The sequence below is a fragment of the Zingiber officinale genome, chromosome 7A (genome assembly GCF_018446385.1).
Source record: "Zingiber officinale cultivar Zhangliang chromosome 7A, Zo_v1.1, whole genome shotgun sequence".
Classification (NCBI taxonomy): Eukaryota; Viridiplantae; Streptophyta; class Magnoliopsida; order Zingiberales; family Zingiberaceae; genus Zingiber; species Zingiber officinale.
Genome location: NC_055998.1, coordinates 106,547,440 through 106,619,528, shown reverse-complemented (window position 1 = coordinate 106,619,528; position 72,089 = coordinate 106,547,440). Strand labels below are relative to the sequence as shown.

At 38.6% G+C, this 72,089-nt stretch overlaps 2 protein-coding genes across 2 annotated transcripts; both read right to left on the bottom strand.

Annotated features, from left to right (window-relative positions):
• Positions 1-15,708: 15,708 nt before the first annotated feature.
• On the bottom strand, positions 15,709-17,675 carry LOC122001957 (glucan endo-1,3-beta-glucosidase 12-like). Its single transcript, XM_042556952.1, has 3 exons — positions 17,572-17,675; positions 16,179-17,495; positions 15,709-15,981 (listed from the first exon to the last, which is right to left on the bottom strand). The coding sequence occupies exons 1-3, from the start codon at positions 17,630-17,632 to the stop codon at positions 15,947-15,949; spliced, it is 1,413 nt and encodes a 470-aa protein (XP_042412886.1). The 5' UTR covers positions 17,633-17,675; the 3' UTR covers positions 15,709-15,946.
• A 35,153-nt stretch (positions 17,676-52,828) lies between these two features.
• On the bottom strand, positions 52,829-71,328 carry LOC121999593 (lipoamide acyltransferase component of branched-chain alpha-keto acid dehydrogenase complex, mitochondrial-like). Its single transcript, XM_042554252.1, has 8 exons — positions 71,107-71,328; positions 70,872-71,021; positions 69,472-69,583; positions 66,499-66,916; positions 65,289-65,536; positions 64,341-64,429; positions 63,752-63,979; positions 52,829-53,263 (listed from the first exon to the last, which is right to left on the bottom strand). Exons 1-8 carry the CDS (start codon positions 71,326-71,328, stop codon positions 53,150-53,152), a joined length of 1,581 nt encoding a protein of 526 aa, XP_042410186.1. The 3' UTR covers positions 52,829-53,149.
• Between the last annotated feature and the right edge of the window lie 761 nt (positions 71,329-72,089).

Sequence of the window (72,089 nt, the reverse complement as noted above, 5' to 3'; positions counted from 1 at the left end):
GGCTTCTAATCGCCTGACCGATCTATGGACCATCTAAGGCAACAGACATCCGTGTAGTCGCTACCGGCCGAGCTCCATATCGTATCGATCGAGGCCGAGGAAGATCGTTTTATTCGGCACGCTAGCCATGTGCCCTTCCCGTCCACATTCAAAACAACTCGCACTTGCGCAAACTCCGGATGATGTTTCCCACAAGTAGCACACTTGGGATGTCTGGAATGTTTTCCGCTGGCCCTCCTTTTGGGTCACCGCTTTTATGCTTCCTTCCAGTTGGAGCTATGACCCTATTGTTTCGCTGAGTACCGAGCCACTTGTCCTTGGGCTCGTGGAAACCCGTCACTGGTGATGTCACGATAGTGCTCGTGATCGAGCACTACTCACTAGCTCCTCCGTGGTTTATGGCCTATGAACACCACCACCACATTCATTGCGATCTATGGTCCGAGCATCTTCAAGATCAACCGTACTCGCTCCTTCTCTCAGTCGACTAGTTCGGACACGACGGGAACCAACTGTTGAATTTCTTCACGGCTTCCATAATCGATAGGTTGCTGACGAAATTCAGTAAACTCGCCATAGTGTCGGTTCGTGACTTGCATGTGAAAGAATTCCTCGAAGAATTCTTTCTCGAAGTTGGCCCATGTCATCCGGTTTATGGCCACTTCGATTTAATCCGCTCCCACCACATGCGTCGTCTCCTGTTAAACAGAAAGAGGCACACTTCACCTTTTCGTGCTCGGCCAATCGAGAAGCTCCATCGTGCTTTCCAGTGTTTTAAACCATGCCCGAGCATCCCATGGTTCATTGGTGCCCGAGAAGTTCTGGCTTAATTCTCGCCACTAGATAAGGTAAGCTTCTCTAGCCCCTCGCCATCGGGCTACTGACCGGTATCGCAGTCGAGCCGGTACAACCTCCGTGATTACCGGAGTCGTGAGGTTCGCATCGAGCGACGGGGAGTAGTCTGTTAGTCTTTAAGGAGGCTATCTCGCTGCTCACTAATCAGTGAGCCACTAGTGTCGAAGGTCCGGGAGGCACCGAATCGCCGCCTCATGCCGGGCTCACCACGATGCTTTCTTAGCTGGACGTCCTCGTACCATTTTCTAAATAGCAGAGAACACATATAAATAACTAGGCTATCATGTTATAGTTAACTACTGGTAACATGTTAAATACTATCACTGTAAACATGAATTAATTAACTACCAACATGAGAGCAAACATGAAAGCACATATAACTGATATGAAAGCTGAAAACAAAACTGAGTGAGAGATGTTCTTACTTGGAAGCTGTAGGCACAATGCTGATGTGTGTGTAGGAAGTAAGGAACATGCTCTGATATCACTCTGTAACGACCCAACTCCTGGGTACTAAGCTGTGAGCTGGACGCGCTACATTAACTACTAAAGCTACTGTGTTGTACTGTGCGGAAACTGGGTAAAATAAAATTTCACTAACTGACTCTATTAAACTGACAACTGGTACACTCATGCTGTTATAAGGAAGGTTCAAGACCTTTCCGGTTGGGGTATATGTGCTAAGGAGGATACTTGACCTCCCATCTGAGCTAGAACTCAAAGCTAACTTCCCAGCTAGCTGCTGTTCGATCCACGGATCGATCAAACTTGCCGCGATTCTGTGCCCTGCTGGATCGGTCTGCGAACCGATCCAGCAGAGGTTGGATCGGCCAAGACCGATCCAGTGTGTCGATCGGTCTGCACCGATCTAGGCACCGGAGACGGGATGCCTTCGTTTCGATGTCGGTCGGTGACCGATCCAGAAAAGGATGGCACCGATCGGTCCGATGACCGATCCAGTTCTGAAATCAGAATTTCTGATTTCCAGCACTGATTCGTGCCAAAAATCACATACACAAGCTCTAGATACATGAAAAATACTCTAGCATGTAAATACTAACCTTCTAAACATGATAAACTAAACAAAGCATAGTTTACTAAGCTATAACACCTAGTAACAAGACTAAGTCATAAAACTAGACATGTTAAGTACTAAAACTGAAATAAAAGCGTGTAGATCCCAAGGATCTTTATTCCAGACCCCTTGCACACACACATCATCGTAGCATCGCCCTCCAGCCTCCGCTAGTCCACTTTTCTTTTACCGGTATCTGCAGTATAAGAAAAGTAGCATCTGTAAGCTAAGAAGCTTAGTAAGAAACCATCTACCTCACAAAAACATGCAACGATGCGATTATGTTTTTAAAACATGCTGTTTGAAAACTGAACTGAGCATGGCAACATGGCATGGCATACAAACATGTACTGAACTAATCATGGCATACAAACAAGCTGAGCATAGCATACTGTATCTAAAACTAAGCATGAATACTGAACTGGTCATGCATATACATCTAACTGGTCATGAACTCAAATCATGAAACTTAACTGAGATAATTAACTGAAACTAAGTTAGTGTTTCCATCCCTGATTACATATTTGGAAAACTATATATAATAATAGATGAAAATACTAAACATGCTGCTGGGCCTCTGTGCGCGCATCCCTACGAGACCCGGGATTACAAGTTCCGAATCCAGCAGGGTTACTAGGTTATCTGAACCTAGGGACGACTGTGGGAGTCCAGCCCATGGATATCTGATCCAAGTACAGTGCCATCTGAATAAAAGTAAAATACTGAATACTGTTTTATTTTACTTTGCTGTTCTAGGTTATTTGAACCTAGAGCTAGGTTATCTGAACCTAGGGGCTTCTGTGGGAGCCCACCCAATGGATATCTGATCCATATAGCTGTAATAACTGATAATAAGCTGAATAAAATGTTTCTAATACATTTTTCATGCTGTTAGGACGCCTACTGGTGCATCCTTCTGAACTGGGCATTCTACCGAACGCTTGGTGCGCACTAAAAGCACACCCTAAAACTGAAAACTGTAGAACTACTGAACTAATGCCAAAACTAATAAGCGAGAGCAATTATACTGCAGGTGAGGGGTTTCTTACTTCAATCGCAAGGTTTTCTTACGATTCTATTCGCTAGGTTTTCCGGAAAAACTGCCCCGTGCGACGAACCGCTTACGTCTCGCGGAGAAGAACCGACTTCGTGCTGGTGTTGTCGCCGGAAAGTGAACACACTATCCTAGGGAAGGAACCCTAGGTCTCCTTTGCTTTGTTTGCTGCGGCGAGAGAAAGAAACGGGAGAGGGAGAGAAAGGCTTCGGTGAAGAGAGAAAATGCCGAACCCAAAAAAAATAAACCAATCCCACTTAAGTTTTCTATTTATATCAAATAGTTATTTCTCCCAAATCAAATATAAATATATTTGATTTCCTATCCTTTCAGCACGGCCCTGCTGGGTTCACTTGGTTTCCGGAACGCATAATAAGTCGTAGGCTCCGTTGGGTCCCGGGTTCGATTCCCGCGTAAACCATTTTGTGACTTATTTGTTTTTGCTATTTCCGGTACTCCAAAAATTATGTAAAAATATCCTAAAAATCTAGAAAAATCATAGGATATTTCTAAAATAAATTCGGAAATTTTTCGGGCTTTACAGTAGTCCAGTAGCGCTCCGCCCTCACAGTCTAGTAGTGAGGAGGGTGGGGTGTTACATGGAGTCTCCCCCTAAATTGTTGATTTTTTCTTTTTAAGATTTCTTGTATAATAGAGTTGGTTTTAGTTAAGTTTTAATGTTTAATTTGTAATTTAAATTTAAGTTTTTAGTTTTGAATTAATTAAATTGGTCAAATTATCTTTCATTAAAAGAGTATATTTAATATTTAAATTTTCTTTCAATTTCAATTTTATTGGGTTAATTGAATTATCTTTTTTTAATAGGTTATTTTTAAAGTTTAAGTTTTTATTTATTTTTGAATTTGAGTTAATTAAATTGTTTGAATTAGGCTACGTTTGGTTGGGTGTAATGTAATTGAGCTTGTAATGTAATCAAATTTGTAATGTAATGTATGTAATCTTTGATTACAAGGATGATTACATTCTTTTGTTTGGTGTCCATTATTTTTTATAAGAAATGTAATTCGTATTATTATAAAATGACAAAAATATCCTACGACCTCTACCGGTGGGCGCTACATTTCTGTCGGAGTTTGCGGTCGCCATTGCCGCCGCCGCCGCCGTCGCCGTCGCCGCAGCCGGTCGGCCGACGTCGGCCGGACGACGGCCGACGCCGGCTGGTCGCCGGTCGCCTGTCGCCTGTCGCCGGCCGCCGGTCGTCGGCCGCCGGCCGCCGTCGGCCGTGAGCGGCGGTGGCGGGCGACGGTCGTCGACGATGGGTGGCGACAGATTAGGGGTATATTTGACATTTAAATTTTTATTAAACGATGACCTTGTAATGTAATCGAATTACAATGTGTTTGTTTTGTAATCCAGATTACAAAACTTCATAACATTTTGTAATCCAGATTACATTACATTACAAGTTAAAAATGAAACCAAACAAATTAATCAGCCTTGTAATGTAATCTGGATTACATTACAAGGCAGATTACCCCTACCAAAATTCAGCCTAAAGGTTTATCTTTTAGTTTTTTTATTGATTTTTAATTTTGAATTTTCCAGATTATTTTTGTTTAATATGTTATCTTTAACATTTAATTTTAAGTTTGTTAAATTTCATTTTGATTTTATCTTTATATTTTCTTTGCCTTTTAAATTGAATTGATTAATTGAATTTATTAGATTAGTTTTATCTTTAAAAGTTAATTTTTTTGTTAATTATATTATCTTGATTTTAGATAGCATTTTCTAGATTGATTTTATCTTGATTATTAAATACTTTATTAAGGTAATTATTGATTTTATCCATTTTCTCATTTTTAACTTCTAAATTTGAATTTATTTTAATGTTTGACGTATTTATGTCTAGATGATCACTTAATTTTAAATTTTCTGAATTGATTAAATTATTTAAATTGATTTGGTCTTTGTTCTGTTTGACCAAGTCAAGGTTGATGCAAAATTGATCAGAGTCAAAATCTAGATTATTTTGTGATTTTGAATTTAAATCATTTAGATCTAGATTATCATGCACCATACTTGGAATAATTTCATACTTATTTGAATCATCATGCTGATTATTTAAACTACTATTAGCAGGGGTATTTTGGTAAACATTACTAACCTTGAGCGCAACCCCTAATTCAGTAGGCTTTTTGATTGGATCTGACCCGAGTTCAGATTCGATTTTTACTTGATCCTCAAGCTTCATCGGCTCCTCGTGAAGTTTGATCAACTGAGTCTAAAGCTCATGTGCATCTTTGTACTTTTCTAGTCTGCATAAAACATTGTTAGGTAAAACATTACAAATAATTTTACTTACATTTGTGTTTAGTTCTGAGTTCTGTGAAGGTTTTCTCAATATCAGCCAATAATCAAAGTTTAGACTTCCTAAGAAACATTCCATTCTTCGCCTCCAGTAATTGAAATCTTGATAGTACGGTGATGGTTCGTTGGGGTTCTATCCTTCTTGAAGAGGCATTGGTCTTGCACACATGGAAACAGAGAAAAAGTCCCAAGACTTGGTCTTGGATTAGTAGTGTTGGAGAAAAAAGTATAATTTTTCACTATTTTTTTAAATAATAAAATATTATTAAAATATTAATAAAAAATATTATCTCAAATTTTTGAAAATGTAATATTTTGTCGATACTAAATAGTGGTGAAAAGATGACGATGTATTTTTCAGAAGTAGTTTTGGAGGAAAAAAATGAAAGGCGTAAAGTTTTATTTTAAAGACAAATAATATCTAATTTTTCTTTAAAAAAACACCCCCTTTGCCTGATTGGTGGTTGCACCAAATCAGAGCGATACCTGCTCTGATATCACCTGTTGGAAACGTGATGTTTCGATAGAGGGGGGGGTGAATATTGATTACGAAAATTTTAAGCGCAGCGGAAAAAGTAAGCAATGCTAACACAGACCAATTTTACTTGGTTCGGAGCCTGTGTTGACTCCTACTCCAAGTCCCATACTCGTTAAGTGCTTTCGGTGGGCAATCACTAGTAGTTCGAAAATTATTACAAACTAAGTACAGAAAATGCTAATGAAAATAAAAGCAATACCGATAAAGGAATAAATTGAAAAGGAAAACGTGCGTTGTCAGAGCTTCGTTAGCGTCGCAGAAGCGCAGAGCAGGCAGTAGAAGATCTTCTTGTCTGTAACGCCTGAAAATTCTCAAAATAATTATTAGAAATATCCTAGTATTTTTCTGGAATTTTAGGATATTTTTACAGAATTTTTAGAGTAGCAGAGGTAGCAAAAATAAATAGAATCGTAAAGTAGCCTACGCGGGAATTGAACCCGAGACCTAGTGAACTCTATGCCTTATAGGGTGACTTAGTAACCATGTGGCCCTAGCAAGGGTGTGCTGAAAGGAAGGGAGAACAATTATACTTAAAGTCTAGTTGGGGTGAAATTTATTACTTAATATAAATAGGAGACTTAAGTGGGGATTGGTTTAATTGAATCGTTAAATTCCTCTCCCTCAAACCCTCACCGCCGAACCCTCTCCTCTTCACCCTCTCGGCGCACAAGCTCAAGGAAGCCTAGGGTTTCATCTCTAGGGTCGTAGGAGCACCTCCCGGCAACATCAAGGATACGAGGATGCTCCTCTTCGCAAGAGGAACACGTAGACGCCAGGAGACCGCTGAAGGGATCTTCTCCACCGGAAACCTAGCGTTTAGATTTGTAAGAAACTTTGAGCAGGAGGTAAGAAACCCCTCACCTGCAGTATAAGTAGCTCTTTCGAGGTTTTACGCATTAGTTTAGTTGTATGCAGAATTTTAGTACGTAGGGTGTGGACTAGTGCACACCATATGTTTGATAAAATGTGTAGCTCAGTTAAATGCCACCATAGGCATTTTAATAGCGCAGTAAATGCAATAGAAGCATTTTTACAGCATGTTCAGTTTTAATACAGCTTTTATGGGACTATGGTCCAATGGGTGGGCTCCCACAGTCGCCTCTAGGTTCAGACAACCTAGCTCTAGGTTCAGATAACCTAGAAATAACAAGATAAGAAAATTCAGCTATACCAGTATTTTACTTTATCAGTGGCACTGTACTGGACTAGATGTCCATTGGGTTGGGCTCCCATAGTCGTCCCTAGGTTTAGATAACCTAGTAAACCCTACTAGATTCAGAATTTGCAACCCTGGGTCTAGTTAGGGATGCGCGCATAGCAAGTACGGTTGCCGGGCCCATCAGCAGCATGATTAGTATTTTGATCTATTATTATAAATAGTTTTACAAAATCTCACAATCAGTTATGTGAACCTGATTTAAATTCAGTATTAGCTTAGTTCAGTTCAGCTCAGTGTTATATCAGTTTAGCTTTTTTCCATCGATACATGTGATAGTTTCATGCTTAGCTCTTGATAATCCATGACTAGTATTGATGCCATGTTTTAGTATACATGACTAATAACTTCAGTATTTATATTTCAGCATGTCAGCATGTATTTCAAATAGCATGTTTTAAAAGCATGATTCCATTGTATGCATGTTTTGTGAGGTAGATGGTTTCTTACTAAGCGAAAGCTTACAGATACTCTTTTCCTTATACTGCAGATAAAGGTAAAGGAAAGATGGACTAGCGGAGGCTGGAGGACAATGCGATGAAGATGTGTGTGGAATAAGGAACTTGGAATAAAGATGCTTGGAAACTAGCGAACTTGAAACTTAGCATTCCTAATTTTAGTTACTTCTCTACCTTTTAGACTGTATGAGTAGTATGAATTGTGTAGTCCGCATTCAGTTTGATATTAGATAGCACTCCATGAGTAATGTCATGCCTAGTAGTTTTATCTCATGCTTATAGAGTTGATGTATGTGATTTAGGCACGAATCAGTGCTGAAATCAGAGCTCAGCTGTGAAATCAGAAACCCTCAATTGATCAGCCGATCGATTGGAGGCTTCCCAATCGATCGGTTGATCGATTGGGTAGCTGTTATTCACAAACAGAAGATCTCAGGATCGATCAGCCAATCGATTGATTCAGTTCAATCGAACAGTCGATCGATCGGGCCTGATTCCAGTGAACAGAACCTTGCTGAATCGATCCTCCGATCGATTGGTAAGTCTAGATCGATCAGCCGATCGATCCAGAAATTCCTTCGCGTACAGTAGCGTGCTGAATCGATCACTGGATCGATCAACAAGTCTGGATCGATCAACTGATCGATCCAAACAATGTTTTCGTATACAGTAGCCACCTGAATCGATCAGTGGATCGATCAGGCCATTCCAATCGATCCACTGATCGATTGGGAGGCCTGATATCAGCTGCAAACCCCTATTTAGATTCCTTGACCATAGGGGATGTAATAGATGACATGTATACCTTAGATTACACCCCTTAGCATATGTCTGATAATAAAATTCTGAATTTAGTAGCAGTTAGCAAAGATTTTAATTGGTACAGCTTTCCGCACCTAGACTTAGTGATGGTCATGGATATAGCTTAGCACAGCATAATGTAACCCCGACCTTACAGCTTAGCCAGTAGAAGGCGGGGCGTTACATTGTCAGTTGTTGTTTTTAGGCTCCACCTCTAACCCTCCTTTTATATGAGGCTCGGGGCGCCCCGGATCCCTTCCGGGCGCCCTGGTGAGACGTGGCAAGTCCAACCAGCGAGCTCCACGTGGCGACGACGCGATCAGGATAGAAATTGCCTCCCGGGCGCCCGAACCTGTTCCGAGCGCCCGGACCACCTTTCTCCAGAGATTCCTTCTCCCGCAAGACAAGGTTAGTCCGAGGCAAATATATAATATGTTTCTTGCAAAACAAGGTGTTAGCACAGTTTATAAATTCAATATCAAGAGTATAACTTAGATTCCGTGTTTCCGAGACCGGAATATAGTCACGATCTCGACTTAGATATCTGAAATGGATCCAAGCCGGATCGACGCCTAATGTTCCCTTCCCGGGAACGCGTCCTCACAATCACTCCCTTCTAGTGACTTACCTTTACTCACCTGTCAGACGTCCGATTAGCCCTTCGACCCGTCTGGACTTCTCGCCAGCTATCCGGTCAGCCCGTCGAGCTAGCTGGACTTCGTGCCAAGCGTCTGGTCAGCCCATCGACCCGCTTGGACTTCGTGCCAGACATCCGGTCAGCCCGTCGACCTGTCTGGACTTAGCCTGTACACTCGATCATAGTGTTAGATAACGATAAACCTAACTTAACCTAATTTTTTATTCATCAAAACCTGAGTTAGACCGTTAGTTCTAACCGCACCAACAACTACAGTTTATTCAGTTATGCATACTTGCTATATTGTTTAGGAGACTGTACTATAGGTTATTGCTGGTAGTTATATGTTACTGTACATATCTATTGGTTACCTGCTGAGTTCTTTGGACTTACACCGTTACATTACTACCTTTCAGGTTGAGGTCGTCGGGAGATTCCAGTCGCTAGCCCCCTTTGTCGCGACGATTTTCGGTTGTAGACTTTGGTATTCGTTTCTATGTCGATATATACTTGTGATGTGAGTTCTTGTATTGTGGACTTTATAATGAACTTTCGGGGTTGCTAACTTGTTTTCCGCTGCGGATATTTCATTACTTCATGGATTTCATTTCCTTCATTGTAGTGGAGTAGGATTTACATATATCTGTAATGATTTTTATATCGTCTTTTCTCTTAGTAAATTTTGTTGTCAGCCGGAGGTTATATATTAAACTGCATGGATTGATTATATAAACTGCGTGGTTTGTCTATTATTTGTATTGTATTATTCCTGCCGTGTGGGGCGAGGTATGGATATATGTATCTCAGGATTCATATTGTCACCCGTACAGGGGAGATTCTGTCAAAATTTTATCAGCAAGGACTACCTGGGGCGTGACACGTGATCTTTTTCATATATTTCTAATGTGAGACTTTTATTGTATCCCAACAATCTTCCCATCAAATGAAGGACCACTATTATTCTCATGGTCCGGGCTTCTTCGCCAGTATTCAATTATTGTTGACTTGTTTCAGGCCTCTCACGAGCATTCGGTCACTCCTGACTTGCTCCAGGCCTTCTCTGCAAGCATTCAATCACTCTGATCTACTCCGGGTCTCCCCGTGAGAATTTGGTCACCCTAACTTACTTCGTGTCTCCCCGTAAACATTCGGTCACCTTGACCTACTCTAAATCTCCCCTCAAGAATCTGATCACCTTTACCTGCTAGCTTTGTGCCTCCCCGCAAGCATTTGGTTACCTTGACCTGCTCCGGGTCTCCTCGTAAGTATCTGTATCCGGTCACACTTAACCTACTTTGGTCCTTTCAGCGAGCATCTGGTCACTTTAACTTACTTCGGGCCTTCTCGCAAACATCTGATTACCCTGATTTGCTTAGGGTCTCTCCACGAGCATCCAATCACTCTTAACCTACTCTGGACCTTTCCGCAAACATCTGGTCACTCTAACTTGCTCTATGCCTCCCTACAATTTCGTTTAAGGCTACCCCACATGACATCTAGTTTGGACCATGGTTCTAATATCAATTTCTGTGTCCAAAGGATATTTATATATCTTCACAATGACATGATATTATCCACTTTGGGTCTAAGCCCACATGCCTTTATGTTTGGGTTATACCCAAAAGGTCTAATGTCAATGAAGATATCTTACATCCTTTTAAACCTATGATCTTGTTTATATCTTTCCAATGTGAGACTTTGATTGTATCCCCAACACCTATATCGCCTGCAAAAGTTCAACATTCCCCATCTCATCCCCTTTCCTACGTTGTCAACTGTGGAAAAGCAGCATCCACCGTTGGGATCCGCTTCCATGCCCAAGATCGATAGCATGCTTAAGTGAAGTTCCTTATACGTGCCCATTGTTGGTGCAAATTGCATTAATAATCAAACTTAGATTTTGATGTATGACAAAGCTTAAAGTTAGATTATGTTGTGATCTATTCCTTTTACCAAGTGTGTAGGAATTGACATGTCTAGAGGACTATACACTAGGTTGAAATCCAGATGTGTGATTCTGGTAGGAAGTCCAACTAGGTCTGCGGGACCTGATAGTTGGCTAAAGTTCAATCGGGATATTCAATTCTAGACGATTGGCTAAAGTCTAGATGTGTGATTTCGATAGGAAGACCTAACGGGTCAAGAGGCAAGTTACGAGACTGCAAATGATAAGTGAGATAAGTCATTGAAGGAGAGGGATCCAGTGAGGACAAGTCCCGGTGGGACTATAGGTGCAATCCAGCTTAGAGCCATTTGGAAGTCTAAGATGAGACCATGATTAGATTCTGGTCTTGGGAAGACAGAATCTAAGTTATAATTTGATCATATTTTTAATGTGCTTACTCTATTTTACAGGGTAATTTTTGTTGTTTGGACTAGCATGTTTTGTAGGGAATCAAAGCTGTAAAATGAATGAAAAATAGGGTTCTAGGTGCTCGGACCTTGTCCGAGAGCCCGGAGCTACTTCGGGAGCCTGGGTCAGGGACTTCGAGGGAGACTAGGTAGGCACCCTGATGGTCTAGGTGCTCGGAGTTGCTCTAAGCGCTCAGACTAGCAGAGCTAAAGCGCGTTGACTGGTCGACCCATGTCAGTGGTCCAGGAGCCCGAACATGGATAAACTTCTAGGTTAACAACTCACTATGTCAGCATACTCCAGGTGCTCGGGAGGAGATCTAGGCGCCTACATAGGGCTATAAAAGGAGGGTTCGACCAGTAGTTTCAACACATCAATTAGTCCAACTTTTATGCTTGCGCGCTGCTCTGAAAAGGCTCTTACGATGCTGTAACGTTCCTCCGACAACTTACAATCAAATTCTCCTAATTTTCTTTGTTGTCGGTAACTTTTCTTTATAGTTCTTATACATCACTTGTACTTCAATTATGTAATATTCAAACTATTCGTAAATTGCCTGACGAAAGTACTCAACGAGTGCGAGCCTTGGAGTAGGAATCGTCGAATGCTCTAAACCAAGTAAATTGAACTTGTGTTAGGGTTTGCCCTTTCTTTTTGTGTCACGCTTTCTTTTCTAATACTTCCACTGCATGCTTTATTTTCAAAAGAGAAGAAAATTTTTCAAAATTACATGATTCACCCCCCTCCCCTCTCACATACTCATGATCTAACACCTATCACATGAATTAGTGTCTTCGATAGGAAATAGATCGACTCCCCACAGCTAGAGGCAGTCTTGAACCCTAGCTGGCTCTTGAACTCTCTTTGTGATGTTAACGCCTCATTAAGTGTTGTCTAATGCGCATCCATCACATTTCGAACCTCTATCAAGTTGTGTTATCCTTGAAGTTCCCACCCTAGTGCAGTAGAACTAAGTTGTGATAGGTCTAGCTGAGGGTTTGAGACCAAGGCAACGACAAGGGATTTTCGCAGAGCACGGAATAGAGGATAATTATTCCTTGTTGACCATTTAGTAACAAGCTCCTGCATGTTTGTTTGATTTAGAGATCTAACTTGGCTTAATTTCTTATTATAGTGGCCCTTCTTATTTCCATGGCTTTTTTTGACATTTATGTCTTGGAGCCTGGTGGGTTCATCAGCGTCTCCTCTATAGATTGTGCTACCTTCTCTGCAATTTTCATATGAGACAGTCTTTCTGCTGCGACAACCCATCCTACTTCTGCTTGTAAGATTGCACCCTCAGTTGCTTCATCCTCCTCAGATTGAAACCTAGGTTGCAATAAACTAGTTGCAGCAAGTGTTGTAAACTAGTCAGCTGGAATATCCACTGAGAATATATCATGTGATTCGTCACTGATGCAGTTATGATGCGGGGCCCTACCCTGCTACCACGGTGGAGGCCAAAGGAAGTCAAAGTCATGGCGGTCAATGCGTATAGTGCATCGATCAGTCGGGCGAAGCATTCTCCGACCGGGAGAAAGGATCCGGTCCATCGTCACCCTTGACACGGGGAGAATTCAAACACCCAACGCTCAAGGGAGAACGATGTGCAGAAGCCGAGCCGAGCGGCTACCCCGCTCGGTCGAGCAGCAGACTCAACATTAGCAGAGCATGTGAACAGTGGACTTCCAACCGAGCAGCTATCCTGCTCGACCTAGCAACAGAGAATGCGACAGTGGACTTTCGGGCGAGCGGCTTTCCCGCTTGGCCCGGCAACAGACAACACTCAGACAGTAGACTTTTGGCCGAGCGGCTATCCCGCTCGGCCCGACAGCAAACATCACGTGGACAGCAGAATTTCGGCCGAGAGGCTATTCCGCTCGGCTAAGCAACAGACACAGCAGGCTATCTTTTAATATCTTTTTGGGAGCTAGTGTCACTGATAGGCGGCATGGTCAGACAGAGGATCGTACGATGAAAGTTTCAACTGTCACTTCAGAGATATGCTCGGCCGGTTAAGGTACTGTGTCAGGGACACTTTACTGACACGTCTTTTCAAGAAAAGCTTTGAGATGCATGCTCGCCTTGAGAAGCGTGCATGCTCGCTACCGAAGCCATATATAAAGGGGGTTTAAGCATCGACGGAGGTACGCATTACATGCGATATTTACTATTACACTACAGTTCTCATTGCTCCGCTACTTGTTTCTTCTTCTTCGCCGGAGACTGACTTGAGCGTCGAAGGGCTATCGCCGGGGACCCCTTCCCTGGCTCGACACTGACGTTGGCTATGTTGCAGGGCATAACGAGGTCCACAGGAGGTCAGCAGGAGTGCCACATCCCCAGCATCCATCTTCCCTACTTTCGGGCAGGATCAGTCACCATCTAACAATTTGGTTTTGCAATGAAGATCCTCTTTCACTTTATCATTTGATTGTTTAACATCTGATAAGTCCAAGCTTGAAATGGAGCATTTCATAGGACAGTTAATATCCTAAGTTTCACCGATAGATTTATCTGATTTTATCAATGAATTCTTGGAAAACAACAAACTCTCATGAATAATTAAAGTTTTAGGGTCATCACCATAAAGTTCCTTGTCAACTTCTTCTTTCATATCATCTTCAAATCCATCAAGGTTATCTTGGACGTCGAAACTATCATCCTCCATAGCAAAACTTAATCGTCCTTGGAATGATTTTTCATTTTTTTTTCTTCATCTTCTCTCAATCCTTGATCTTGGTTTTGCCTTATCTGTCTCGTGAGAGACGTAAGTGCTTTCACCATACCAATGCTCGACCCTTTAGTCAAATGACAATCAACTTTACCTTCATCCGATCTAGAACTTGCTTATAGTCGAAGATTTACTCCACTTTCTTGATTCAATCAACAAAATTTTCTATCTGTGATGTACCAAAAAAATTCAGATAGATCAACTCAAATTTTGAGATCTCTATGTCGATCCTCTCGACCATGTGCCTTACGATTTTCAAGATTTCACATTGCCGCCGCTACATGCTGCGACTTACCTCTGTAAACCCTCATTCTCATCCTGGGTGCTATGACCATAGTGTGAGACTTCATCAGCAGAAACCTACCTAACACAACCCTGATTATGACTATGACATTAGATCCAACGCTCGACTTCCTCAATCAAAATCTATCAGTTCTGATATCAATTGACACCGGATGGGATTGTGATTATGTTGCGAGCTGACTATAAGAGAGTTTGTCGAAAATGTAAGAAGAGATAACTGTTGTCCTTCAAATTTTCATAAAAAAAATTATTATTTAATAATCAAGAACTATTACTCTAACAGTTAAACAAACGTTTATATGGACTCTACACCTAATACACAAAAGAAAGTAAAGAGATATTAGCATATAAATCACAATTTCTATTTGGTAAAGAAAGAAAATAATTTTTAATTTTTTAAAAAAATATTTAACAAAATCACAGTTCGAAAATTCCTAAACAAAATTCCTACACAGACTCAAATCTTAAAAAAAAAAATAAAAGATAGAAATGATAAAAAATACCTAAAACATAAAAATACCTTAAATGCTAAAAAAAATATTATCAAAAATAATAATAAGCTACCGATCTTCTTGCATCAAAGCCACAGCTACTCACTGGAAACAAATTGTTCTATAATTCTTCAAACTAAATATCAAGAATCCCAAATGAAAAATCATTATTTTCTAACTCTATCTTGAATGAACAAAGTATTAATAAAGGATCCCGAAAGGGATGCCAGATAGATTTTGATTGCTAATGTCGAATACAAGATGATTAAAAAAAAGGAGATTGTACAAGCAATGATCTCATGAAAATATTGTGCAAGGTCCATCCCTTTTGGCATAAACACAAGTAATGATTCTTGTGAGATTGCTAAAAGATGATTAAAAAAAATAGGAGAGCATGCTAAAAGGGCCAAACACAAGTAATATTCTTGTGAGATTGCAAAAAGCATCACAAGTGTAGGAAGAAGGTACATAAGACATGGAAGGAACATTGAGTGTTTACCGTGGATGGAAAATAAACAAAGGTAAAAGAAAATATATAAAATAAACTAGATTGTTAATTAATCAAAATAGATTGATATTTAATAATATATAACATATAAATAAATAGTTATTAATTAATGTAAAGTAATAATCTTCAAAGCCTAACTCAAGCCGACAATTAAAAAAAAACCATTTTTTCAGAATGATTGGATTCAATTTTCAATTAGGAAAATTCAATATCTCATGGTGATGTCACCATTGATCAATAATCATTTAATGCTTTTTTTTTAATTAAAAAAACAAGTTAGAATTTCAATTTATAATTTAATGCCGAACATCCCTAAACCCCAAATCTAACTGGTCATGTGTAAACCCTAAATTTCGGCTTTTCATCATTTCACCAAATCCACTTTGATTAAGTTAACAACAGTTCCCATGTGTTCTTCAACCATACAACTACATTTAAATTAAAAAAAAACTAAAATTTTTATACCTGAAAAATCTAACATTAGCATGACTTAAATTTTAATAAAATAAATACTAATTAACGGTCAGCCTAAGTAAACGCCAGTCCAAGGCCGATCAGCTCCGAGCGTACTCCATGTCTTCTCGTCGGCCGCTCAAACTCGGTGCTGTAGCAAGCACGTCCCCGTTTCTGCAACAGCCAACCAAATCCATAAATCACGATGTAAAGAAAGAAGCGACGACTGTGTCGTGGGCGGGCAGCTTCCTTCCTGGCCCACAACGGACACGGTGTCACGATGCGATGCGTGGTTTTGACAGCTCGTCCGCTTTATGCGTGAGCCGTGTGATTGAGGGGGGTGAGAGAAGATCAGACGATAGGGAACTTACCGGGCGGTTGGTACACCACCAAGGAGGCCCCATTAAAGTCGCACGTGCCCGAGGCACGCCCCTGCGTCTGGTAGTAACTGTTGAAGGCGTACGAAGCGTGCGCCTCCAGCGTGTTGGGATGGAAGCAGGCGGCGCCCGGCTGGATCGCGCGGCAGTCCGCTCCGCCCTCGCCGCAGGCGTAGTCGAGTGCCGCTTGAAGCTTCACCGCCCCGGCCATCTTGTTCGCCACGCACCAGGTCGCTCCGGTCGAGCTCACGCGCTCCGTGCTCGGCGCCGGGGAGATAGCCCGGCCCCTGTTCTCATTCCACCTCCCGCGGCCGCGGGGGTCGCCGCCGAGCGCGAACGCGATGTCGTACACCTTCTGCTCATCTGGATAGAACAGCCCGTAATTCCTCTCGGACTCCGGGCCGGGCTTTTGGTTTTCGTTGAACAGCGCGAAGAGGTAGACGTCGAGGTCGGCTTGGGGCCTCATTGGCGTGCCTGCGTTGCCAGAGAGGATGCGCCTTACCAAGTTACCATTGTAGGCGGCTGCGTTGGCTAGGCCAGCACCGGTCTCCTTTTTGTCGCCCTTGGACGGCCACCCAGTCTCCGATAAGACGATCTTGATGTCGTCGTAGCTGAGGGCGGACATTGCGGCGAATACGGCATCGATTTGGGCGTCGAGGAGGCTGTAGTAGCGGAGATTGCTGCCTGCATCAACGACGCCGGAATTGGGCTGGAAGAGGGCGTAATCGAGGGAAATGGCATCGGTGTTGTCCTCGTATGCGAAGAAGGGGTAGGCGTTCACCATCATATAAGATCCGGTCTGGTGCAGGAGCTCGAGCATCGGCCGCATCACCGGCTCAGCGAGGTCAGGCCGGAAGGCGCCGGAGGAGGGCGGGTACGAAGTCTGAAGAGCAGTGAGTGCGATCGGAGACGAGACCTTGACGACGCCGTCAAGACCGAGCTGGGCGAGCGCAGCGTGAAAGTTGCGCATAGCCGGGACGAGGAAATCAGTGAGATTATTCGGGTCCGCAAAGACCTCGTTCCCGACGGCAACAAACTTCACGAGGGTGGAAGGGTAGTAGGGTGCGACGTTGCGCTGGACCCAGGCGAGAGCGAAGTTGCGTCGGGTGGCAGCGGTGGCGAGCAGCTCGTTAGGGACAGTGACCACGGCCTCGATGCCAGAACCGGCGAGCGCGCGTAGCACGGAGGGGTCAGCGTCGTAGAGCTTGACGTTGGTGACGCCAATAGTCTTGAGAAGCGCGACGACGTTCTCCGGCGGCGGTAGGTTGTCGGCGACCCGGCCATAATTCACACCAATAAACCCTGCTTCAACTACGTACCAAAACCGACAGAGACGTGATTAGAGAAGAATGGAGAAAGGAAAGGAAAGGAAACATTTGAAGCTCACCTGAGGAAGAACTGAAGACAAACGCCGACAAGAGCAGAAAAAGAATCTCCATTCGCACCATTGCTCCGCAGCGATCACAGGAACGAAGAGGAAATAGGCGGAGACAGGGGAGAAGAGAATAGCGGAGCGGGCTGTTTATATAGTGCAGACGGAATAATGGGGAAGCAGTGAGCCAGCGGGCACCCGTGGCTTGTGGGGAGAGTGGGGGAAGCTGGGTTAGCTGGGCTCCACCCACGTATGCGAGCTCTATAGCCTTAGGGCCGACGTATTAGGAACGTGCTCCGGATCCGCCGCTCTGTTTCCGTCAGGAAACAGAATCATTCATTGGTGTAGCATGTGGCACACCAATGACCCAGAATAGTTCATTGGTGCATCTGAGCCGCGTGGGGCTTACGTGGCATTAATCTGTGATATGGAGCGGGATGGGAGGTTGTTTTCGCGCCATCCGGAGAGCGGGACCCATACTAAAGGTGACCGTTTCACGAGGCGCTCGTTGCGGTTGCGTTTCTAGCGAAGGGGTCCGACTCCGAGAGGGATAGGGTGGCGCATAGGAGGTGGTAAGTGCGGGAAGATGGTAGCCGCTGGATTCGAGGAGGGGCGTGGGAAACGCATTCAATAATTTTGGTTAAATGGGGAGTGTAAAAATGGAAAAAAAAAAAAAAAGATGGTAAAATATAATTAATATAATTAAATAATGGACTAGGCAGTGCGTTAGTACAATTAAATAATGGACTAGGCAGTGCGTTGAACTAAAATATAAAGGGTGAGATTGTAACTTGTAAAAGTTTATTCCACAACCTACCACTGACTAGTCAATAAGTGACTTTAAATGCCTCAGATATAATGATGAGCATGGTTAATCTGATATTTAAAATTCGAATCTCAATTACACTATATTACAATGTGTTCTCCTCTTATAAATTTAAGAACGTTATCATTTTGGACGAATAAACTGATCACTTCTTGATTTGTAAATGAAAAATTTCTATGAAAATCAGACTAATTACTCTAAGATTAATTAGTTTGAAAACTAGATAACTGACTAATAACAATGAGCTTAAAGAGAATGGGTTTTGGGTTTAGATCCTTTAGATGTAATCCATCTCTATTTTATTATAGATCTACCTTTCTTGCCTTTATATAACACTAATGAAAGTTTTTTAGCCCATGTGTCACAAGATAAAGGCAAGAGAGAAATCGTTTCTTCATTCTTCTACAAAGAGAAATCTATGGCTACTCAAGGTTAGTACTTTAATTTTATCAAATATGAATAGGAGTGCGATTATCATGACGTTCTAAGATCTATGTCTAAATTCATCAAGTTTTGTTATAAATTGTATAAAGTTTTACCTATGGTATTATTAGGGTCGATTTATAACTAGGGGGATCATCATCATGAAGAGAGAGGGGGGAGGGGAGGGTGAATAGCTCGTCGCGTTCATTATCTTGCTTCGTGATGATGATATGCAGCGAAAAACGCTCAAGCAACGCTAACGCTAGGATTTACTTGATATCCACATCAAGAAGAGGTAACTAGTCCAAGGATTCGACCCCCACTCACTCATCTACTATGAAAACACTCATTCTCGATAGCTACCGAAGGCGGAGAAGCCTTGTACAACCTCTCAATACAAGAAGAATGAAAAACAAGCTTATACAATAACAAATCTTATAAGATTTTCACAAATGAGGAAACCCTAGCTTGCTTCTCCTTCTTGTGTGGAACGCCTCTTAACCTTGGAAGTGCAACAACATTTAGCTCCAAGAAAGCTTCAAGAACTGGCGTGAACCTGTGATAATGATCGCAAGAAGTGGAGAGGAAGAGATGCGTAATCCCTGCGAGGAAGATGACTTTAAACTCGATGCTTCCTTCGCAACAGTCACAACCCAATCGATTGACCAATATATTGGGAAGGCTTGAATCGATCGGCTGATCGATTCAGAGCGCCTCTGTGCTCTTGGAATAAGACCTGAATCGATCAACCAATCGATTCAAGCACCATCGTGATCGTGCAAGAAAACCAGCTCCAATCGATCGATTGGCGTTGCCCAATCGATCGGTTGATTGATTGGCGTTGCCTAATCTATCGTCTGATCAATTGGCGTTGCCCAATCAATCGGCTGATCAATTGGGCAGCTCTCTATGCTCGCGACAATTGCTTCCAATCGATCGGTCGATCGATTGGGCCACTTCTTGTCGCAACACTCTCCCAATCGATCGGCTGATCGATTGGGCTTAGGTCAATCGATCAGTTGATCGATTGCCCCAGCCTTGACTTGCCTAAACTCAAGTCCAAGGTTTCCAAACCCAGCATTCGGTCAACCGTGACCTGTTGGGACTCCTTCTGCCTAGCATCTGGTCAACCTTGACCTGCTGGGACTTCTTCACCAAGTGTCCGGTCAATCCTTTGACCCACTTGGACTTCCACCAAATGTCAGGTCAACCTTGACCCATCTGGATTTCCTCGTGCCAAGTATCCGGTTAATCATTTGACCTACTTGGGTTTCCCAACACCAAGTATCCGGTCAACCTTGACTCACATGAATGTTTCTCCTCGTGTCTGGCTTCACTCACTAGGTCTTTCCTTCTGCCTAGCTTCACTCACTAGGGATTTCCATCTGCCTGGCTTCACTCACCAGGACTTTCCATTTGCCTGGCTTCACTCACTAAGACTTTTACCTAGCTTCACTCACTAGGTTTTTCACCTGGCTTCACTCATCAGGATTTTCCCACTGCCCGGCTTCATTCACTAGGACTTTCACCTGCCTAGCTTCACTCACTAGGTCTTTCACCTGGCTTCACTCACCAAGATTTCCCAACTACCTAGCAAGACTCACTAGGTATTTCACCTGACTTCACTCACCAGGATTTTCCCTTGCCTAACCTCCAGTTAGAACTTTCTCAGTCAAGTATCCGGTCAACCTTGACCTACTTGACTCTTCTTCACATCAAACTGGTCAAACCTTCATCAGATGGGAATTGTATCAATAATCTCCCCAATCAGATGATTGCATCTACAATCTCCATGTATTGTCAAATATCAAAATCCAAATATCAAGATTCAAACTTGAGCCAACTCAAACTTAATCAACCAGGTCAAACTTAACCTAAGGATATTGCACCAACAGATATCAGAGCCAAGTTTAAGGACTCATGATTTCCATTCGTTTATGTTAAAATTCATGAATCCTAAATTTTAATTAAGTATATGTTTCGCATATATATATATATATATATATATATATATATATATATATATATATATATATATATATATATATATCTTGGCCAAAGTTGCTCATAATTTCTATTTTTGTTAACCCAAGTAGTAGTTATATATGTCGTATATATATGTCTTGGCCAAAGTTGCTCACAATTTCTATTTTTGTTAACCCAAGTAGTAGTGATGGCGCATGATGATGTTCGTTCTGTACAAGAATTATATTCCAAATTATGACTTTATGAAACTAATGATGATGGCATAATATATTATGTTGTTATATAATTTGAATTTATTTTATGTTGGTTTGTTAATCACTAAAGTGATCTTACCATAAAGTTAATAAATTCTAAATTATATAATCAAACTTTAATTACCTAGTACCTTCCCCATCGGAGTCACTACTATTATTTGTGTGACTGAAGATAAACCAACTATTAATTTTATTTGTCATAAAGTTAGGTTGACAAGATAATAAAATTAATGGGTAAAACCTCCTCTTACAAATGTTTGAATTAGTATACGCCCACACTATCGTGGCATACGAAATTCACGGTATTTTGACGTGTTAGTGAATTTAAATTATATTATTTACGGAATCAATATTATTTTAAATTCTAAAGTTTTGACCAAATATTTTATTTTGTGATTCTCAGGATTTCAAAATGGCTTTCAATCTTTTTGCTGTTATTTTAAAAGAAAATAAATTTACTGGTCCAAATTATATTAATTGAAAACAAAACTTGGACATTATCTTAACTGCTAAAGAATATAAGTTCGTACTTCTTGAGGTCTGTCCTGACGTGCCTGATAAAGATTCTAGTGAAGAGGAGATAGAGAGAAATGGGGCAAGGCAGATGAGATGATGCGGTGTTACATTTTGGCTTCTATGTCAAATGTGCTGCAGCATCAGCATCATGTCATACCCACTGCATATGACATGATTCTCAATCTCAAGGAACTCTTCAGACACCAGAATCGGGCTACCAAGCAGGAGAACAATAAAGGTATATCTTATTCATTAGTTGTTGAAACATGTTTAGCGGTGTTATCTATCGGTACCTGGTGTGCAGATACGGGAGCCACTGATCATGTCTGCAATTCATTACAGGGGTTCCAGGAAACCCGACGACTACATGAAGGGGAAATAACCGTCTACATGGGCAATGCTATAGGAGTGGCGGCTGTTGTAGTGGAAGATGTTTATTTATCTTTTGATAGGAATAAGACTTTGATTTTGAGAAATTATCTTTACGTACCAAGTTTTAAAAAGAACTTGATTTCAGTTTCTAAATTATTTATGGATGGATATTCTATTTCTTTTGATGACAAAGTGGTTATCAAGAAAAATAGGGTGGTTATCTATTTTGGTGCATTGGTTGGCAATTTGTATACTCTTAATCCAATAACTCCCACGATGCAATAAATATAAATTAATAACACATCTTCTAATTCTAATAAGAGAAAAATAACCTTCGGAAATGAATCAAACATATCTTTGACATCTAAGGTTGGGTCACATTAACTTGAGTAGGATTCAAAGGTTAATAGCCGATGGACCTTTGAGTTCATTGGTGGTGGAAAACTTTCCAACCTGCGAATCTTGCTTAGAAGGAAAAATGACCAATAGACATTTTAAGGTAGAGGGGGTATAGAGCTACAGAAGTGTTGGAATTAGTTCATTCTGATTTGTGTGGGCTTATGACTATCCAGACGAGAGGTGGTTTCGAATATTTTGTCTCTTGTATAGACAACGATTCGAGATATGGGTGCATTTACTTGATGCACCACAAGTCTGAGTGCTTTGATAAGTTCAAAGAGTACAAGGCTGATGTGGAAAAATGTCAGGATAAAAGTATCAAGACATTACGGTTTGATCGTGGTGGAGAGTATAGGGGATCGGTGGCCAACTTGAAGGGAGGTTGGATAGACGGCACCTCCAAATCGATCTCCTACGATGTTAGCTTGTGCAGCGGAATACAAACAAAATAAACAAGCTAAAGGCTAAAACTAAGAAAGGAAATGCAAACCGCTAATACGTTCATTTACGTGGTTCGGAGATAACTTGCTCCTACTCCATGGCGTGTTCGTAAGGTGGACGATCCCTCAATCCGTCGGTGGATTAGTCCCTGTTAAACTCCGGCTAGCTCAACCTCCTTATGGGTGGAGAAACCTCACCACAACTCTCACCAAGGACTTTGACGCTAGGGCATAGGTAGACTACTAATAGAGATTAACCACCTCTATTTCGTCAACTATAATCAAGCTCCCAAGCTTTGGTTATATAGGCCGCGGGTTGAAAACCCCGCCTACTAGTCGATTGCTAAAACATGCAGTCGACTGTCCTCTGTAGAAATTCGACCGTTACATCCCAACGGCTCGATACCATTCGACTGCTAAAACATGCAGTTGACTGATCCACACTGACCGAACGAACAAAACCATTCTCTTCGCACCTAGTCGACTACGCGATCGACTGCGCAGTCGACTGCACCAGTCGACTGCTAAAACATGCTGTCGACTGCTACAGTGACGCTACAGTAACGCTGCAGTAAAACCCTAAAACTAGGATTTTACTCCGAGTACAATCTCTCGTGCACTTGTACCCTCACCCTTATGACTCACTTGACACTTCTTTTGCAGCCTTGACCTCTTGCCTTCAAGCTTACTTCCTTTGGCTCTCGTCCCTCGGATGCATTCAAGCCCACGGCTCGTCCCTAATGTCATCCTTCGCGTATGTCTCGAAGTCGCTTCCCTCGGCCCTTGTCCTTGCTGCCTTGTCCACGGTCTCTCGGATGCTCCATCCTTCACTGGACCCAAAGTCGTCAACCTGAGTCACTTGTGTATCTTGCAGTCCTGCACAACTCAAGTACACATATCAAATAACAAGGGTGAACCTAACTTAAACCCTTTGCCCAAACACCAAAACACATAGTCGCACGAACCATTGAGATTGCTCCAACAGAGAGTACCTCTTAGGAGAGTTTAGGAATTACTTATCAGAGGTCGGGATTCAATCCCAATTATCTGCACCTGGTACACCCCAACAGAATGGTGTGGCAAAATGAAGGAATAGAACTCTTATGAAAATGGTTAGATCAATGATGAATAATTCAGAATTTCCAAATTCGTTTTGGGGATATGCTCTGGAAACGGCGGCGTATATTCTGAACTTGATACCTTCTAAGTCAGTACCCTCTACTCCCACAGAATTGTGGAATGACCGTAAGCCTAGTCTAAGACACATTCGGATTTGGGGTAGTCCAGAACATGTGCTGAAGGGAGATGCTGATAAGTTGGAATCATGTACAGAAGTTCGCTTATTTGTGGGTTATCCTAAAGGAACGAAAGTGGTTTGTTTTATAGTCCTAAAGATCAGAAGGTCATTGTTAGCACCAATGTCCGATTTTTAGAAGAGAACTATGTAATGAACCACAAGTCCATGAGTAAAATTATTCTTGAGAAAATAAGAGAGGACACTTCTACTTTAGTACCAATGGTACAAGATGAGATACCACAAGTAACTGCAAACGTATCACAAATGATACACAATTACATGTAATGTCTCGTCGTAGTGGGAGGGTTGTTAGGCAACTTGATAGATTCATATTTTTTGGAGAGTTTTCAGACTTGATCCCTGGTGAACATGAAGCTGATCCCTAGACATATAATGAAGTACTCCAAGATAAAGATGCAGTATCTTAGCAAAGTGTAATGAACTCTGAAATATAATCTATGCATTCTAATCAAGTCTGGGAGCTTGTAGAATCACCAAATGGTGTAAAAGTCATTGGATGTAAATGAGTCTACAAAAGGAAAAGAGGAACAGACGGGAAGGTGGAAACCTTTAAAGTGAGGCTTGTTACGAAGGGGTATACTCAGAAAAAGGGAATCGATTATGAGGAAACTTTTTGCGCCGGTAGCCATGCTTAAGTCTATCCGGATTCTTTTATCTATTGTTGCTTATAGGAATTATGAGATTTGGCAAATGGATGTCAAGACAGCTTTCCTTAACGGAAGTCTTGAAGAAAATATCTATATGAAGCAACCAGAGGGATTCATTGCGAAGGCAAAGAGCATCTTGCATGTTGGTGCAGGAAGCATCCGACGATCGAACCTGAGTTTTGATAATGGCAAAGGGATTCAAAGTTAAGATTCTCTGTTATCTAACATGTTGAATGAGTATTTCAGGAAAGTCCTAACTGCGGTTAGGCAGGTGAAAACCCTAGGGGTGGTAACTCTAGGTCCTAGGGGGTAGTAACCCTAGGTGGAGAAAAGTCCTAGCTGCGGTTAGGCAAAGGGAAAACCCTAGGGGGTGGTAACCCTAGGTCATAGGGGGTGGTAACCCTAGGTCATAGGGGGTGGTAACCCTATGCGGAAAGTCTTGGTAGGTCGATGTCTTCAGGCAAAAGTCCTAGGGGGTGGAAACCCTAGGTGGAAAGTCCTGGTGTCGCGAACCAGGTGAAAGTTTGGACTAGCCGGGAAGCAGATGTCCAGCAGAAAGTCCGGAAGTATCGAGTGCTGAGCAAAAGTCCAGTCGATCTGGAGGATCACACTGGCAACAGGTAAATCTCCTGAGTGGAGTAGGTGAGGACGCGTTCCCCGCAGAGGGAACAGTAGGCGTCGGGTCGACCTAGGATTTCCGGCTGGAAACCCGAAGTCAGACTCGGACAGTCCGGAGACTGTCTATACTTCATTTATCATGTTTATTGTGCTAACTTTGTGTTGCAGGATAGTGTTTGGGACTAACGGATCTTGCAGGAGCAAAGGAGCAACCTAAAGCCTCGGATGAACAGTGTCGGGTGCCTCCATGGCGCCTCCATGGAGCTTGGAGGCGCCTCGGGTGCAAAAGCTGAGCTGGCTGCGAAGCACCACTGGAGGCGCCATGAAGCAGGCAGAAGGCGCCTTGAGAGGGCTATAAGGCGCCTTGAGAGGATGAAGTTCGACCAGTTCAGGTTTTATCCATACGGAAGACCAGGCAGCATGGAGGCGCCTTGAACAGCCTTCAAGGCGCCTTGAACACCCTTTATAAGGGGGTTTCGACCAGCACTTCAAGTTAACGCATTCCGAGTCTTCTCTCTTCAACGTGCTGCTCCGAAAGACGTCCGGAAGTGCTGCTACAAGTCTCCGACGACCCGAAGCTCCAAAATTCTACTCTTGTCGTCGGTATAACTAGTTTTTCCATTTACTTGTACTTCATCTTGTAATCCTTTTATCGAGCTTATAGTTGTTGCCCACCGGAAGCGATCAAGGATCGCGGGCCTTCGAGTAGGAGTCGATCAAGGCTCCGAACGAAGTAAAAATCCTCCTGTCTCTGTGTGCTTGTTTTGTTTTATTCCGCTGCTTAATTACTCCGATAATTCTTACGATTCCGATAATCGAACAAAATAGCCACGAGCGCTATTCACCCCCCCTCTAGCGCGTCTCGATCCAACAATTGGTATCAGAGCGGGGTCGCTTTGAATTGGTGTAACCACCATTCAAGCATTTTTCGTGGCTTTGAATTGGTGTAACCACCATACGCCTTTCGTTTTTTTTCCCTCCAAAACTGTTTTTGAAAAATTAATTTTCATCTTTTCACCATTGGTTGGAATTATCGAAATATTGCATTTTCAAAAATTTGTAGTAATATTTTTTTAAATATTATTTTAATAATATTTTATTATTTTTTCTCAAAATTCCTGAATTACTATTTTTATTTCTCTCCCGCACTACTAATCCAAGACTAAGTCTTGGAACAAGCTTTATTGTGTTTATTTTGTGAGATTGTGTTTCTAAAATGGCCCATCAAGAAGGCTACAACACTGCTCGCCCACCGCTCTTCTCCGGAGATGATTTCGGAGACTGGAAGGGTCGGATGGAAGCGTATCTCCAGACTCACTTTGAAGTCTGGATGATCGTCAAAACCGGGCTTCACCTGCCAACTGACGGTGTCGGCAAGCCACTACCGTACGAGAACTGGGACACGAACCTTATCAAAAAGGTAGAAGCAAACGCAAAAGCAACGTATACACTTCAGTGCGGCTTAACGAATAAGGAGCTAAATCATGCCAGCCCATTCTCAAGCGCCAAGGAGCTGTGGGAGAATCTGATAGAACTTCACGAAGGTATGTCAAACACAAGTAAGCATGATTTAAATGATTTATTTGAATTGGATGAACATAATGATACTACTTCGGCCGAGGAAGGTATTACGATGGTTGCAGTTACAAGTAAGACAGAGAAACATATGTTGAAAGCAACCTGGTCTGAGTCATCAGATGAATCCGGATCCGTTGAAGAGCAACCGAGCCTTCTCGCTCTACCAGTACTAGCGAACATTATCGACACCGAGTCCGAGTTCGAGTCCGATTCAGAGACCGAGAGCGAATCAGACACCGAGTCCAAGCGAAGCCACGGATCCGCATCCGTTTCCGAAGGACCAAAACCCACAGTAAGTGCTTTAATGTCTAGTATTAACTTAGATGACTCGCAAAATTTAATTCCATACTTGCTTAAAAAATTGGCTAAATCCAACGTCCGGGTTAAGTCACTCCAAAAGGAGGTAACAATCCTTAAGGAAGCGACTGACTCGAGTTCTTTAACTGAGTCAGTTCAAATTGGAAGTTCAACTCAAGTCCAACAACTTGAGGAAGAAAATTCCAATCTGAAAGCTCAAATTAAAGAACTCAAGAACACATTGGAACGGTTCACCTTGGGTTCCAAGAATCTGGATCTGATTCTTGGAAAACAGCGAGCCGTTTACAACAAAGTCGGACTTGGATATAAGACCAAAACGAAATACAAATCATATTTATCGCTAGTTAATAGAAATAATAAAAAAATTCTCCAAGCATGGGTGCCAAAATCCAACTTGGTTAATCAAGTTGGAACTGGTCACTATTGGGTCCCCAAGGATCAAGTCTATTACCTTGATAGACCTTATCGAGGCTATGATCCAGGGGGAGCAAAAAGAAAAACAATATTAAGAATATAATTCAAATTAATATTCAAATTAAATTGAAAATTAAATTAAAAAATCGAAATTCAATTAAAATTCGAAATTAAAATTAAATTTAAAAATTAAAAATTCAATTAAGAATTCGAAATTAAATTCAAAATTAAAAATTAAAAATTAAAAATTAAAAATTCGAAATTAACTCAAAATTCAAATCAAAATCAAAATTCAAATATAGATGGAGGATCCAGACTAGCTGGCACCTCCAACTGAACTACCCACAGGATAACTGAACCTAATCTACCCGAAATGGGTAAAACAAGAGTAGATTACCCGGTAGGGTAACTAAGGTTAGATTAAAACGGACTAGGTTTAACTTGACTCATAGTACTGGTGAAGTTTTTGGATGATAGTACGTTAGGGAAGCTTGGGCATCGCATGTCTAGGAAGATATGGCTTCGACCTGGTGCATTTGGCCAAGTGGAACTGACCGAAGCTACCCTTAAATGGATCCTAACTAGTTAGACCAAGGATTAGTATTAAGTTCAATGGGTAGGACTATTTGGAAAACCTCGAATGCATGGTTACTTTAATGAGCTCCGTGTGACTCACCATAGCCCAGAAGTTTATCCAAAGAATGCTTACTTGTTGAAACCAAAGCTAAACCTGAATCTAACATAAAGTTAAACCAAACCCTTAAATTGAACCTCAATTCATCTCACAACAATTATAGGGTTCCCTGATTGACAATTTAGATCAGGTGAGATGACTAAAAAATTAAATTATGAAAGTTGACTTGAACTTAAATCAAGTTAATTAATAATTAATTTACCTTTAATTAACTTGAATTATTCTCAAATTTTGTAACAAAATTTGAAAAATCTTTTCAAAATCATTTTAAAAATCTTTTAAAACTTTATTTCAAAATTATTTGAAAAATCTTTTCAAAATCAATTTCAAAATATTTTAAAAATCATTTCAAAATCTTTAAAATTATTTTAAAAACTTTTCAAAATCATTTTAAAAATCTTTTAAAACTTCATTTCAAAATCTTTAAAATTTATTTGAAAAATATTTTCAAAATCATTTCAAAATCTTTAAAATTTATTTGAAAAATCTTTTCAAAATATTTAAAATTTATTTGAAAAATCTTTTCAAAATCATTTAAAAATCTTTTAAAACTTTATTTCAAAATTATTTGAAATTTTTTTTCAAAATCTTTTAAAACTTCATTTCAAAATCTTTAAAATTATTTGAAAAATATTTTCAAAATCATTTCAAAATCTTTAAAACTTAATTTCAAAATTCTTTAAAATTATTTGAAAAATATTTTCAAAATCATTTCAAAATCTTTAAAACTTAATTTCAAAAATCTTTAAAATTATTTGAAAAATATTTTCAAAATCACTTCAAAATCTTTAAAACTTAATTTCAAAAATCTTTAAAATTATTTGAAAAATATTTTCAAAATCACTTCAAAATCTTTAAAACTTAATTTCAAAAATCTTTAAAATTATTTGAAAAATATTTTCAAAATCATTTCAAAATCTTTAAAACTTAATTTCAAAATTCTTTAAAATTTATTTGAAAAATCTTTTCAAAATCATTTCAAAATCTTTAAAACTTAATTTCAAAATTCTTTAAAATTTATTTGAAAAATCTTTTCAAAATCATTTCAAAATCTTTAAAACTTTATTTCAAAATTTATTTGAAAAATCTTTTTAAAATCATTTCAAAATCTTTAAAATTTATTTGAAAAATCTTTTCAAAATCATTTCATACTTGAAAAACTTATTTCAAAATCCTTTGAAAAATACTTGAAAAACTTATTTCAAAATCCTTTGAAAATATTTGAAAAACTTATTTCAAAATCCTTTGAAAAATATTTGAAAAACTAATTTCAAAATCCTTTGAAAAAAATTTGAAAAACTAATTTCAAAATCCTTTGAAAAATATTTGAAAAATATTTGAAAAACTTATTTCAAAATCCTTTAAAAATATTTGAAAAACTAATTTCAAAATCCTTTGAAAAATATTTGAAAAACTTATTTCAAAATCCTTTGAAAAATATTTGGAAAACTAATTACAAAATCCTTTGCTCCCCTAAATTTACTAGACTTACAAAAACATGGAATTAGCCCTGAAGGAAATAGAGATTTGAAGTTTGAGCATGCTCATACTTTAGGGCTCTGATACCTGAACAAAACAATCTGGATAACTTAAAATCTATTTAACCTCATGCTTGGACTTAAAGACCAGCTAAAATAAATAACCTAAATTAAACATTTAGTCACTCCCTCTTAGTCCTTTTTGTCTTACTCCTATCTTTTCAAAATTAAGTTTTAACACTAAGTACCTTTTAAACTGAACCTACATTCATTGTTTGCAAAAGGCTTAGCTAAAGTGACTCATATAGCAACCTTCAAACTTTCTCAAACTTAGCCACCTTATAAATTTTAACTCTAAATGCTAAAATACTTGTCTAAGTTAAAAGTATTAAAAAGCATATTTCTTTACTTGCAAAATTTAACTCATGGCTTTCAAAAGACTTTTGCTAAGTAAATTGAGACTTCAAATTTCTTTACAAACAATTTGGGTCCAAAAAAAAAAAAAAATCTAGCTAAGTTTTTCTAACTTTAGTTAGGTATGTCTTTCTAAAAACAACCAAGTCTCAAAAGTGGCTAAAGGCATCATTCGAAATCATCCATATATTAACCTTTTAAACTTAGGTGAAAAATATTTCGTTTAACTAAGTTTCACAAGCATTCTTCTACCTTCTCTCAAAAAGATTATTTTCTTAAAATCTTAAAACTTGCTTTCAATTGATTTTTGATATATGGCAAAGGGGGAGAGTAGAAGAAAATTCAAATAATTAAAGAAAATTAAAAGAAATTCAAATTTTAAAAAGTGAGCTTTTATTAAGGGGGAGTCTTTATATTAAGGGGGAGCTCTGCACTTAATTTAGCTCTGCACTTAACTATCATTATGCTTGTATTTTCATGCTTATCTTTTAATGGCATTATTTTCTTAACTTTGAATTTTTGTTGCCATAATCAAAAAGGGGGAGATTGTTCGTGCAGGAAGCATCCGACGATCGAACCTGAGTTTTGATAATGGCAAAGGGATTCAAAATTAAGATTCTCTGTTATCTAACATGTTGAATGAGTATTTCAGGAAAGTCCTAACTGTGGTTAGGCAAGTGAAAACCCTAGGGGTGGTAACCCTAGGTTCTAGGGGGTAGTAACCCTAGGTGGAGAAAAGTCCTAGCTGCGGTTAGGCAAAGGGAAAACCCTAGGGGGTGGTAACCCTAGGTCATAGGGGGTGGTAACCCTATGCGGAAAGTCTTGGTAGGTCGATGTCTTCAGGCAAAAGTCCTAGGGGGTGGAAACCCTAGGTGGAAAGTCCTGGTGTCGCGAACCAGGTGAAAGTCTGGACTAGCCGGGAAGCGGATGTCCAGCAGAAAGTCCGGAAGTATCGAGTGCTGAGCAAAAGTCCAGTCGATCTGGAGGATCGCACTGGCAACAGGTAAATCTCCTGAGTGGAGTAGGTGAGGACGCGTTCCCCGCAGAGGGAAAAGTAGGCGTCGGGTCGACCTAGGGTTTCCGGCTGGAAACCCGAAGTCAGACTCGGACAGTCCGGAGACTGTCTATACTTCATTTATCATGTTTATTGTGCTAACTTTGTGTTGCAGGATAGTGTTTGGGACTAACGGATCTTGCAGGAGCAAAGGAGCAACCTAAAGCCTCGGATGAATAGTGTCCGAGACGCTTCCATGGAGCTTGGAGGCGCCTCGGGTGCAAAAGCTGAGCTGGCTGCGAAGCACCACTGGAGGCGCCTTGAAGCAGGTAGAAGGCGCCTTGAGAGGGCTATAAGGCGCCTTGAGAGGATGAAGTTCGACCAGTTCAGGTTTTATCCATACGGAAGACCAGGCAGCATGGAGGCACCTTGAACAGCCTTCAAGGCGCCTTGAACACCCTTTATAAGGGGGTTTCGACCAGCACTTCAAGTTAACGCATTCTAAGTCTTCTCTCTTCAACGTGCTGCTCCGAAAGACGCCCGGAAGTGCTGCTACAAGTCTCCGACGACCCGAAGCTCCAAAATTCTACTCTTGTCGTCGGTATAACTAGTTTTTCCATTTACTTGTACTTCATCTTGTAATCCTTTTATCGAGCTTATAGTTGTTGCCCACCGGAAGCGATCAAGGATCGCGGGCCTTCGAGTAGGAGTCGATCAAGGCTCTGAACGAAGTAAAAATCCTCCTGTCTCTGTGTGCTTGTTTTGTTTTATTCCGCTGCTTAATTACTCCGATAATTCTTACGATTCTGATAATCGAACAAAATAGCCACGAGCACTATTCACCCCCCCCCTCTAGTGCGTCTCGATCCAACATTGCATGTAAGCTCAATCGGTCCATTTATGGACTGAAGCAAGCTTCGAGATCTTGGAACATCCGGTTTAATGAAGTGATCCAGTCTTATGGATTTATTCAGTGTCCGGATAAGTCTTGTGTATACAAGAAAAGTGACAGAAACATGGTGGTATTTCTTATACTATACGCAGATGACATTTTGCTCATTGACAATAATGTCAAAGTGTTGTCAGACATAAGGGTATGGTTATCCAAGCAGTTTGATATGAAGGACTTGGGAGAATATGGATATATTCTTGGGATCAAAGTAATAAGGGATCGCAAGAAAATGATGTTGTGCTTATCCCAAGCTTCATACATCGATACTATCCTAGCTCGTTTTAGCATGCAAAACTCCAAGAAAGATTTTCTACCTTTTCGGCATGGAGTACATTTATCTAAAAAGATGTCTCCTAAGACACCAAAGGAGATAGAGGAGATGAAGGCAGTTCCTTATGTTTCGGCTGTAGGAAGTCTGATGTATGCAATGCTATGTACGAGACCGGATATCTGTTTTGCCGTGGGCATAGTTAGCAGATATCAAAATAACCCAGGACCGGGACATTGGACTGTCGTAAATCATATATTAAAGTACTTGAGAATGACTAGAGATTATATGCTGGTTTACCAGGCAGATGATTTGCTCCCTATGGGTTACACGGATTCAGACTTCCAATCAGATAGGGGCAATAATAAGTCAACCTCAGGGTATGTGTTTACTTTGGGAGGTGGAGCTATAACATGGAGGAGTGTTAAGCAGAAATGTATTTCGGACTTCACCATGTAAGTTGAGTATGTGGCAGCCTCTGAGACAACAAAGAAGTTGTATGGCTCAGAAACTTATTAATGGACTTAGATGTGATTCCTGATTTGCCCAAAATTATCACAATTTATTGTGATAATAGTGGTGCAGTAGCAAACTCGAAGGAACCACTAGCCCATAAGGTAAGTAAACACATTGAGCGTAAGTACCACCTGATACGAGACATCGTAAAACGAGGAGAGATTGTTGTCACCAAGATTACGTCAGCAGATAACCTGGCAAATCCTTTCACTAAGGCCCTTCAGGCGAGAGCTTTTGATAGGCATGTTGAGGGGATGAGAATCAGATGTATGACAACATTTATGGCAGCATATTCTTTTAGTATAAGTGGGAGATTGTTGGGATATATACTATACGCCTAGCTTTTGTATGAACATCTGTTTTGAAATATTTTGAAATGAGAATCACTTTGGTCAAATGTCTGCATATTTGCCAATGCAGTTGTCCATTTAATTTATATTATAGATAACATAGTGTGTGGTGTCACACAAAAGATCATGTTATCGGTTCCTTATAAATTATAAATAGTAGCTCACAACCAAGATGGATTGGGGCAAACCATTGGAACGGTTATATTGTAATTTGGTATTAGTTTATCTTGATTATAAAATTACACTGTACACTATGTGTGTATTAAGCAGGACCGTTTGAGGTTGTTTGATTAGTACTGATTATATAAAAGAGTAAAACTTTTATTATTATGGATGCACACCCTCTTAATCCCTATATAATAACAAGTACGTATACTTAGTATTTATTTTCTTTAACTTATCAATGGGTGAGATTTATTCGTTAAATCAATATGCCCGATAAGTTAGGAGATCGTACTATTTATATGGTGTGTTGTTGATTATAGAAGGAATTTGTGTCCTAATTATTTAGGTTGATGATGCCCCCTTGAGGAGCTCATAAGGATTATCATGTAAACTCTGTAGGTGGACTTAGTCCAGCATGATAATAAAGTTGAGTGGTACTACTCTTGGAATTAGATGTTAATTAATTGAGTTGTCAGTAACTCATTTAATTAACAGACATACGATATCTTAAGCACAGGGAGTTTAACGCACTCATGATAAGTAGGAGCACATATTGTAATATGGGATTGGTGCGGTAGTTCAATAATGACCTTTTTGTGGTATGGATTATTATTGATGAACTTGAGTTGGGTGTTCGGGACGAACACAGGAAGCTCAAGTCCATCAAGAGGCCAAAACCAATTCCTCCTCTCGGTCCCCGTTGTACCCTCTATAAAGCCTCGCATCCACCCATCCATAACCGGGTTTGGTTTAACTTGGTTTGGTTTAACTTAACTGGGTTTGGTTTAACTTAGTTTGGTTTAACTTAACTTGGTTTAGTTTAACTTAACTTGGTTTGGTCTAACTTAACTTTGTTTGGTTTAACAAAATTTATTTAGATTTTTTTTAAACAAAATTTTGTTAATTTTTCTTTCCTTGTAACCGACGGCAAGTCTATAAAAAAGAGTAGGATGTGGCCCCTAAAACCTAACTTTCTAATTCTCCACAATCTTCTTCTTTCCTTGTGGTCGGCGCCCCCACTTCCACCTAAGGTCAACGCTACATCCGCCTCTTCTTCTCCTTGTGGCTGGCGCCACCTTCAACCCCACCTAGGGTCGGTGTCACCTCCACCAAGGGGCGCCCCTTTCTCACCTTGCAAGGGCCGCCCCCTTTCCTCTCCTAGCTAGGGCTGGCGGCACTTCTTCTTCTTGGTGGCCGGCAGCTTGAAGAAAATGAAGAAGAGGAATGCAAGTAAGAAGAGGAAGGAGAGGAAGAAGAAGAAGAAGATTAGAAGGTACCTCATCCTAAAGACTCCTTTTTATGGCCAGCGGTTTTGGAAGAAAAGAGAAGGAGGGTGGTTTTGTTCTTGGTAGATCGTTGCTCACACGACGTCCAAGAAGAGGAGAGAAATACGGCAGAAGATCAAGAGGTATTTAGCTACAAAGAAAAGGTACAACCAGTTCTTTAATTCCGTTGTGTATCTAGTTTCATTTTTCTTTGTATCGATTTTGTGTATCGATTTTGAATACCAACACAAGAGGCCAACGATTTTGTATTTCGATCAAGGTGTGCTTTGATCATTCAAGAACTTGCTTGATTGATCGAACACATCTTTGATCAAACATGCGGGTTGCTAGGAAGAGTTCTGTTCTTGTACAATTTTTTGTACAGAGAAATTAAAACAGAACGGAATTTCAGCGCCAACATTGCCGATAGAGGAGCAAGTGAGAAGAGTACCCGACCAGGGAGGAAACTTGACCGGCTAGTCGATGTGCATGTGGGCAGCGCACGCTTATAACTCACACTGGGGCGAGAGTCTGGAATGCTGATCGGGAGGACATTGGTCGCAAGAGCATGCTCACTTATAACTCGCGCTTGTGCGAGAGTTTGGCAAGCCGACCGAGAGGTCGTTCATCGAGAGAGCATGCTCGCTTATAACTCGCGTTGGGGTGAGAGTCTGGAACCTGACCGAGAGGTCGTTGGTCGCGAGAGCATGCTCCCTTATAACTTACGCTAGGGCGAGAGTCTGGAACCCAACCGGGAGGTTGTTGGTCGTGAGAGTATGCTCGCTTATAACTTGGGCTGGGGTGAGAGTCTGGAAAGCCGACTGGGAGGTCGCTAGTCACGAGAGCATGATTGCTTATACCTCGCGCTGGGACGAGAGTCTGGAAAGCCGACCGGGAGGTCTTTAGTCGTGAGGGCATGCTCGCTTATAACTCGCACTGGGGTGAGAGTCTGAAACTTGACCGAGAGGTCGTTGGTCGTGAGAGCATGCTCACTTATAACTCACGTTGGGACGAGAGTCTGGAAAGCCGACCAGGAGGGATCGTTGGTCGTGAGAGCATGCTCACTTATAACTCGCGTTAGGGTGAGAGTCTGGAACCCGACCGAGAGGTCATTGGTTGCGAGAGCATGCTCACTTATAACTCACACTAGGGCGAGAGTCTAGAGCCCGATTGAGAGGTAATTGGTCGCGAGAGATGTGCTTGCTTATAACTTGCACTGGGGCGAGAGTCTGGAGCCCGACCGAGAAGTTGTTGGCAATACTTTAATCTGAGACCGATGGCGATATTCTGATCCGAGACCAATGGCGATAGTTCGGTCCAAGACTAGTGGTGATACTCTGGTCCGAGACCAGTGGCGATAGTCCGGTTCGTGACCAATGGCGATAGCTCGACCCCGAATGGGGGAGGTGGAGTCCTGATATCAGCGAATGCGAAGACCGTAAGAGTGTCTGAGTAAAGCCCATGGCACACCTAATCAAGGAGCTGAGCCCCTAGTCCCTGATCGAAGAGTAAGGCCCCTAGCATGTAATCAAAGAGTAAGGCCCCTAGATCCTGATCGAGAAGCTGTACTGCAAGTCTTTGATCGAGGAGTTATGCCCCTAGTGTCTGATCGAGGAGTTGTGCCCCTAATGTCTGATCAGAGAGTTGTGCCCCTAGTGTCCGATCAAAGATCTAGGGCTCTAGTCTTTGATCAAGGGATTAGGATCTTACTCTCTTATCGGTGAGCTATAGCATATCATGTAATCGTAAAAAGGGAGCAGACCCCATAACGTATCTGATCGAGGAGTCGTGCTAACCGGCTGAGAATTTGTCTCGGTCCCTCAACTCCCGAATACCCATGGAGTCAGGAAAAAAATATAATAGAAAACTAACTTGTCGCCAGCTGAAGCTCCAAGTCAATCCCTCGACTCCCGAATACCTATAGAGCGAGGGGAGAAGATAATATGTTCGTCAGGATCCTCCGAGACTGTGATAATGGTAGAGAACCTTCCGATATTGTTCATCTTCATGTTCCAGAATAGGTGGAGAAGATTCCCACAAACGGCGCCAAATTGATCCTGTCCAGAAACTGAGTCAGACGGACCGCCGGATAAGATGGATGGAATGTTGACCGAATCGCTATGGCCCGGAGGGGGTATGCTGAGATGGCTTCTATGTTGACCAAGTCATCCAAAATCCTCTGGTCAATGCTACTTGCAGCCAGCGACCGGGTCGCCTCGATCTCTGGTACCTGGATGCTCGAGCCAAATCCAATGAACATATAAGGAATAGAATAATAGTAAAATTATTAAATGAATGTAGAGTAAGTACGGTAACATACCTTGGCTCGGGGCGCCCTCTAGTAGATCGGTGAGCTGGTCGGGATGCTGCTAGAGTTGTCGTGACCCGAAAGAGCAGACGACTCTGAGCAAGATGAAGAGTTGGATCTGACAACACCTAGTCGAGCACGACCTGATCCGGAAGATGACATGCAGGCCGGGACCTTGTTGTGCCATGCCAACTGGGATATGACATCGGCACGTAGTACGGGATATGAGATAGGCACGCAGGCCGGGATACAATAATGGCACGAAGGCCAGAACACCACATTGGCACGATGCTAGAACACAACAACGGCTTGATGGTCGAAACAAAATAGAGACTAAGACTCCGAGAGACGAGTGTGTTGAGTGGTCGGATCCGATAGTGGCAAGAGAGGCGATGTTATGGCATCATGGAGAGCGGTAGCCGAGGGCTACGTCGAAGGCGGCGGATCGAGAGGTAGTAGTCGGGGAAGGAGCTATAGGGTCGGGTCGATAGCTCAGGGCTATTCGCAGAGGCTTTGCAATGAAGGGGCTGCTAGCCGAGACCGTAATGACACCAGCGACACAGACGGTGGGGAAGAAGGAGGTGCTAGTGCTAGGAAGGCGGTTGTGAGGACTCCTCATCACAGTGGTGGCAACGGTGCCGAGAGCAAATCCGACAGAGGGGCATCGTGCGTGAAAAGGAAGAGAGAGAAAGCAAGAATAGAGCGGATCCGGCGAGAGCCGACAACTAGAGAGCAGCTACGGCCATCGATGGAGGAGGCGGCAGTGATCTAGTGAGATGGTGGCGTGCGCTCTTGAGAAAGAGAGAAGAGGTAGGAGGAGGCAAGGACGGCGTCGTGGGTGAGGCAATGCTGGCGTAGCTACGTGCATGGCTTTCCCAACAGTGAAATCCCATGAGGAAGAAGGCACGCCTCCCCATGTTTGTGATGGCGGCGAAACGAAGCAACCCAGCCACCCAAAAACGCACCCCCAGTGGAGATGGCAACGGGAGACAGGAAGAGCGGGGAGCGGCAGTTGACGTCGTTGAGGAGAGGAGTGTGAGAGGGAGGGTCGTCGGCGATGTCCTTGGCGGCAAAGAAGAACATGAAGCCCCCCTTTTCAACAATGCTTCCTTCCCCCTATTAAAGTCCTAAATAGTATAATGACAAAATTGCCCCTCCTCCCCTCCTAATTCTCCTTTGCCCTTAATGTTGGTTGCTACTCGGAAAACCTAGAGGTTCCATTGTACAAAAAATTTGTACAAAGGTCTGAACCTTTTCCTAGCTACCATGTGTTCTTTTAAATTAAATTTTAGATCGCCTGCGGAACTTAACACGTTTGATCCAAAACTTAATCTATTTGTTCTTTTAGGTTTTGACTTGGGTCTCCTGCGGAACTTAACACGTTCGACCCAAATCACCTTAAGTTATTAATTCCATTAAATATTAATTTCCATAATTGGTTCCCAGTACTGACGTGGCGAGGCACACGACCTTCTTGGATATGGGAGCAACCACCACCGACTAGACAAAACCTTTTATGGAAAGCTAATATTTAATTTCCTAAAATAACTTTAGGTTAACCGAAAAGAACAATCAAATCACAAGGAAAAATAAAACAAAAGAACACAACATCGAAAAACATATTCAAAATACTAGAATCATAAGCTTCTTGTATTTGGTATTATTTCCATAAATAACTAGTATGATGCGGAAAGGAAAAATTACTAGTTATACCTTCTAGAAAGACCTCTTGATCTTCTACCGTATTCCTCTTCTAACCTTGGACGTTGTGTGGGCAACGATCTTCCGAGATGAGAAACCACCAACCACCTTCTTCTCCTCCTAGCTAGGTTCGACCACAACAAGGAAGCTTTACCAAGGATGAAGAACAAATCACCAACCAAGCTCCAAGGGATGCAAGCTTTCTCTCCTTCTTCTTCGTCTTCTCCAAGTAATATCCGGCCACCACAAGAGTGTTGGAGTGTATACTGAAAGCCTAAGCTTTGTAAACATTCATTATGAATAAAGAATCACATTTGGTCTAATTATCTACATTTGTTTGTAGTTGTTCATTTAATTTATATTGTAGATAACATAGTATGTGGTGTCACATACAGAAGATGATGTTATCAGTACCTTATAAATTATAAACAGTAGCTCACGACCAGAATGGAAAGGAACAAACCATTAGAAGGTCGTAGTGTAATTAGGTATTAGTTTATCTTGACTATATAATTACACTAGTACACTCAGAGTGTATTGAGTAGGACCATTTGAGGTCGTTCCTTTTATACTGACTTTATAAAGGAACAAAGACCTCAGTTATTATGGAAGTGTGTGCTCTTAATCCTAATATAATAACAAGCACATATGTTTGATATTTATTTCTTTAATTTATCAATGGGTGAGATTTAGTTCGATGAATCAATAAACCCGATAAATTGGGAAATGGTATCACTCATAGTGTGTGTTGTTGATTATAGAAGGAAACCGTGTCCTAGTGATACTAGGTTGATAATGTCCTCAAGAGGAGCTCATAAAGATTGTCATGTTAAACCTGCAGTGGATTTAGTCCGACATGATAATAAGGTTGAGTGGTACTACTCTTGGACTTAGATATTAATTAAATGAGTTGTCAATAACTCACTTAATTAGTGGACATTCGATATCTTAAACACAGGAGACTAACACACTCATAATAAGAAGGAGCCCAAAATGTAATTTGGGATTGGTGCGGTAGTTCAATGATAGTTCTCTAGTGGAATGAATTATCATTGATAAAATTAAGTTGTGTGTTGGGGCGAACATGGGATGGTTAATTTTATCGGAGACCAAAACCAATTCCTCCTCTCGGTCCCTATCGTAGCCTCTTATTTATAGAGTACTATACCCACATATACCCACCTTCTATACCCACCTAAAGGGGCCGGCCAAGCTAGCTTGGGAACCAAGCTAGGCCTAAGCTTGAGTTTAAGGTGGCTGGCCCTAGCTTGAACCCAAGCTAGTAGGGCCGGCCATAATTAATTAAAAAGAAAATTTAATTTTAATGTTTATTATTATGTGGAAGATTTAATTTAAAAGAGAATTAAAATTAAAATATCTCTCTTGTAAAAGATTTACAAAAGATTAAAGAAAGAGATTAGATCTTTTTCCTTATTTGTAGATTGGAGAGATGTTTTATTTTCTCTTTAAAATTATTCACATGTTAATAAAATTAAAATTATAGATATTTCCTTTTATTAACCATGAAGAGATTTTAAAGAGAAATTTTATTTTTTTTTAAATTTCCGGAAACAAATAAGGAAGTTTTAATTGTTGATTGAAACTTGTCCAATTTGCTTCCTATTGATTTGGCCGGCCATCATTGTTTAATTGGGGAAATATTATTTTATTTTTCTCAATTAAATCATGTCAAGGAAATTAAGGAAAATTTATTGTAATTAAATTTCCTAATTTACCTAGGCCAAGGAATATAAAAGAAGGGGTGAGGGTGTCTTCACAAGACACAACATCTATTATTCCTCTCCCTCTTTTGTTCCTTGGTGTGGCCGGCCATCATCTCCTTCTCTTCCTCTTGTGGTGGCCGAACCTCTCCCTCTCCATTGGAGTTCTTGTGGTGGCCGGATACTACTCGGAGAAGAAGAAGAAGGAGAGAAAGCTAGCATCTCTTGGAGCTTGGTTAGTATTTTGGTTTTTCTCCTTGGTAAAGCTTTTCTTTTGTGGCCGAACCTTGCTTGGAGGAGAAGAAGGTGGTTGGTGGTTTCTCATCTTGGAAGATCGTTGCCCACACAACGTCCGAGGTTAGAAGAGGAATACGGTAGAAGATCAAGAGGTTTTTTCTACAAGGTATAACTAGTAATTTCTATTTCCGCATCATGCTAGTTATTTATGGAAATAATACCAAATACAAGAGGCTTACGTTCTAGTATTTCGAATATGTTTTTTCGAAGTTGTGTTCTTTTGTTTCTTTCTTTTCCTTGTGATTTGATTGTTCTCTTTGGTTAACCTAAAGTTATTTTAGGAAATTAAATATTAGCTTTCTATTAAAGGTTTTGTCTAGTCGGTGGTGGTTGCTCCCATATCCAAGAAAGTCATATGCCTCGCCACGTCAGTACTGGGAACCTTTTATGAAAATTAATATTTAATGGAATTAATAACTTAAGGAGACTTGGGTCGAACGTGTTAAGTTCCGCAGGAGATCCAAGTCAAAACCTAAAAGAACAAATAGATTAAGTTTTGGATCAAACGTGTTAAGTTCCGCAGGCGATCCAAAATTTAATTTAAAAGAACACATGGTAGCTAGGAAAAGATTCAGACCTTTGTACAAAATTTTTGTACAGTGGAACCTATAGGTTTTCCGAGTAGCAACCAACAAAGAGCTCGAAGGGAGATGAAGAATTCGGCCACCACAAAGAGGAAGAAAGAAAGAGAAGATGGCCGGCCACAACACCAAGGAAAAGAGGGAGAGAACAATAGAAGTTGTGTCCCATGAAGGCACCCCTACCCCTTCTTTTATATTCCTTGGCTTTGGCAAATAAGGAAATTTATTTATAATAAAATTTCCTTAACTTTCTTTGACAATAATTAATTAATAAAAATTTAATAAAATTTCTTAATCAACTAATCATGGCCGGCCACCTCAAATAGAAAAATTAGGAGAGTTTCAATCAACAATTAAAACTTCCTTATTTGTCTTTGAAAATTTTAAAAAATAAAATTTCCCTTTATAATCCCTTCATGGTTGATAAAAAGAAATTTCTATAATTTTAATTTTTCAACATGTGAATAATTTTTAAAGAGAAAAAAAATAAAATATCTTTCCAATCTACAAATAAGGAAAGAGATCTAATCTCTTTCTTTAATCTTTTGTAGATCCTTTTAAGAGAGATATTTTAATTTTAATTCTCTTTAATAAATTATATCTTCCACATAATAAAAATTAAAATTAAAATTCTTTTTTAATTAATTATGGCCGGCCCCCTCTAGCTTAGGTTCAAGCTAGGGTCGGCCACCCCAATTCATGCTTAGGCTGGCCCTAGCTTGGTTCCCAAGCTAGCTTGGCCGGCCCCCTTTAGGTGGGTATAGAAGGTGGGTATAGGTGGGTATAGTACTCTATAAATAAGAGGCTACGATATGGACCGAGAGGAGGAATTGGTTTTGGTCTCCCAATAAAATTAAGCATCCCGTGTTCACCCCGAACACACAACTTAATTTTATCAATAATAATTCATTCCACTAGAGAACTATTATTGAACTACCCCACCAATCCCAAATTATATTTTTGGGCTCCTTCTTATTATGAGTGTGTTAGTCTCCCTGTGTTTAAGATATCGAATGTCCACTAATTAAGTGAGTTACTGACAACTCATTTAATTAATATCTTAGTCCAAGAGTAGTACCACTCAACCTTATCGTCATGTCGGACTAAGTCCACCTGCAGGATTTAACATGACAATTCTTATGAGCTCCTCTTGGGGACATTATCAATATAGTATCTGTAGGACACAGTTTCCTTTTATAATCAACAACACACACTATAAGTGATATCATTTCCCAACTTATCGGGTTTATTGATTCATCGAACTAAATCTCACCCATTGATAAATTAAAGAAATAAATATCAAAAATATGTGATTGTTATTATATTAGGATTAAGAGCACACACTTCCATAATAACTGAGGTATTTGTTCCTTTATAAAGTCAGTATAAAAGAAACAACCTCAAATGGTCCTACTCAATACACTCTAAGTGTACTAGTGTAATTATATAGTCAAGATAAACTAATTCCTAATTACACTACGACCTTCCAATGGTTTATTCCTTTCCATTTTGGTCGTGAGCTATTGTTTATAATTTATAAGGTACTGATAACATCATCTTCTATATGTGACACCACATACTATGTTATCTATAATATAAATTAATTGAACAACTACAAACAAATGTAAATAAGTTGACCAAATGTGATTCTTTATTTAACATAAATGTTTACAAAAGCTTAGGCTTTCAGTATACATTCCAACAATCTCCCACTTATACTAATGACTAAGCTATCATATCTTCTACCATACATCTGATTTACATTCCCTCCACATGTCGATCGAAAGCTTTCGCCGGAAGGGCCTTAGTGAAAGGATCTGCCAGGTTATCTGCTGATGCAATCTTGGCGATGACAACTTCTCCTCGCTTCACGATATCTCGTATCAGGTGGTACTTGCGCTCTATATGTTTACTTGCCTTATGAGCTCGTGGCTCCTTCGAGTTTGCAACTGCACTGCTATTATCACAATAAATTGTGATGATTTTGGGCAAACCAGGAATCACATCTAAGTCCATTAGAAAGTTTCTGAGCCATACTGCTTCTTTAGCTGCCTTAGAGGCTGCTACATACTCAGCTTCCATGGTTGAGTCCGAAACGCATTTCTGCTTGACACTCCTCCATGAAATGACTCCACCTCCTAAAGTAAACACATAGCCTGATATAGACTTACTGTTGTCCCTATCTGATTGGAAATCTGAATCCGTGTATCCCACAGGGAGCAAATCGTCTGCTTGGTAAACTAGCATATAATCTCTAGTCCTTCTCAGGTACTTTAATATATGCTTTACCGCAGTCCAATGTCCTTTTCCAGGGTTACTCTGATATCTGCTGACCATGCCCACGGCAAAACAAATATCAGGTCTCGTACATAGCATTGCATACATAAGGCTTCCTACAGCCGAGGCATAAGGAACTGCTTTCATGTCTTCTATCTCCTTTGATGTCTTAGGAGACATCTCTTTAGATAGAGCTATTCCATGCCTAAAAGGTAAGAAACCTTTCTTGGAATCCTGCATACTAAAACGAGCAAGGATTGTATCTATATATGAAGCTTGGGACAGACACAACATTCTTTTCTTGCGATCCCTTATTACTTTGATCCCAAGAATGTGTGCACACTCTCCTAAGTCCTTCATATCAAATTGTTTGGACAACCATACCCTTACGTCTGATAATACCTTGACATTGTTGCCAATTAACAAAATATCATCTACGTATAGTACAAGAAATACCACCACATTTCCGTTACACTTCTTATATACACAAGACTCATCTGGACTTTGAATAAATCCATATGACTGGATTACTTCATTAAACCGGATGTTCCAAGATCTTGAAGCTTGCTTCAGTCCATAAATGGACCGATTGAGCTTGCACACTAGATGCTCTTTGCCTTTTTCAATGAACTCTTCTGGTTGCTTCATATGGATGTTCTCTTCAAGACTTCCATTAAGGAAAGCTGTCTTAACATCCATTTGCCAAATCTCATAATCCATATGAGCAGCAATGGATAAAAGTATCCGGATAGACTTAAGCATGGCTATCGGTGAAAAGGTTTCCTCATAGTCGATTCCCTCTTTCTGAGTGTACCCTTTCGCAACAAGCCTAGTTTTGAAGGTTTCTACCTTCCCGTCTGTCCCTCTTTTCCTTTTGTAGATCCACTTGCATCCAACGGCTTTTACACCATCAAGTGGTTCTACAAGCTCCCAGACCTTATTAGAGTACATAGACTCTATTTCAGAATTCATCATCTTTTGCCAAGATGCTGCATCTATATCTTGGAGTGCTTCGTCATATGTCCGGGGATCAGGTTCATGTTTACCCGGGATCAAGTCCGAAGACTCTCCCAAAAACATGAATCTCTCAGGCTGCCTTACAACCCTCCCACTACGACGAGGCACTGTCTGTGGTTGTGTATCATGTGTGACACGTGTTGCAGTCTCTTGTGGTACTTCATCTTGTACTGTTGGTACTAAAGTAGACGTGTCCTCTCTTAGTTCTTCTAAAACAACTTTACTACTGGGCTTGTGATCCATTATATAGTCTTCTTCTAAAAACTGGGCATTGGTGCTAACAATGACCTTCTGGTCTTTAGGACTATAAAATAAACCTCCTTTCGTTCCTTTGGGATATCCCACAAACACTCGAACTTCTGTACGAGATTCTAACTTATCAGCATCTGGTTTCAGCACATGTGTCGGACTACCCCAAATCCGATTATGTCTTAGACTGGGTTTTCGCCCATTCCACAATTCTGTGGGAGTAGAAGAAATTGATTTAGAAGGTACTAAGTTCAGAACATATACTGCTGTTTCCATAGCATATCCCCAAAACGAATTTGGTAATTCTGAATAACTCATCATTGATCTAACCATCTCCATAAGAGTCCTATTACTTCGTTCTGCTACACCATTCTGTTGGGGTGTTCCAGGTGCAGACAATTGGGATTGAATCCCGGCCTCTGATAAGTAATTCCTAAACTCTCCTAAGAGATATTCGCCACCACGATCAGATCGTAGTGTCTTGATACTTTTACCTAGTCGTTTCTCCACATCAGCCTTGTATTCTTTGAACTTATCAAAGCACTCAGACTTGCGGCGCATTAGGTAAATGTATCCGTATCTTGAATAATCATCTATAAAAGAGATAAAATATTCAAAACCACCTCTTGCCTGGACAGACATAGGACCACACAAATCATAATGAACCAATTCTAACACTTCTTTGGCTCTATACCCCTTGGCCTTGAACGACCTCTTGGTCATTTTACCTTCCAAGCAAGATTCACAAGTTGAAAAATTTTCCAACTCTAATGAACCCAAAAGTTCATCGGCTATTAGCCTCTGAATCTGACTTAAGTTAATATGACCAAGCCTTAGATGCCAAAGATATGCTTGATTCATTTCCGAAGGTTCTTTTCTCTTATTTGAGTTAGAAGATGAGTTATAAATTTCTATGTTTTGCTTTGTGGGAGAAATTAGATTTAAAATATATAAATTGTCAACTAATGTACCAGAACAGATAATCACTTTATTTCTCTTAATAACTACATCGTTACTGAAAGAAACTGAATATCCATCTAAAAACAGTTTAGAAACTGAAATTAAATTCTTTCTACAACTGGGTACATAAAGACAATTTCTTAAAATCAAATTTCTATTTCTACTAAAAGATAAGTATACGTCTCCCACTGCAACAGCTGCCACCTTAGTAGCATTGCCCATGTAGACGGTAATCTCTCCTTCAGATAGTCGTCGGGTTTCCTGGAACCCCTGCAAGGAATTGCAGACATGATCAGTGGCTCCTGTATCTACACATCAGGTGCTGGTAGATAACACCGCTAAACATATTTCAACAACTAGAGCATGAGATATACCTTTGTTTTGGTTCCTACGAGGACAGTCCGCCTTCCAATGCCCTGACTGCTTGCAGATGAAGCACTTTCACTCCAGCTTTAAATCCTGTACTCTGAGTTTTATTCACTTTCTTTGCTGAGCCAGCTTATTTCTTTTTCTTCTTTCCTCTCGGTTTAGAAGTAGAACCATTTTCAGTATAGTGAATTTGAGAATTATGACGAAATAATCCTTCTGTTGCTTGAAGTTCTGTTAGTAGTTCCACTAATGAATAAATCCTTTTATTCATATTATAATTCAGGCGGAACTGCTCAAAACTTCTAGGTAGCGTTTGGAGGATCATATCGATCTGGGTTTCCCCATCAATTTCTCCTCTAAGGATATGTATCTCGTTCAGATAAGCCATCATCTTTAGGATATGATCCCTTACAGGAGTACCCTCTTGCATGGTGGTTGTCATTATCTTTCTCATGGCTTCTTGCCTAGAAGCCCTATCCTGATGACCAAAGAGTTCCTTGAGATTGTTCATGATATCATAGGCTGTTGGTAAATCTTGATGCTGATGTTGCAATACATTTGACATTGAAGCCAAAATGTAACACCGCGCCATCTCATCTGCTTTTACCCATTTCCTATGATATTCAATCTCCTCTTGGGTAGATTCACCAGTAGGTGCTTCAGGGCAAGGCTCAGTCAGTACAAATTTATAACTTTCAGCAGTAAGAACAATGTCCAGGTTCTTTTTCCAATCTATGTAATTAGGTCCAGTAAGTCTATTCTGTTGAAATATGATGGACAGTGGGTTGAAAGTCATCCTAAGAATCACAAATAACTTTTGGTCAGAACTCTAAATTTAGAATAATATTGATTCCTCAAACAATACTATTTTAAATTAACCAACACCTCACAACACCGTGAATTTTGTATGCCACGATAGTGTGGACGTATACAAAATCAATATTTGTAAAAGGAGGATTTTAACCCATTAATTTTATTATCTTGTCAACCTAACTTTTTGACAAATAAAATTAATAGTTGGTGTCTTTTGGTCACACAAATAATAGTAGTGACTCCGATGGGGAGGATACTATTAGATGTGTCTAAGTGTATACCATTACTTGACACTAAGTCCATTAATAAGATTATGCCCCTTCCGATGGGGAAGATCACACGCTCTTAATTAACTTTCTATAGTCATCAAAAATGGAAGTATGTTCTAGTGATCCACAAACAAGCTTATCCGATATGGAGGAAGGCACTCAGAGCCAACGCGCAAACTTGTTTGCATCACTTACAAACCAGTAATGGAGATCATGAGATTTACTTAAAAAACCCTCTCCCACTTAGTTATTTATAAATGAGAAATTTTAACTATGCTAGCCTACTAAACATATATACTAACATGCACACACAGCACAATATAAAAGCAATAAATAGAAAATCTAATTTTCAACTATTATGGCTTTTATCTATAGTTGTCCTCCGTGTGTTGTCATCCCAAGCTGCTGCCATATTTGGCCACCGCCACCGGGTCTAGCTGCCACATCCATTTTGCTCCTTGTTCCGCTGCGCCTCTGGTCCTCAGAAGGTTCCACGCTTTGCAAAATTCGATCCGCGACAAAAATAGAATTTTATATTTTGATCCTATATTCCATAAAAGGAATGTACATGTATCTAGATCAAAAATAAAATCCTAAAAAAACTAAATACAGCTCCTGCTGTATTTTATAATACAATCATGCACACACATATAAATGCCCTTGACATGTCCAAGGGTCCAATCACACACATAAAACTATAAGCCATAATAGTTGGATCCTGCATCCACAAAGTTAGCACATCCTACTATTATCCTGCCTAAATTATGTATGACATGTGCATAATTAAACTAATACCAAATACACAGAGGCAAAACCCTAGCTCTGATACCAATTGTTGGTTGCTACTCGGAAAACCTAGAGGTTCCATTGTACAAAAATTTTGTACAAAGGTCTGAACCTTTTCCTAGCTACCATGTGTTCTTTTAAATTAAATTTTGGATCGCCTGCGGAACTTAACACATTTGATCCAAAACTTAATCTATTTGTTCTTTTAGGTTTTGACTTGGGTCTCCTACGAAACTTAACACGTTCGACCCAAATCACCTTAAGTTATTAATTCCATTAAATATTAATTTCCATAATTGGTTCCCAGTACTGACGTGGTGAGGCACACGACCTTCTTGGATATGGGAGCAACCACCACCGACTAGACAAAACCTTTTATGGAAAGCTAATATTTAATTTCCTAAAATAACTTTAGGTTAACCGAAAAGAACAATCAAATCACAAGGAAAAATAAAACAAAAGAACACAACATCGAAAAACATATTCAAAATACTAGAATCGTAAGCCTCTTGTATTTGGTATTATTTCCATAAATAACTAGTATGATGCGGAAAGGAAAAATTACTAGTTATACCTTCTAGAAAGACCTCTTGATCTTCTACCGTATTCCTCTTCTAACCTCGGACGTTGTGTGGGCAACGATCTTCCGAGATGAGAAACCACCAACCACCTTCTTCTCCTCCTAGCTAGGTTCGGCCACAACAAGGAAGTTTTACCAAGGATGAAGAACAAATCACCAACCAAGCTCCAAGGGATGCAAGCTTTCTCTCCTTCTTCTTCTTCTTCTCCAAGTAGTATCCGGCCACCACAAGAGCTCCAAGGGAGATGAAGAATTCGGCCACCACAAAGAGGAAGAAAGAAAGAGAAGATGGCCGGCCACAACACCAAGGAAAAGAGGGAGAGAACAATAGAAGTTGTGTCCCATGAAGGCACCCCTACCCCTTATTTTATATTCCTTGGCTTTGGCAAATAAGGAAATTTATTTATAATAAAATTTCCTTAACTTTCTTTGACAATAATTAATTAAGAAAATTTTAATAAAATTTCTTAATCAACTAATCATGGCCGGCCACCTCAAATAGAAAAATTAGGAGAGTTTCAATCAACAATTAAAACTTCCTTATTTGTCTTTGAAAATTTTAAAAAATAAAATTTCCCTTTATAATCCCTTCATGGTTGATAAAAAGAAATTTCTATAATTTTAATTTTTCAACATGTGAATAATTTTTAAAGAGAAAAAAAATAAAATATCTTTCCAATCTACAAATAAAGAAAGAGATCTAATCTCTTTCTTTAATCTTTTGTAGATCCTTTTAAGAGAGATATTTTAATTTTAATTCTCTTTAATAAATTATATCTTCTACATAATAAAAATTAAAATTAAAATTCTTTTTAATTTAATTATGGCCGGCCCTCTCTAGCTTGGGTTCAAGCTAGGGCCGGCCACCCTAAACCATGCTTAGGCCGGCCCTAGCTTGATTCCAAGCTAGCTTGGCCGACCCCCTTTAGGTGGGTATAGAAGGTGGGTATAGGTGGGTATAGTACTCTATAAATAAGAGGCTACGATAAGGACCGAGAGGAGGAATTGGTTTTGGTCTCCCGATAAAATTAAGCATCCCGTGTTCACCCCGAACACACAACTTAATTTTATCAATAATAATTCATTCCACTAGAGAACTATTATTGAACTACCCCACCAATCCCAAATTACAATTTTGGGCTCCTTCTTATTATGAGTGTGTTAGTCTCCCTGTGTTTAAGATATCGAATGTCCACTAATTAAGTGAGTTACTGACAACTCATTTAATTAATATCTTAGTCCAAGAGTAGTACCACTCAACCTTATCGTCATGTCGGACTAAGTCCACCTGCAGGGTTTAACATGACAATTCTTATGAGCTCCTTTTGGGGACATTATCAACCTAGTATCTCTAGGACACAGTTTCCTTCTATAATCAACAACACACACTATAAGTGATATCATTTCCCAACTTATCGGGTTTATTGATTCATCGAACTAAATCTCACCCATTGATAAATTAAAGAAATAAATATCAAAAATATGTTATTATATTAGGATTAAGAGCACACACTTCCATAATAACTGAGGTATTTGTTTCTTTATAAAGTCAGTATAAAAGAAACAACCTCAAATGGTCATACTCAATACACTCTAAGTGTACTAGTGTAATTATATAGTCAAGATAAACTAATTCCTAATTACACTACGACCTTCCAATGATTTGTTCCTTTCCATTTTGGTCATGCGCTATTGTTTATAATTTATAAGGTACTGATAATATCATCTTCTATATGTGACACCACATACTATGTTATCTACAATATAAATTAATTGAACAACTACAAACAAATGTAGATAAATTGACCAAATGTGATTCTTTATTTAACATAAATGTTTACAAAAGCTTAGGCTTTCAGTATATACTTCAACGCTTAAGACATATCCACATCACTAACCAATCTCGAAAATCACCTCAAGTCTACAAATCTGAAGGTGAAAGGGAAATAAGAGTGAGCACAAAGTCTAAAATGGAGATAAGAAAGACTCGCATGAAAAGTATTATTAAAGAGAGCAAAACTTTATTTACCATTTATCTTTTTATTTTCATATCATTTGTCCTTAATTAACTTCATCAGTTCACTTTAAATTTCTCATTTTTCAACATTTCACACATATGACTCAATTCAATTGATTAAGTGTGTGAACGACAAACAACATATGTATCAAGGTTATGTCGTATAAGTAAAGATGAATGACCTATATTTCACCTAATATAAACACATCCTGTATAAATAAAATATCCAAGTGAGCGACCTATAACTCACCAAGAAAGATGCATCGTATAAGAGAGTAAACGACCGATCATCCACTCGTAACGAAATACATATGGTGTATCCATCTATACATACATAAATAGGATGAACGACCCATAATCCACCCAAAAGAGATATATATATTGCATATACAAGGAGTGAACGACCTATAATTCACCCAATACGAAATACCTCGTGTGAATGCATATATATAATCACATATAAAGGATGAATGACCCACAACCTACCCAAAAATGCCTCACATAAAAATGGAATGAACGATCCACAATCCATCCTTTGAGGAAAAATCATCTTAACTTGGTTCAATGTATGCACATGCAAAAAGACTCGAAAGCCATTTTTAAACTACAGAGCAAAAGACCCTATATTTATATAGAATTATTTCATTATTACTCTAATATAAATAATCTCATGTCTTTTAAGGTGCATTTGGTTCAAGTTATCTTGTATAATCTTTGTTATGTGATTACTAGATAATCACATAACCAAAGTTATGGGGATAAAACATAACCAAATATTATTTGATTCAACTTAGGTAATGTAACAAAAACTTATTTATTTGAAGGTTTTAATAAATAATCTAGTTTAATATTTTATTGTATTACCCTCCGTTACAAAACCAACCATACATATTACTCTTTTTTTTTTTTTTTAACTTTTTCCTTTTTTTTAAATTTTTTTTTACTTTTCTTGTTTGATGTTTTTTTAACGTTTTTATGTTTTTTTATGTTTTTTTTATTTTTTATGATTTTTTATTTTTTTACGTTTTTTACGTTTTTTATTTTTTATTTTTTTTATTTATTTATTTTTTATTTTACTCTTTTAAAAAAAATTACGTTTTTTTATTATTTCGCATTATTTTATATTATTTTATTTTTTGTTAATTTTTTTTAGGCTTTTTTATTTTTTTATGTCTTTTTCCTTTTTTAAAGTTTTTTTATGTTTTTATAGAATATTTTTTGGTAAAAAAAAATTGTTAACCCCAGAATCAAGAAAAATCTCAGTTTTCCGAAGTTTTTCGATTTCAAGTTGCATATCCATTTTGCTGATGTATCGATCATGGAATATTACTCGAGAATCATCGATTACCTAAACCAAACATGCAAGGACGGAGCCAAGAATTTCATATCGAGGGTCGCCCCCTGGCTCCATCCCTGCAAACATGATTTTAATTGATAATCTTGAATGGATAACTAAAATTATTAAGAACAATCTTCAACTAAACGCACCCTATAAATTTATAGAACTAAAACTCCATGATACGAGGGTCACATTTACTTCTTTATTCATTTGGTTGGTGAAAAAGTTAGATAACTTCTTACTCTCATATTATATATATATATATGGAGTAAAAACTACGTTGCCATAATGGATTTTTTTACTAATCAACTTTCTCTTTGTTTTTCATAATAATTCAAATTATTACTTAAGGTTATCCCTTTATAAGTTTCATTTACAAATTTTAGGAGGGCAACCAATAGGATATGAAACAGGGCAAGTAAATTATACATAGCAAGATTAAACAAATGGAGATATATATAAAGGCATGCAACTATGATTATTTCTACCTGATAACTTGCAATAGCAATCCATATTGGAACTAAAGTTTTGGTCTATTTCCTAATCCAACCGAAAAATACTATGGATATCAAAAATCAGAATCAAGATCAAACTTAAGTGGAGGCGTTACTTGAGGCGACAGCATGAGAAGGTTAAGAAATGGTGGGGTTATGCGAGAAAGAAAATAAACCGGAGAAGAAAGAAAAGGTCACAAGAAAGAGAAAACTTCGGTTGGGATATTTTAACTTCACTTTTGCAAAAAAAAGAAAACCCCAGTAAGTTTAAGAATTTATCATTTGGCCCTTTTTTACTTAATCAATTTATATTTATTTTTTTTCTGATATGACACGACCCACAACTGAAAAGACTCTTTAACGTAAGCGAGGTAACACACTTCGGCGAGAACACGAGTTTCCAATCGATTTATGAGTAATACATTCCTCGACAATCGCCACTTTGGGGGATCGGCTCATAACCCAATTAAAATACATAAGATAACTAATACCTTGACCTTTATTTTAAAACCTTACGGTCAGCGTTTCTGAGATGGCATCATCATAAATATATGCATCCAAGATGCCAAAGTTACGTTGATCGAGAGCCAGCGCTATCATCCTAGAAGGATCACTTCATGTGTAGCAAGAGCAACTCTGGTTTTTCTATCAACAATTTCCACTCGTTGCAGAATCTAGCAACCGTAGCTCCATCAACAATCCTGTGGTCAGCTCCAACAGTAACCTGTGCGTCCAAGAACATTTAGTCATAAAAACAACAAAGAGGCAAAACATGCAAGTAAAATCCCCCAGGAGGATCAGTTTCCTGTGTAGCCTTAGTTGTTCAGGATTCTTGGTTTTGGGTTTTGCCTTTTCAAAAAGACTGTTTGCATAAACAGCACACCTGCTCTCTCCTTGTATTCAAAATAACTTAGTTCAGTGAATTAGATCTCTTTCTTATTTTCCAGTTATTTTGATGACCAAAACATGTTCATTTTAGAGGGAGAAAATTATGCCAATGGATCCTTTAGAGTGAAATGATTATCCAATTTACTTTTAATGTTAAAGAGAACAATCAAAGATCTTTTCCTATAAACTCCTAGATAGCCTATTTCAACTCTAAGAACCATGAAAGCTTGAGCTGAGACTGGGAAAACTCTGGTATGTTTTTATAAATAACGCAATGTGATTTAGACCATCAAAGAGTTTCTGCTAAAACTTCCTTGATGTTCCAAAAATATATCATCTTATCTAGAAAAGCATATGAGAAGTTTTTTAGAATTGTCAGAGTGTTTGAGTCAAAAGGGCCCAAAAAGTCTATATCAATGCTTTCTTCAAATTTCATCTAGAATGTTTAGGTGGATTTTAGTTGAAAGAAGCTAATAAGGAATTTTTGCCCAAAACTACTTAATAACTGTTTTGGCTAGAAGATTACCAAAAGGTTTCTAGGGTTGAATTTGAGTGTACAAATGTTTTTGAGTTGGAAAAGAGGGGTCATTTTTTGAGTTGAAGATGACCAAATTTTTTATCAAATTTCTTTGAACATCTATTTCAACTAAAAAAATGTAAACACTTCACTTGAAACTCTTAAAAAAGGTGTGATATAGTTTTCCAATCTAAATGAACATTTTGGGTCATCATAGAGTTCTTTTATTAGAACTCTTGATGGTCCCTTTTAACTTCAACTTGAAAAAAATTTAGGTATTTCTCATCCTCACTAATCTACTATCATAATCTTTTTTTTACTAAAAAAAAATTTAGCCATTTGAATAATTGGAAAAGGTTGAAATTTAATTCACTAAACTAGGGAGGGATATTTTGAAAGTGCATTGTTTGAGCACAAACAAACTAAGGTAAGCCCATTGCAAAAAACTCAAAAGTAGATGCATTCATTAAGATGAAATACCAATGATACCGTCGGAGGGATCAACTTTGCTTGATTTAGCATGAGATATGACCAAGGAGATGGTATAGCGAAAATAACATGCTAACAATTGCATATAAACAGTTCCACAATTAAGAAATAAGAAAGACAATGTAAACAAGTTAATCAAACAAAAAATGAGAATGTTATAATGAACGTGTGATATTACTAGAAACGGAAATGAAATAATATTACTTTAAAGAAGTTAGATGTATTTCTAATAGATGATAATTAGAATGATATGAAATCGGTTCAAAGAGAATAAATCAATTTCCTAATCAATTAACTAAAAAATCAATTTTCGAGTTTAAAAATGAAAGAGATAAAGGAGACCATAAAAAATTATAACTAAGTAAAAATTATTTAAGAGCTACGATCATTGCTACTGATATAGTCTTTGTATAAACTTTAAAAGAAGAACCAAATTCACACCTGATCCTAAGGACTTGTGTGATAATATAGTTTGATGACCACGATGAGAAAATCAACTACAACATAATAATAAATGAAGAAATCCAGACCTTGAAATCATAATAATAAATCATGAAAGATGGATATTAAATGAAGAAATGCATTTGACTAAATACAATGTATAGAAACCATACAGTTGGATTGGAGCTCAGCCCTAAATACAATGTATGGCAACCATACAATTGGATAGGAGCTAAGCCCTTAAAAAAAATCTAGGGATTAGGGCTTGCTGGTCAAATGAAATAAGGTTAAATATGTTGTAATGGATTGGTTTTCACAAATAACTAACAATATTAAATTTATTCTGATTTTTCATCTAACAACAAAAGCCCTTCGTTCTAATTTTCCAAGTTTGACTTTACTTTAGTGTCACATGTGTCTACTTTTGTGTCTTACTCTGATTTTTCAACCAATACCTAAAGTTAGGTGCAAAACAATTAGCTGGAGTCAAACTTTAACCCTTTACTGGTTTTAGATCATAAATAATGGGTCTCAAAAACTCAAGCTGCAAGATAACTGTAAAACATATACTTGGATTGAGCAACCACATAAACACTCAGAATCAAACTTACAATTTAACTTTGCAAATAAAAGAACTAAAACAAGTGATAAAACTAACAACAAAGACCTTTCAGATGGGTGTAGTAATCTTTTTCTTTTAGAGAAAGGAAGGAGGATAAACCCAAGTCTGATATTTTAAGAACAAATAAATAAATAAAGTAATTGTCAATCAGTATGGACACACGGCATGATTTAGTTGTCTAGGTCTAGGTCTTCGGTGAAGCTGGAATTCAGCTTTACAAACATCTAGTTTGGCAAATTGTCTTCTGCCAAGATTTTCTACTCATTACTCCAGACCATCACATCTGTAACAACCTACATATTTTCTGATGACTGGTAAGTCACTTGATCCAACTTGTACATCAATTTGCCACATAAAACCCAACTGTTTTTGCACTTGAGCAAATGATGGTTAGGATTCTCATGTATAGTGACTATAGTCCACAGTTTTTCCTCAGACACCCGCAGTTCGATCGCCAACTACGGCGCATTTGTAGGGATTTTTCATGAGCACGCAACAACACAATGCTGGGTTTCTGGGCCATCCGTCGCGAGTACTTCTTGATTTACCTTTGCGGCAGTGGGAACTTCCGTGGTGTCAGGCCGGTCGCCCCAGATTCGATGTTACATGATTCATCATTTTTTTATAGTCCACAGTCTTTCTGAACTTATGATATATCTCTATCACATAGGCAAGCACCTATGCACTCATGTTCGTGCGTGCAAACACCCTGCACATCCATGCAAAACTATTTTGGCATTTTGCCAACTCATGATCAAGATTCCCGTTTCTAGATGCAGATGTTTTCTGACTGTGGACATTTCGAACTAATACCATATTACTCACATGCGTGCAAGTGCACACCCACACACTCAAACATGCACCCACGCATGTGCATGGACGTACCTACCTACATAAGACATGCACCCCACACGCATGCATGAACGCACACCCATTTGACTACAATCACTTACGCATGCCCACACGTGAACTCGCAAACACTTGCACACTTATAGGGCCTACCTGCTCGTTGCCCACCTACACTCACATGCCCAATTGCCTGCCAGTGCACAAACACACACCCACATGCACACACGCTCGAAGTTATAGCCAAAATGACTAAACCAAAACTGCAAAGTAAATGTGTTGGGATAATATTTCCTCACTTGTGGTTAGTTTTTACTATGATATATTGATATTTTATTAATGAAATTTAAGCTAGACGTTTGTATTTAATGACTTGCTTGAGTGTATAGAGATAACTAATAGGTTATGGAGATTGAGGTGATCAAGCTTGGATAAGGGACCTCATAGATCAAGTATGAAGTGGTGAGGAGCTTTACAATCATGGATAGTCAACAAGATTTAAGAACCCAGACATCCGTATGTTTGATTATTGTAATATTGGGTTTATTTCGAATAGATTGATCGTTATGATAGGATTTAGCTTCAACATAGAGTTTGTTATCCATAAAGCTTTATCTAAGGCCCTAGAGGATGTTTGAGAGGTTGTGTCGAGGTTTGAGATTGGCCCTCAATTGTTGGGTGGTCATCAAACAAATTGGGAAAAACATCAATCAACCTTTAGATTGAAGGTGAGTTAACCAAAATCTAATTTTGGACATACCAACAAGGGTCCTAGATATAAGTGTCGACAAAAATAAGTGTTATATCTATAAAATAATTAATTAAAGAAAGGGTGTAATTGTAATTTGCAAAACTTCTTAGAGCTTTTTGTAAAAGTGTGATTAAAAAGCAAACACCCGCCTCTTTCTCCCTTCCATGACTTCTTCTTCCCCATCAACCTTGTTCCTTTTTGTTTCCAAAAACCATAATCTTCTTCCTAAAAAAAAATAATCTTCTCCCCGCTGAAGTCAACTGCAAGTCGCGCGCCATCGCTGCCAACGCCACCCTCGTCGCGTCGCCGACACCCCACAGCAACGAGCCTCTCCCATTGTCACCAACCATTTTGTTTGTTGTCGTTCATCGAGTTTCGTCCAACAACAAGGTAGCAACATCCCTACCCTTCCCTTCTACTTCTTTATTCCACCAATGTTCGGAAGTTTCCCCTCGTTATTGTTACCAGTTGCCCTAAATCCTGAATTGGTTTCAGCAGTGGCAAGTTGGCTTCTCTAGCCATTTCCAACGAGTTGGTGCAGGTTGCACCAGAATCAAACCTTAGTTTTGATGTTGTCAAAGGCTCAAGTTAAGTCTTGTTATGATCTAACAAGTTGACTAAGTGTGCAAGTTGTTTTCTCAACCGGGAAAGACCTATCTAGAGGCTAGGCATGAGAAGTCTTAGCAGATCGTGGAACTCAGGTGAAAGTCCAAGTGGATCAAGAGGACCCTACGCTTGGCGGTGTGATCGAGAGGTCTGGAGGACCGAAGATCGAAAGAAAAGTTCTGGCGAGCGGATCAAGGCTAAGTGAAAAGTCCAAACAAGATCTGGAGGACCAATGTTTGGCAGATAGGTTGAGGTAAATAACTGGAGGAGCGACAGTGAGGTTGGGTTCCTGAAGGGAACAACCTAAGGTTGCTAATCCAACTGAAAAAACTGGGAAGATTTCCAAGTTGAGATCAAGACAGTTAAACTAACTATTATTACTACTCATGTATTTTATATAACTGTGCTAACATCTGTTTTGCAGGATTATATTGTCTAACACTGTTTTACAGGTTATGTCCTGATCGGTCGACCGAACGTAGGGATCGGTCGACCGAACTAGGTTGACTCAACACAGATCAATTCAATCAGCAACGATCAGAAGCAGAAGGAAACTACACTGATCGGTCGACCGAACCAGAGGATCGGTCGACCAAACGATCAACATTAAAGGCACAGTAAATGCAAATCTCGACGAACAGGGAAGGAGCCCGTTTGGTCGATCGAATAAAGGGATCGGTCGACCGAACCCTTAATAGTCATTAATTGTCGAAGATCGAATCAGCATCGAATCTCAGCCAGGAAGGAAGAGAGCGGGTTCGATCGACCGAACCCAGGGATCGGTCGACCGAACATCGACGATTCTTATAAAAGAGAGCTCGAGGTCCGAGGTTGTGTAACACTGTTCTGCTTCGAAAATCATCTCTGTGCAAGCTTCTGCTACTGCTCTACGACTCGCAAGCTACTCCATCCAGAAGTGCCGACCAAGCTTCGTCGTCAATTATGGTTGGTATATTTTATTTTAGAAAAGCTTGCATTGTACTTAAATTCTTACAAGATAGTAGGGTGTTGCTATCTTGCACATTATACGCACTGCTTCTTTCCGAGATTTTCGAAAAGAAGAGTATTAGTGGATTGCCCATCAGTGCGGTCAAGGATCGCGGGCCTTGGAGTAAGAGTCAACCTAGGCTTCGAACCAAGTAACTGAACTGTTCTTTATTTTTCCGCTGCACGACTTTGTTTTTAACGAGTAAAAGAAAAATTTTAAAAGCACGATATTCACACCCCCCCTCTATCGCACTCATTCGATCCAACACAACGCACGTGTTGATCCTACAGTGAAAGGAGGGTAAAGTTACCTAAGCCAAATTGGTGTGGGTTGAGCCACAATTAGGTGGATATTTTCTACTTGGTTCTTTTGAGTTACCTTGTGCATGATTAAACATACAATATAAATGGTATTAGATAATTTTTAAAAAAGGAGAAATCATTTACACACTGTTTGATCATAAAATAGGAAGTAGATTAAAAATATTAATATATGTTCTTGCTTTCTTTATAAATTAATTTAGTTCGTGATGATAGGGAATAAATAATAATTGCATTGAGAATTAAATTAGACCTTTTATTAGGAGACAATTAGGGATAAATTCTCTAAGGTCTAAATTATACACTTGTTAGAAGAAAAGTTAATTGTAAATTCATATTTACCTTTATTGTTTAATCATATCTTTTATGTTTGCTTGTCCTTTCTTCACATTCTAATTCTCTATCTAATTGTTGTTGCCCTATTAAAATTTATTAATGAGATTTACAATAGACAATTGAAATTTAGAAGTAACATAGGAAAGCTTAGGGGAATCCCTTTTAAGAAAACTTGAATCATCATAAGAAATAAAAAGTGAACCAATAACATAAATAATTATATCGAAATAATCCCAATCAACTGACTAATATGAGCGAAAGCTTTGGCTCATCGCTTGTAAGAAAGTATATAGCTTCTCAACCAAACTAATAAAAAAATGGGTGTAACCACCTTGTGCCACGGAACTTCGATTCTATAAATTATAAAAGTTGTGAAATTATTTATGATAGATTAATAATAAAATAATTCTTTATAAATATAGAACATTTGCTCAGCGCTTAAAAAGGGCTTTTGAGTCTTTTCATGTGTTTATAGGCTTCCTCATTGGGTGGATTGCGGGTCGTTCATCCTATTATTATGTCAGATGCCTTTTGGATAAATTGCAGATCATTCACCCTATTCATATATGTATATGTGCGCATATGATGCATTTTATTACGAGTAGATTGCAAGTTGTTCACTTTCATATATAATGCATCCTTCTCAAATGGGTTGTGGGTCGCTCACCCTTATTTTACATTTATATATAATGTATTTTCGTATTAGGTGGATTGTGAGTCATTCACATCCTTGATGGACGGATTGCGGGTTGTTCAACCACTTAATCCATTATGTTGAATTTTCAAATAAAGTAAGACTAATATTATGTAATATTGAAAAAGAGAAAATAAGGAGCTGACGAAATTAATTAAGAAACGAATGAGAGACGAATAACTAGAAACAAGTAATAATCAAATGGTGCTCAAGAATATGAAAACATAAACTATCAATCATGTTATTACCCTCTTTGATTTTGTTTTCATGCACTTATCTGCTTTCTCCACTTTGTACTGAGTTGACTCCTTTTTCTTTTGACCTCCAAATTCAGATTTAAGGCGATCTTCCAGGTTTGGTTAATATTACAAATGGTTGCTCAAAGATGCTCAATAATAGTATTGGATGCAATTCTATAGAATCCATTTAGTTTATTTTTTTATTGCATAGATTGTTGCTCTATACATTTTGATATTTTGGTACTCTGATATTTTCATTTCATTGTCAGCATGAGGTTAGTTTGTCAGTTGTGTCATGGATATAGTAGAACCATTGTTTTGAGACAAACAACATATTAACATTTCTATATCATTTAATAAATTATTGCATATTCATGTTTGGATTTAGCCTAGTGCACCCTTAGGGGTATTATTTATGATTTTTTATGTAGGGATGAATATTTTCCGAGCAAGGAAGCTATCCCTTATAAAGGGATGGAAGCCTTATGACAGTAAGTGTTAAGCAAGACAAGGCAATCTTGAACATTGAGTATCCAATGGTCATACTCCGAGTATTAATCAACACAAAAAAAAAAATGATTAATCAGGTCAGGTAACGTCGAACCTGGGATGACCAGCCCGACCCCACGAAAATTTTCCACCGGTCACATGGGTAAATCAGAGAAGTGAGGTTCATCTTGACAGCCAGCATTCTCAGGTCCAATACCCATTAAGGAGAAAAATTTTCAATAAGTGTTAATCAACACAAGTACCTAGAAATGGTTGTTCAAACTTCAAATATCTTTTTAGTGGATCTTTTGGCAATAATGCTTATAAGAAAGCATTCATAATAATCTTTCATCTCACTCAAGTGTGAAAAAAAACAAGCTTTGGAAGTAAAGAGTGTTAGTGCAATTGGCTCCTAATCAAGGTTGACCAAGCTAGAATTTAGGCTTTTGATGTTTTAGCGATATGTTCGATGCTTGGAGATGAGGTGTTAAATAGATCAAAGTTAACTGGATACTTGACCGTAGAAGAAGTCTAAACAAATTGAGGTCGACTAGACATATGCAAACATGGAAAGTCCAACAAGAAGTTGGCAAGCAGACACTTAATGGGAAATCCAAATGAGATAAGGTTGTCTGGACACTTGGTTGATGAGAAGTCTAGGCAGGTCATGAAAACACTTGCACCAGAGAAGTTTAGTTGGTATTAGCAATTGATGGAAGTCCAGACACGTCAATGGTGATTGAATGTTTGGTAGATGTTGAAGTCGCAGAGTGGACTTTAGGCAAGTGTAGAGGTCCCAAATGAGTGAACTCTAGACACGTGTTAAAGTCCCATAGTAGTGAACACTAGGCCGATATCGAAGTCTTAAAGGAGTGAACTTTAGGTAGCAAAAGCCCTAGCATGTCAAAGTTAACTTGAGGTAGGATACAACCAATATCGAAGTCTTAAAGGAGTGAACTTTAGGTAGCAAAAGCCCTAGCATGTCAAAGTTAACTTGAGGTTGGATACAAAGTCCTAGTAAGTAGAGGTTGGCTAGATATTTGGGAATAGATAAAGTCTTAGGCCTTTAAGAACTTTAGGTAGCAAAAGTCCTGGCATGTCAAAGTTAACTTGAGGTTGGATAAGAAATCCTAGTAAGTCGAGGTCAGCTAGATACTGGGGAATAGATGAAGTCATAGGGACCCTAGTCTCTAGGGATAGAAAGTGCTAGTAGGTTGTGGTAAATCCAATATTGGCTAAGGTTCAAATCGGGGTAAATTGAAGTCGACATTGTACTGGGTAGATAAGGAACCCCAAAGACATGGGGTCTCTTGGCACGGGATAGACTCGGCCTTGGTGAGGCTAAAGTCAAAATTGCAATGGATTGGTGTAAACGCCACAATTGATTAATGAATCCAAAACCATATAATTATGGTATGCTTAAATTTAAGATAACAACAGTTGACCAATGTAGTCAACTAGCAAATTTGAAACCACGAAGTTGTGGTTTGGATGGCTTCAAGATCTGAGGGCAAGCAATCGACTAGGCAGTTGACTTAGACTAAAATGCCAACGAACAAAATGAACATACCAGTCGAATAATGGTAAATCGATATTTATAATAATTAATTGGTGACATAGTGAGCAGAAGACGTAAATAACTAAAGTAGAAGATAAGGTCGACTAATGAACTAGTCAGATGAATAGGTTTGGTTCGAGGCGAAAAGGGTGACGTGTCATTGAGCAATCGACTAATGTAAAACAGTCGAGTGATCAACAAGAAGTAGTCGACTTATGAGGAGACTTATAAAAGATGATTTTGCGGAGATTTCAAAGGCAGCATTCATGATCGGTTTTAGACCAAGTGTTGCTACTTCAGGACCGTTATGAGTGATCCACAATGACCACAAACAACCAAGCAACCTAATTTTTTAAATTTAAATTCTTGTACTTTTGTTATTTGGTTGTATTCTTATATTTGTTGTAAAGAAAAAGAACTACAAAAGGTTTCTTCGTCTCCGAAAGGTGTCCGAAGAGGAGAAAGTATCGCAATGTTACTAGAAGTAATCCACCGAAGGATCATAAGCTGTGGAGTAGGAACTGGAACTTTTAAAGCATGTAAATTGGTTTGTAAATTTTGTGCTTGTCTTTATATTTGTTTATTTTTCTATATTTCCACGGTGTAACTAACAAAGTGTAGAGACGAGTATGATCACGCATCTATTCACCCCTCTTCTAGCAGTGACATATAATCCAACAAAGGCAATATTTCATCCTTAAATTTAAATCTCTCTTGGGTAATACTATTCTGATTAGGCTTAGGTTTTATTGTTATGATGAAATTGAGGCTTTCATTTCATTTTATTAATATCATATCTAGAAGTGAGAGATTAGATTCTATCATCCACTAGGTATCTACCTTGTCTAAAAGATCTCAGTCACTTGCTCAAGAAGGTATCTTAGTCATATGCTCAAGAAAAGGGTATTTATTCTGAAGGTTTTCTTAGGATTCATGAGGAGTTCTAGCATCGTCTAATATTCATTGTAGAGGCTTACTCCATTGTAGTTAAAGGAGTGATTTAGTTGAACTTTTGGGGTAATGCATCAAACACATCATATAATGTGGAAAAGAAGCATGGTCTAGAACACACATTACATATGTTTGCATTGTGATTTCATTTCTTATTCATATCCACTTATGTATATTATTACTTTGGTATTTTGATTACACACTCAAATTTGACAATTAGCTGTATTGTTTGCAAGAAACCAAAAGAATTAACTATCATCTATTCAAGCAATGGGGCTATCCTTATCCCAACAAAATGTTCTAATACCATGAATAGATTAGAAAATTGATCCCATTAGGTAGAATAAAACGTTTTGGTGCAAAATACTAGCTTAAACAAAGACAAGTTTCCAATTCTAGTAAAAGAATGTAAAATTTATACGACAAATATGCTTGCTAAATATCCATGAAGTTAAAGTGACCAAACTGAAAACTTACTGAGGCTACTGAAGCTGGATAAATATTGTCGTCGTCATCAAAACGAGGAAGTCTTCGAATTTGTCCAATGGCAATAATTGCAACTTCAGGTAAGTTAAGAAGTGGTGAACCAAACTTGCCGCCAACAGCTCCAATGTTGCTCAAAGTCAGTGTTCCCCCGGTAATATCTTCAGTATTTAGCTTGTTGCTTGATGCCATTTGCTGTAATCTGGCCAGTTCCTTGGTGATCTAATAACAAAAAGAAAAAAACAAACTTCTGATTGATTTTCTCATGAAAAAGTACAACTTATTGAGCGAATAGATTAAAACAACTGATGGACTAAATCAAGAACAGATGCACAGTTTAGTACAAAAAACATTCAGATAAGATGTCCATCATATGGACTAAGGTGGACTCCTCAATCATCTACTTTCAATTGACCAATTATCTACTATTAGTCCATCTTATTTAGACCATGAACCATGCATCATTTTCAAAGGTCCACATATGAACTTCACATAGCTCTTTCAGTTTTTTTTTTATTACATCTCTTTTCAATTTTCTATGTATAAAAACTTATAATCCAAGATATCTAAGAAACTCACAAACCTCCAATATTGTAAGTGATTGAACCTTCTTTATGTTTGGCACAACAAGACCATATGTAGTTGCCATCGCTATACCTATATTATGATAACCTACACAAAACAAAGAAGTTAGAGACAGAGGAATAATGAAAGAATAATTATATAATGCTACCAAGCTAGTAAAATAAGACAATATGACAATAATTATAGCCCAAATCCATTTCAAATTGATATACTTCATAGTAGAAAATGCATGTAACATCAGCATATACATTGTCCTAAAGCCTAATGATTAATTGATCATTAGTTCTAAGAAACTTATTCTTTCAAAATGTGCACTTCATATACCATAACCTTCTCTGAAGTTACAACATATGGAATCAGCAAAAGTTCAAGTACTAGTATATTATCCTAAAGAAACTTATTCTTTCAACATGGGCCCAGCATAGACCAGAACCTTCTATGAAGTTACAGCAACAGATGGAGTCTGCAAAAATGCACAGGGCTAGTATTATATTTCTCTTTGTTTGTATCCTCCATCTTTACCAGCATTGCTTGGCTGTATTTATCATGGTTATTAGTTTCACAATTCAAATTATAGAAATATGGCTGTGCTTGATTTAGAACATATACATGATCTGTAATAGTAAAGCATGTCACTTACCACCTTGGATCACTAAATAAAATAACAAGAGGTGATATGAATAACAAGTTGTATATTCCAGTAACAGTTCGTAGTCAAATATACGTCAATAAATCATGCTCGAAAAAATGCTTATCTCAAAAATAATCCAAGGCAATGACTCTTCATTTCCCACAACAGGACAAAGGACACCCAGAGATACATAGATTCGTGAACTTAAGAAACATTAGTCCTTTCAAAATAATGGAAATAATAAACCAATGGAAATAATAAACCAATGTTGAAATCATATAATCATTATCATGGAAGGAGAATGAAATTTGAAACCTTTCAAGAAGATTTCATTGGTTTCGTCATTGAAGGAACTGTTTAGTAGGGGATATTTATTCAATGCCATTGAAAGAGACTTTATCAGAAATGGAAGATACGTGTGCTTCACATTCTGATCCTTATTTGCAGTCTGAAATGCTGTTTTAAGCTCTACAAGGGCATCAAAATTTATTTCCTCAACATAGTGAAAGTGTGGCACCTTTGCAGCCATGGTCATTGATTTAACCATAGACCTTTGGAATCCCCTGAAATAAAATGAATACTTGATTATATTCTAACAAGTAGCAACAAAGTTATCGATAAAATATGAAAAAATAAGGTATAAAATAGCCCTAGAGAGTGGATGTAAGGGTCATTCCCCATCATTGGGCTAGACCTTATCACTAATCAGACAGAGACATCAAATAAAATAAACAGAAATCATGCTTCTGTAAGTAAGAGATGTACTAAGAAATGATACACTTGGCTACAAATTGAATAGTAAGAGTAGATTATGAAGTCAAATTGTCCAAAATGCATATGTTGATGCACAAGGGAAAACTTTAAAACACCAAAATATCCACCCTTCCAAATAATTCCTCTGTGATGAAGTTAATACTTTTTCAATATGAAAATTTTGAAGTGTAATTACATAGCATAAGGATAAAATGTATTGAATATAAATTGTAGATTTATTAAGATTGAAAATCAAAATTGCATGTTATCATTTCTAAACATCAACTTCAATATTATTTTTGATTTTTTTCCTTAACCTTATGTAACCTTGAAGGCAATGCATTTTATGATAATGAATATCATTAATTACATATCAGTAAATGCCACCATGTATTTAGTAAATTATATGCTCATTATGATTGAATGTTATTAACTATTTGCATATTTCAAAAATGAGAAGAAAATTCCATTCCTTAAGCTTATTGTTGTGCTTCAATTTTCAGCCAATACTGAGCTCTTGTTCCAGGAACTGGAAACAGAACCACAAGTTAATAGTGTTATGTGTTCTATAGATGAAGGTGGCATTCAAACTTGTGATCTTGACAACTTCCAAAACCCTTGCCAAGTGAGGAAGCTAGCACCTTCACAAACTGAAAATTCTGAATGAAGTATATCTGGAGTTATCTTTAGAAAATTATTTCCTTTACATGAGATGAATTTTTTATCTTTATAACATGTAGCTGATTACCAACAAAAAATCAACCTTTCCTACCTGACAGGAATTATCTTGTCTTCATGTTGTACATCACCAACATTATCTTCATAAAACCCTTTATCTTGGTTTAGAAGCTCAAGTTCATTAGTGTGCCCATCAATACTATCTGAAGAAAATGATTGTTCTTTGCAATGGCCCTTGCTTGTAGCATATGTAAGGACATCTTCTTTGAGAATCCGCCCATCCTTTCCTGTCCCAGGAATATCATTTAAGACAAGGCCCAACTCTTTGGCAAGATTCCTTACAGCAGGAGTAGATAGGACACCCCCAGATGCTTCTGCTTTAGGTGATATTGGGGAATCAGGATCAGTCAAAGAGACACCTCCTGATGTAACATTTATATCTCCTGCAGATGTAAAAGGAGTTTGAGAATCATCAACTTGTATCTTCACCAAAGTTTCCCCAACCTGCAATTATGATTTGAATACTTAGAAATTATACTAGTATCCAGAGCTACAGAATGATTACTCCACCCATATTAAGCACTAGTTTCTTTGACTTCCATATTGCTCAATGATATGAGAACCAAATGCATGCTAAGAAAACAAAAATGGGACTATTTGGAGTTTCAAAGAAAAGTATAGACGAAAAAGTGATAAACTTCGAATTCAGTTGAATAAATCATCCACACAACTCAGTTGTCCTGTTTACAATTAGAATTTCCTATTAGAGCAGTGACTGTCACTGATCAATAGTACAAACTGCAACATGTGGCACTTTTTTAGAGTTGGCAAATGAATCAATTCCTTCAACCAAGCTCTATGTAATCCAACGTAGGTGATTAAAATAAGTGTTTAAAAAAGCAGTATGGCCATATGCCATATGCATTTAGCTTTATTACACTGGACCACCTATCTATATGGTTGTATATGTGCATGTGGCCCACATATGCACCATGTGCTACCCTCTTATGTGAACACCAAAAAGAATAATAATCCGTTCATTCAAATTAGTCTTGGTTGAACCAAATCATATAAAAAAATCTAAATATTCCTTTCCTAGTTCCTCGTCAAATTATAAGGTTTTTGTGGTAGCTTTTTATCTTCAAAGGATTAGTTCTTGCCATAGCAAAACAGTTTTAGAAATTAATTTTTAGATTGGTAATTTCTAAGTGTTAATACACACTTATTCTCCAAATACTAAATCGTATGCATCATAGCAATATGATATGTTCTAAATTATTGAAGAAAATAGATTGTTATATATCATGTGTTTTATATTGTACAGTTGCATAATTTTTGTATATGTGAAATTGTTGATCAGATAGGTTTATTAATATACTTTGCCCTGCATATGTTAATATTTTACACATAACATAACAATTTTTTTAATATAGAAAGTATATGCCTTTGCTATGTGCCCTCACACTGTATCTGCACTATCAAGTGGGTAAATTGCATATGCCCTACATATGCATTTAAAACCGTAAACCAAGAGCGTTAAATACAAATTGGAATGACGGAACCACGAAGCACACCAATAGATTATAGAAATCTTATCTCGAAGAATCTCTTTACCATTATAAACAGGACATAAATTAGGCATTCTATGAAGTGTAAAGATTTTCTTTACTAACCTTAAAGTTGCACCGTTCAAAAACTTATCTTTACATACTATTATTATCTTACAATATATTAAAATATGTTTGCCAGCTGGTAGTAACTGGCTCTGACCTCAATAGAGTGTGACCAAACAAAGTCAGGTAGAGTGAAATTCAGATGAGAATGTGGCTAGCCAGAGTCAAGTAGGATAGAGTTTGAACAAGTTGAGGTTAGGTCTAAAGGGATTCCTCAGAACTAGAATCAGTTAGGCTGAGGTCGTTTGGCATGAGTGTAGCATTTGTTAATTTACCTGGGTTGTTCTAAGTTTGATCAAATAGTCTTGGCGTGATAGAGGGAGGTGCAGTGAGATGAAAGATCCATATGGATGGTGGAGTTTGGGCTAAATGAAGTGGAGTTAAGAGGGTTAAAAAGTTTATGATGGCCCAAAGTGAGTTAGAGATTGTATGAGCTAGGGAAAACTCAACGGTCAATGATGTCCTAAAATGGTTGGAGTATCTCACCTTTCATAGGCCTGAGGAGTGAGCATATGTCCAATGGCCTTTTGCCAAGTTTTGTTTAGACATAGGTGAATCTAGCTGTTTTTTTTTTTTTCAATTCTATTTCATGTCAGCATATCTCGCTGCAGGGTTCACTCCGTTGATACCTTGAATAAGCTCCTGTTCATACTATTCCTTTGCACATGTTGCCTCCATCCAAATTGTCCACTTCATTTACTGGATATTCCGCCATATGAATAACAAATATTTGGCATGAATCAAATTTATGGCCATTTGTTCCTGAAATATGTTTGGATGTTTTACTTCTATCTTTCTAATTCGACATTTGTATCTAGTACAATAAACTAATTAAAATTTAAATAGATAGATCACTTAGTAAAGTGATCTACTCGAGTTCTACTTTAGTTGGAGAGGTGGAGAAACCAAAAGTAGTTATAGAAATGTTTCCACCATTTTTTTAATCATAATTAAAGCTGCATGGTATGAAAGATGAATTCTGATTATTTATTACCTTTTCACTTTCTAAAACCATTACTTCAAATTCACAGCAGTAAATGAATAATCTTTAAACAGCTAAGATTCATATGTATCAATCCTTGTGTAAAAGAAACATAACTTGTGTAATAGCTAACAGGTTAGTTCATTCCGAAGGAGGATAATTGAACATATACGCATTTTTTTCAGTCCTATTAGTTCTAGATTTTTTTCCCACCTTCAATCACTTATTATGTGAGTAAATGGTACTCAGTATCAGATGCCACTAAAGACAAACATTAGCAAATGTCATAATTGCATCACATGGTAGTATTCAGTCAGTATGAATTAACAGAATAACCCACAAAATATGAGTAGCTCTTAAATGAGTGAAGAAAATGAATGACAATCATAAGACTGATATTTAAATTTGTCACCAGGTATGCAAAGCATCTGAACAACTTTTCCTTTAAACCGGCTAGTTATTTCAATAGTTGCTTTGTCACTCTGCACTTCACAGAGTCTCTGAAACTCTTCTACTATATCACCCTGCATAAATATAATTTTAAATCTCTTCAAAAAAAAAATGGTTGAAGAAATAGAATTTGGGTATCTTTTTTGTGAATTCAATAGATGGTACCAAGGCATGTCAGTATTTTAGTATATGCTGCAAAAAAGAGGGAGAAATCCTCACATTGTGCATATCCAGAAACATTTGTATGACTGATGACGCATATGAAGCAAATCGTAGTTCATTAAAAAAATGTAATGAAAATGATCTCATATAAAGTTGGTACGATGTGCTGATACAACTGCCAACCAAAGGACAGGGATAACCAGCAAGGAGTTGAACCATGCACCTTTTTTTTATTTTATTAAAGGAATAGTAAAGGCATCTCACTCCAAGTGGAACCTCAAGATGTCATTTTGAAGGACTCTATTTTGCTAATTTTTTAAAAAAATAATAATTTTGTACCAGTATACTAGATACAAGTAATTGATAATTTGTTACTCTGCAGAGACTAGTATCATTGCTGTATCCAAAGTGAAGCTATGGTGATTGAAAGGGGATAATAAGAGACTGTTGGAAGCTGCTGTTGGTGTGCTGGTGCAATACTGCAATGGAGTTGAGTTGTTTCGTATGACCCCCTGAATGGAAGCTGCTGTTAGAGTGCTATTGGTGGCTGAAGTTACTGAGATACCTTGTTTCGGGATCCCTTTTCATGCAAGAAATGGAGGTGGAGATGGAGGTTTGGAATGAGGAGCTGGGTCTTTCTATTAGATAAGTTTCTGGCTCCTAAACTGTAACATTCAGAGGGGTAAGCGTCGTAAATATTCTTTTTTGAATATAGAATAGGCTCACTTGCATTCATGCAAAAAGAAAAATAACTTGATACATGCTAGAATACATATTAACTAGCATCAAAATGTTGGCAAGCTAGTTTTTCTTAGAAAGGTGCTAATGTTTAATTCGAAGTATTTGTGGGAGCATTAAAACGTATAGCATATACAGCTTTGATCTATCTTCAACATACTGTACTTAAAATGTCTCCCAAACATAGAATAAGCCTCTGCATCCCTTGTATATGAAAGCTAGACCCATAAAATTGTCATCGACCTTTGCTTTTCAGAAAGAAACAAAAAAGAAAATAAAATAAAATAAAATAAAATCTAGCTTCGCATATCCTTTTCTGCATAATTGTTTCAATTCCAATCATGCCCAACAGTTTGTTGGATTTTATCATCCCAGAAATAGAATCTACCAGTAGAATCACCATTCCTATCAATATACATAAAATCACCCGTTGATATTGCCAACAGATCTAGCCAATCTCACCTCGCTTACAAACCATTTTAAGAGCTCGCATTCAGCAATCCCTTCCCCAGTCTGCGCTAGAGGAACGTCCACCACCTCACCGCCGGCGGCATCAACCCGCGCCTGACTAGACAACCGCCGATTACAAAATCTCACGCAAACTCTTTCCGCCTACACAACCAATTTTGAGCACAAAACCTTCAAGGCGCAAGCTGGTAAGCGAACCAAAACAAGCAAAGCAAGTGCAGATGCTCACAGAGGACCAGTAGGCGAAGCTCCGGGAACTGCCAGCGCGGAGCGGTGAAAAGGGAAGGAAAGAAGATAGGACCGACCTGAAAGGGCCGGATTCGGACTCCGACGTATCCGGTGGCGGGCGGAGTAGTGCGGCGTAGGGGTTAGTCGCGGCAGCAGAAGGGAGGCGGGAGACACGCGAGGCGGCCGTGAGGAGAAGGGATCTTGTGGATCTCCGTGGGATCATATCGGTGCAATGGGGAACGGGGAGGCTCGAGATGGTGGCGTCTGTAAATTAGCCGTAACAGCCCCGACGATGATCAAGACGGTGATTAGGAGTGTACGTGGCGATCTTTATCCATCTTTATCTTTAGAGTTCGGGAAAAAAAAAAGCTACGTGGGGAAATTAACATTAGAAAAGTATCTTTTTTTCAAAAAAAAAAATATATCAAATAAAATTTCCATTTATTCCTTAAAGTTAAATTCATATAAATTCTCAAGGAACTAATTGTGTGTTAGATCAAGAAATATGAATTTCAAAAAAAAATACATTATTTTTAATTTTATCGAAGGACACATGTTGATTTTTTTTAAAAAAATATTTCTTTCCAATTTTGTTTTTAAAATAATAGAGATATAAAACATACAAATAACTTGATGCCATTAATATGCAAGAGGATGAGTTTTGGAATTAAGATTAGCTACTTAAATCAATACTAACAACTTAAAATATATAATTCAAAATTTGACATGGAGAAACTCAATAGGTACGGCATGGCCTTAAAGAAGTTGATACGGTAGGGGAAGTCAAGGAGTAATCAGAAGGCAATGTGACAAGTGATGGAAGTTTTGGACAGGTAAAACGGATTAAATAGTAAGCAACTTGAAAATCCTAATGGGTCAAACTTGATTCGAGGCTAAAGCCCTGGTTAATTAAAGTTGGCTTAAAGCTAGATAAGTGAAAGACCTAATAAAATAACACTAAACAAAGGATGAAGTCTCAGATTC

Excerpts from the sequence above, each read along its gene's own strand:
- LOC122001957 (XM_042556952.1), bottom strand. The coding sequence starts at position 17,632 with ATGGTGCGAATGGAGATTCTTTTTCTGCTCTTGTCGGCGTTTGTCTTC. Across the intron at positions 17,496-17,571 it reads TGTCTTCAGTTCTTCCTCAG|TTGAAGCAGGGTTTATTGGT; the intron begins GTGAGCTTCAAA and ends TTTGGTACGTAG. Across the intron at positions 15,982-16,178 it reads GGTGGTGTACCAACCGCCCG|AAACGGGGACGTGCTTGCTA; the intron begins GTAAGTTCCCTA and ends TGGCTGTTGCAG.
- LOC121999593 (XM_042554252.1), bottom strand. The coding sequence starts at position 71,328 with ATGATCCCACGGAGATCCACAAGATCCCTTCTCCTCACGGCCGCCTCG. Across the intron at positions 71,022-71,106 it reads GCTTCGCCTACTGGTCCTCT|GCGGAAAGAGTTTGCGTGAG; the intron begins GTGAGCATCTGC and ends TTGGTTGTGTAG. Across the intron at positions 64,430-65,288 it reads CAATGAAATCTTCTTGAAAG|GTTATCATAATATAGGTATA; the intron begins GTTTCAAATTTC and ends TGTTTTGTGTAG.